General features: G+C 35.0%; 4 protein-coding genes, 1 long non-coding RNA gene and 2 pseudogenes across 14 annotated transcripts; 2 read left to right on the top strand and 5 right to left on the bottom strand.

The window, feature by feature from the left end:
• Positions 1-8,886: 8,886 nt before the first annotated feature.
• Positions 8,887-13,141, bottom strand: LOC144563359 (translocase of chloroplast 101, chloroplastic pseudogene; annotated as a pseudogene). Its single transcript, XR_013514332.1, has one exon. The product of XR_013514332.1 is annotated as a translocase of chloroplast 101, chloroplastic pseudogene (transcript).
• Positions 13,142-15,763: 2,622 nt separating this feature from the next.
• LOC144563310 (thiamine pyrophosphokinase 2-like) lies at positions 15,764-21,244 on the bottom strand. Of its 7 annotated transcripts, none has more exons than XM_078312766.1 (7): positions 21,091-21,244; positions 20,264-20,483; positions 19,396-19,492; positions 18,942-19,014; positions 17,833-17,931; positions 16,516-16,765; positions 15,764-16,166 (listed from the first exon to the last, which is right to left on the bottom strand). In XM_078312766.1, the coding sequence occupies exons 2-7, from the start codon at positions 20,421-20,423 to the stop codon at positions 16,024-16,026; spliced, it is 822 nt and encodes a 273-aa protein (XP_078168892.1). In that variant the 5' UTR covers positions 20,424-20,483; positions 21,091-21,244; the 3' UTR covers positions 15,764-16,023. The 7 variants fall into 7 exon arrangements, with proteins under 7 accessions (XP_078168892.1, XP_078168893.1, XP_078168894.1 ...); XM_078312767.1 differs by having other exon boundaries at positions 21,036-21,214; XM_078312768.1 differs by having other exon boundaries at positions 19,396-19,497; positions 21,036-21,195.
• An 8,688-nt stretch (positions 21,245-29,932) lies between these two features.
• Positions 29,933-35,820, top strand: LOC144563358 (E3 ubiquitin-protein ligase IPI1-like). The gene is made up of 6 exons (XM_078312823.1): positions 29,933-30,386; positions 31,802-31,983; positions 32,993-33,051; positions 33,742-33,770; positions 34,449-34,839; positions 35,149-35,820. Exons 1-6 carry the CDS (start codon positions 30,218-30,220, stop codon positions 35,606-35,608), a joined length of 1,290 nt encoding a protein of 429 aa, XP_078168949.1. The 5' UTR covers positions 29,933-30,217; the 3' UTR covers positions 35,609-35,820.
• Positions 35,821-41,491: 5,671 nt separating this feature from the next.
• LOC144563356 (gamma-tubulin complex component 4 homolog) lies at positions 41,492-49,316 on the top strand (annotated as a pseudogene). The gene is made up of 15 exons (XR_013514331.1): positions 41,492-41,723; positions 42,075-42,222; positions 42,876-42,976; positions 43,297-43,408; positions 43,507-43,767; positions 44,055-44,134; positions 44,441-44,524; positions 45,043-45,129; positions 45,406-45,461; positions 45,688-45,879; positions 46,353-46,577; positions 46,815-46,903; positions 47,522-47,675; positions 48,563-48,683; positions 49,022-49,316. The product of XR_013514331.1 is annotated as a gamma-tubulin complex component 4 homolog (transcript).
• A 479-nt stretch (positions 49,317-49,795) lies between these two features.
• On the bottom strand, positions 49,796-51,334 carry PDE334 (ATPase, F0 complex, subunit B/B', bacterial/chloroplast). The gene is made up of 2 exons (XM_078312822.1): positions 50,812-51,334; positions 49,796-50,245 (listed from the first exon to the last, which is right to left on the bottom strand). Exons 1-2 carry the CDS (start codon positions 51,181-51,183, stop codon positions 49,964-49,966), a joined length of 654 nt encoding a protein of 217 aa, XP_078168948.1. The 5' UTR covers positions 51,184-51,334; the 3' UTR covers positions 49,796-49,963.
• Positions 51,335-54,167: 2,833 nt separating this feature from the next.
• PARP2 (poly(ADP-ribose) polymerase) lies at positions 54,168-62,868 on the bottom strand. 2 transcript variants are annotated; one of them, XM_078312820.1, is made up of 19 exons: positions 62,716-62,868; positions 62,243-62,431; positions 61,497-61,670; positions 61,084-61,208; positions 60,692-60,773; positions 60,172-60,404; positions 59,702-59,828; positions 58,848-58,903; positions 58,644-58,717; positions 58,320-58,366; positions 58,179-58,228; positions 58,023-58,085; positions 56,645-56,725; positions 56,266-56,376; positions 55,771-55,846; positions 55,290-55,432; positions 55,068-55,141; positions 54,874-54,979; positions 54,168-54,473 (listed from the first exon to the last, which is right to left on the bottom strand). In XM_078312820.1, exons 1-19 carry the CDS (start codon positions 62,792-62,794, stop codon positions 54,375-54,377), a joined length of 1,989 nt encoding a protein of 662 aa, XP_078168946.1. In that variant the 5' UTR covers positions 62,795-62,868; the 3' UTR covers positions 54,168-54,374. The 2 variants fall into 2 exon arrangements, with proteins under 2 accessions (XP_078168946.1, XP_078168947.1); XM_078312821.1 differs by lacking the exon at positions 58,848-58,903 and having other exon boundaries at positions 59,736-59,828.
• Positions 62,869-67,780: 4,912 nt separating this feature from the next.
• LOC144563354 (uncharacterized) lies at positions 67,781-69,916 on the bottom strand. The gene is made up of 4 exons (XR_013514330.1): positions 69,778-69,916; positions 69,526-69,601; positions 68,931-69,012; positions 67,781-68,002 (listed from the first exon to the last, which is right to left on the bottom strand). It is a non-coding gene; the product is annotated as an uncharacterized LOC144563354 (long non-coding RNA).
• Positions 69,917-71,733: the final 1,817 nt, after the last annotated feature.

Raw genomic sequence — 71,733 nt, 5'->3', positions numbered from 1 at the left:
AACCGTCCCTTGGATTGATACTTGATAATACTACGCGACAAGATTGTATACTTGCAATCTGAGTCGAAAGTGTAATGAAGGTTAAAAAATATAGTTTACTATACTTAAACTTTGTGCATACGTTTTTGTGTGAACACCCTCAAAAACTTAAATTACGTATTTTTCCTTCTAAATTTTTTGTATTTTCTCCTCTAAACTTTGAAATCACCCATTCCCCCCTTTAAACTTTTAAAACTCACAAATTTACCCATTTTAGATTTATAAACTACATATTTTATCATTTATTAAAAGCATAAAAAAAATTGTAGTTTGTTTAAAAAAAAGTCAATATTATAAGATACACTCTCTTTATGAAATACCCATTTTGCCCTCGAAATTGATCAAATATAATACCGATATTTTTCTAAAACAAGCTACAATTTTTTTATATTTTTAATGAAGGGTAAAATGAGTATTTTATAAATTTAAACCAAAGAAGATGGGTAGTCTAGGTGTAACGGATCCAGGCATGTTTAATCAAGCATTGTTAATGAAATGGTTATCGCAATGGATTGAGCCAAAACATAGATTATGGAAGACAATATTCAAGATTACGAATGGCTTGCAAAGGCCTTACCCGAACTCATACTTCTTCAACAAGACCCTGAAAGATGTATACCCCATGTTTATGAATTCAATGATAAGATTGCCAGGCAAAGAGACCCCCTTTCGCCCATGTTATTCATCTTGATAGCAGATTCCTGTTCAATGCACAGTCGTCAATGGGCTCACATGTCTTTCTCAGGACACATGCCATTCAGTTTGTAGATGACATGGTAATTATCTTAGAGGCACACCCGACTACGCTAAAGGTGATCAGCCGGATCCTATCAGTCTATCCATAGCTATATGAGCTCAAGATTAATAGGTCCAAAAGTACATTCATACCAATAGCACTACTGCAGCACATGATGTAGGCGATCACGATTATTATGGCATCTCAACCGACGTGGTTACAAGTCAAATACCTGGGTTTACTATTGACCATCAGGAAACCAAGGAAGATTCACTTTCAACCGATGTTGCTAATTGTCAGGAATAGGATAGAGGGGTGGAAAGCTAATATGCTATCATATGGAGGGAGAATAACTCTAGTCCAGTCAATTCTTTCTGCTATACCACTCCACTTCATGCAGGTATTGAGGATGCCAAAGGGGGTAGTCTGACATATTGATAGAATGCGAAGAAGCTTTCTATGGAGGGGAACTCAGCAATGCAAAGGTATCAATTGTTTAGCTAATTGGGAGGTGACATGTGCACTAAAATGTAATGGGGGTCTGGGCATTCTAGATCTCGATCGCCAGAATGAGGCATTGTTACTAAAATGGATTTGGTTGGTTCAGCACCACCCGGAAGGCCAGTGGGCTCAAACTCTGAACCATCTCTATGGAATAACAGATGAGGTTGGCATGACACAACGGGCATCAGAATCATTCTTCCTAAAAGACCTGGCAGCAATAGCACCTTTCTACACTAGTTCTGTCAGATTGCAAGCAGGCCAACATCCAAGAGTCTGGTGTTGGAGTGCTAATGTAATGTCTTGTGGAAGCTCAAGGTGCCAATGAAGGATTTATCTGGCTAATGCTCCTCAATAAGATCCTCACATAGGAAAACCTACTAATCAGAGGATGTCAGGTAAACACTGGGTGCAAACTTTGCAACAGTCTTAGTGTTGAAATGACAAGCCACATCATGTGCACATGTCCGTTCGTAAAGAATTTTTGGAGAGGTCTATGTGCCCAGGTCAATATATCAAGACACGTGGAGAACAGCATAGAGAATTCTTGGTTAGGAGGATGAATGACAAGGAAGGGCAAGAAAAAGATGGGACATGGCCTAGGCAAGGGGTGCTGGACAATGTGGAAGGAAAGGAACGGGAGGATCTTCTCGACTTTGAGTATATTAATGAATGAGATCACAACAAATTTATATAATTGGGAGCATTTTGTATAAATTTAGGCAGTGTAATAAAATGTGGCCTATGCGGCCGCATATGCGTATGTGGTTGCGAACCACAAAGAAAAATAATATGCGGTCTAATATGCGGTTCCACATATACGGTCGCATAATTTTGACCGCATATTATCTAACCGACCGCATAAAATCTGTATACCACATAAAATCAGTATAATGGGCCGCATATTAAATCCACATCCAAAAAAATATGGGTCGGGTATCCGGCTTTAACCAAAACCCACTCATCCGGACAACTCTGTCCAGTCAAAGTGTTATCCATTCGCAGTCCCCAGCCTCTTTTATAAGCTACGGAGCGACTTAATTTCTTTTGTTTGCAGCAGTGGGACAAAAGTGTCTGGATTTCTCTCCAAACCAATCCGGCCGACTCGTGGGACAAAGGGTTGTGTTGTTGCTAGCTAGCTGGACGCCTCTGTGTTGTTGCTATCATGGGCTGGGCCAAAGTTTGCCTTGAGATACAAACTCCATATTTGCATTAATTAAAAGTAAAAGCCTTATTGTAAAATCCTTTGGTGATCAAAATAAAGCCTTACATGAGTCTGGTGATTAAAGTAAAACCCTGTTTTCTTTGTTTTCAATAAGGATATTTTTCTTTGTTTTCAATAAGGGTTTTAAAAGTAAAATTCGTTACTAAAGAATGACTCTTTCCAATAAGGATTTAGGTTCTTATGTATTATATCTTATTTTATTTGATTGTTTCTTTTAAAATCAACATATATAAATCCGCATAAAAATCCGTGTATGCGGTGGTCTTCCGCATACCGCATAAAAACCGCATTTTATAACACTGAATTTAGGTGTAACAGGGGTATGTTAGATCATGCAGGGGCGTACTGTGTACTCCTTGCAGCGATATTTACTAAATATGTCGCTTTTGAGCTAAATAGGAATTTTGTAAATAAACTTTCTTTTAAATATATTCGTTGCTGACAATTGTCAACAACCTTAAAAAAAAAATTGCTTCATACATAATCTTTCAGAGGAAGCGACAAGTGAAATGATAAATTTAGACGTTGCAATCACTACATCAGTGGTACAATTATCCACTGTCCGCGTGAAAGCGCAACGCAAGTTTCGGTACGCTTGGGAGCGTACCTTTTAAAACCGCGGTTACACCTTCCGATTAGGGTTGCAAGTGCACAACCCTATCGAGGAGTATAATCGGGTATCGATCCACAGGGACGGTTCCTTTATCTAGGTATTTACTTATCTCGACTAAAGACTAGAAGTGAGAAAAAGGGAGTTTTGGTACTTAATTTTCCTAAAGAATCAACTCAAGCAATCAAACAATGCAATATAATAGTAAATGTGCAAGGAAAGTATAAACTGTGTTTTGATTTGGGATAAAAGATGTTTCAAGGGTTTCAGACTTCATCTCTGATTTGCCTCTAGTGGTACGGGTCTTACCAAGTTGGTACGGCTAGGCCGCACCAACCTGGTCCGACCAAGCCGAGTGGAGCTTGGTACGGGTAGGCCGCACCACTCTTGTAAGACCCGTACCGATGTACCAGTACAGAGCTTACAAGTTCGAGTTGATGCATTTCTTGCTGGTACCTCGTATTAAACTCTTCAGAAAGGTTCAATTGACCATACCTAAGGTTCCTAAACCTCAACTCTCGTTTGTTGGCTCAAGATCTAGGTTTTGGAGTCAATTCTTCACCTTCTAGGATTTCTAGACCTCAACTCTCGTGTTTTGGTCCAGATCCTCTAGTTGATTGATTGGAGATCTAAGGTATCCTCTAATCTGTCAATTAGGGGAGAATTCAACCTTTCGGCTTCAATTCGAACAAGTCTACCTAAAGGGATTGGTTTGGTTGAGAGAAAGCAATGGTCACATGACCTTGTTAGGGTTGATCTACCACTATAGGCACACCATATGCAATCACAGAGAGACAAAGCAATCAAGACAAGCAAATACACAATCAATTCAATCAAAAGAGTTCATACAAGATCCAAATCAAGAAAAGCAACACAAATCAAGAAAATCCATCTACAAACCCTAGAAACAGTAATCTACTACTCACAAGTCATGGATCTGTCCAGAAATACAAATAAAGAGATAAAGAGAGGCATGATAGAACTAGATCGAAGATCGGGAGTTGAGAAAAGGTTGATCCGTCGATTCTCGCCTCTTCCTCTTCCTTCTTCTTCTCTCCTTGCTCCTTTGCTCTCTTTCTCTCTTTCTCTGAGCTCTCAATCTGGAATGGAATGGAATCCCCGAAAATGGAGAGATCCCTCGCTTTAAATAGCCTCTGCCTAGATTTGAATTCTGTCAGGCGGCATCTATGTACGGCCCGTACCAAGGTGGTACGGCCAGGCCGTACAAGATGGGAGATGGGCTGAATCGGCTAAGTCTGGTAAGGGCTGTACCAGAAAGTCCAAAAACACCATTTCTTTGTTTATTTTGCTCCAATCCTGCAGAAAACAAACAAACTCTCAGCAGTACCAAATTCTAAAGATATATCAATGAAATGCACATGATTTTGACAATTTAGAACGTGAATTTGGTACGAAATCAAGTCAAATATAGGCTAAATATGCGAGGTATCATCCACAACAGAAGATGAAATAAAATGGAGATGGACAGTAGCAGAAATTTTCTGTATTGTAAGCTCATGATAAATTATGACTATTGCCTTTTTTCAAAAAAATAAAAAAATTAGCCTGGGCTGGTTTAAATGACAAATCAAATTCAACATGGATGGTTTAACAGGTGTTTGAGAAGTTGGGGCCCAGTTTGTCGATTTTCTTCGAGAAAATATATAGTTACCTATTGCTATTGATGTTGATGTTGCTTCGAGAAAATAAGCCATGCATCCTATTGTTATTTGCTATTGCTATTGCTATTGCTATTGCTATTGCTATTGCTATTGCTATTGATGTTGCTTCATTATGTTTTGACTTGTGATTTAATTAATTCTTGCCGTAACGTTGCCTCTGGGCTTGGCTGGGGCAACCTATGGCCATGTGATATTTGGAGTGTGGGGTGCATCATAGTTGAACTTTGCTCCATCGGTATTGTCCTAATGGAAATTAAGTCTTATTTATTTGATCTGTTTCACAAGTGACTTGATAACAACAACTGAATATAGCTAGTGATGTTGTTTTTCAGGGGTACGTACGTGTTAATTATTAATTTCAAACACATGCATGAAGATTTACAAGTTAGAACACTTGGCTATGATGGAGAAAGTCGAGAAACCTGAGGTCAAATCTATTGAGATTTCCGTTTAATTTGACTTAGAAATGAAAACTAAAAATAGTGCTGAACAAATAATAGTGTGGCATTGACTTCTCTTTGCTACTTGTGTTTGTGCTCTTGTTAGAAAATTATCTGGTATTGTCTGGTCTTGTGTCTCTGTTGTTGTTTGGGTTGATCTATTGGTTTGCAGTATTTCTATTGTCATGCGTTGCAGAACGTCTGATGTTAATGCAATTCTGGTTTCTACTTGTTAAATCATGAATTGTTCTTTAGTAATTGAATGTAAATGTTTTTTTACTATCACCTGGGTACTGGTTATTCTGATTATTGAATAATGAACAGAAATCCGTTAACAGCTGCAGGGGCGGATTCATAAATTTTGTCGGGAAGGAGCAAGAAAATAACGAATCGGATTTGAATAGTTAATCGAATTCAAACTCATTAGCTAATTGAGTATTAAATAAAAAAAAACAATGCTCTAATTTTTAATTTTCAATGCTTTGACTTCTAATTTGCAACACTCTGACTTTGAATCATAATTACCAATTAGAATTCAAAAAATTTATCATAATTTTAACCTAAATTTAACATTAAATTACATACCAAAAGTCCAGAGAAGAACAAAGTCGAACCGAACCTATAAATTTGTATAAAACTTCAAAATCCAAGGAGGGACTGTTGCTCCCCTCTGAAATACACTGGGTCTGACTCAAACAGTGGGTCAGTTGTATAATTTGACAACTGCTACACAAACACATACAATTTGGATGAGAAAAGGGTCTTTCTTTTGGTTACAACTGTTGAAACTCAGACCCAATTTTGATTGGAGTGTTACATGGAATATTGCTAATGGATCTTTGATATCTTATTGGTTTGATTCATGGACATACCCTCCGAAGGCCTCTCAAATGACACCAGATCGATCCACTAGAAAATTTTCTTTGCAAAGGGCAATAAACAGTGGCATTTGTCAGAATAGTCTAACACAAGGCCTTTTAGAAGATCAAATTCTGTGGTTATGGACCAAAGACAAGGAATATTCAGCTAATTCCTTTTATAAAATAGTTATATCAGCCGGTAAAACAAAGTGGCCTTACCGGTTCATTTGGCAGCTTAAGATCCCGCCAACTGTCAGAGTTTTTGCCTTCTTGTTTCTCCAAGGAAGATTACTAACTCATGATGTCATGCTTCATAGAGGAATTCATTGCGAATCAAGGTGTGAGGTTTGTCAGAATTGTTTCATGGAAACATCTTTACACCCTTTTTTTTAGGTGCAGATTTTCCAGGAGAGTCTGGACAAGGTTGAATTGTTTGCTTGGCATCAGTATTATCCACTTTGGAGATTCAGTTCAAGCAACAGTAGATAACTCATGGAGCCGATGTAAGAACAGATACTCAAGGAATAAATGGGGTTCGTACTTCTTCTCAATTTGCTGGTACCTGTGGAGGGGTAGAAATCAGAAATTTTTTGAAAATTGCGTAGTTGACCTGAATTGGATGGCACACCGGGCTAGAAGAAAAGCAGAACTTTGGATGAAATATTGTTGATATTATTTTCTTGTAATTTTGGAGTTCTTGGGGGTGTTTTTGTAATTGTTGCAGTTCTAATTTTGCTGCTGTATAGGTACTGGTAAAGGCGGACTGGTATGGTACCGGTACCAGTTGTCAGTTGTATATACCTGATAGCTTTTGTCGGGTTTTCAAAAAAAAACTCTTAAACACAAGGAACTGAGAGTGTGTATACTCTGAGATATCTCAACTTTTGCGTGACCAACGTGTATTTATTTGTGCTTTATTCGCGGATAGCGTTGGGGGCCAGCATTATTTGTGCTTTATTCGTGTAGAACGTACTTGAAATGTTGAGATTTTCCAAAAAAATACTCAAAAGTTTGAGATATATCAGAGGATGCGAATTTCAGAAGTGAATTAATAAGATGTTTTGCGTAAGTAGAGTGAGCATATTGACACCACACTCATTTATATTAACACAACATTTTAAAGAAAAATTAATGCATAGATAACTCTCTTTAAATATCTTTCTAACTACTATATTTATTTCATAATATAATTAATATAGTAATTATTTATTAATTATTTGATTTTGTATAAATGATAGATATTCTTTCCTCTTTTTTTTTCTAATTTTTGCATTAATGTATTTCTTATGCATTCTTTTTTCTCATAGAAATAAAGCTACAAAATTCACACAAGAAAATACATCAATTCAATTCAAGTTTTAAATCGTCAAGTCAAGATATGTAGTTAACTTCTTCTTTTTGTAATTTTTCTTAAATATTATGATACACAATTTTTTTTTTTTAAAATTGTTTGAAAATCCAACCACTAATTCGAAAAAAATGCTTAACTTTGCATTTAAATATCAAGGAGATTTCATGACTTTATCATTCTTAGGTAAATACATTTTTTTTGTCCAACTTATCAAGTAATGCCTCTTCGTAGTCGTTTCATTTCTGAAAAAATGATTATTCGATTCTTTTCATATTTTTAATCAACCAAAACATGATATAAAATACTTGTCAGAAACGTAGTACCAATTTGACCTAGTTCTTTTTTTTTTTCCAACTCAATTATATTGTTTGTTTTTTATAATTTTTATCTTAAATTTGATACTAGTAATTTATACGTCTATTTTAATACCATTGATCTGAATATATTTTTAGACATCACAAATGATTAAGGTCAGTGTATTCCGACAATATTTTGATTGAAACAATTGCTTATCGATAAGTACAGTAGTTCAGAATTAGAAGCTGCTCAATTTTCTCATTTTTGGGCTGGCCTCCTTGGTTATCTTTATATTTTTGAATTAGGTATTAATATACTTGTTAATAATGGACATGATAGTAGCTTTTGGTTAGACAGATGGCATGGAGAATGTGCCCTTTACTTCCTCTATCCCAATCTGTTCAAAATATCAACTAATCCTACCATTTCTGTTTCTGATGCTTTTACTAATTCTTCCCTATCTCTAACTTTCACTAGGCAATTGACCGGCATTCTTTTTACTGAATGGAAAGATATGTTATCAAATATTTCTTTTGCTAGCAATTCTGATACGTCTGGTCTGAATATGATGTGAGTGCCTAAACTTGAAAGAGGAAACTACTAGAATTGAACTAGAAAGAGTAAATAGGCAACTACAAAGAGAACGTCAAATGAAGTCATTCCATAAAACTGTACAAACAAGTGCATGAAATTAAAAGAAATCATTTCTCATTTTCGTGCGTAAAAGTAAAACATTGTTTGTCAAGAGATAGAAACACATATTATACCAGTCAAGAAATCATTCCTCGCACTTTTTTATCATTTGATTTTATACTAAATTAATTTGAAAATTTATAAGTTTTGTATGTAAAAATAAAGATTTATAAATTTTGACGTTAAAAAGTTCACTGGTTCTACTTGTTTTTATATCAGGAGGCCTAAGAAATGCATACTGCGGAGGCTGTCTATACTGGTGTGCCCCGCAAGCATTCAAACTATACCAAACATTTACAATATTCAAATGGAAAATCAGAACTAAATGTTAGATTTCAAGATTAAAAATTAAAAACTAAACTGAATTTATAGGAATGACAAAATTCTGACCTGCAAATCTAACATAATTCATGGCCGAAAGCATTTATAAATTGAAATGAACCCCAAATCAATAAAGCAGACAGCTAGTAATAACATGGCACTTCAAATTTAGTTCAGATTCAATTCAAAACAAAAATAACATCAAAATTAAACTCTTACTACCCCAAAATTATTATTCCTTGCTCTCTCCATCCAAAAATAAAATGAACCCCAGAAACCAGACCAAAAGAAAACCACTGCTGCCACCATTTCAGAATGAAACTCTCCTGCAACCAGCGCAAGAGAAATCTCTAATAAGCAAAAGACTCGCCACCACCACCACGGAGATTTCGGATAACTGAAGAAACCACTGGTACCAGAGCCAAGAGTGCTATCTGGAAGTGATCAGAAGTACTGGTACGCACTGTGACCTGACCGCTGAGCTTGTTGTTCAACCCAACCCGCAGAGCCACCTTCGACCCAGAGCCAATAGGAATTTGCGACTGTAAATTCGCCCCGAGTGCCAGATCACCACGCCACTTCATCAGAGAGAGACCCAGAGTCGTCAAAGCCTGCCCGATCGGGTAATCCTTGTCCCTCAATCTTGCCTCAAGATTTGCACCATAGGCGGTGTCCCCCTGTGCACGGACCGCGCCAGTAGAAGCCACCAGGGTCAACCTTTTACCAATCGAAAGTTGATCTTCCAATTTTGCCCCAGTTGCAACTATGTCACCTAAAAATGTGACAGTGACCCCACCTGTAGTTTTGTTTCTCTTTAAATTCTTAAATTTGGTTTCACCCCGTACAATATAACCAAGCTGACGGCCAATGGTTTGGATGTCAAACCCAGCAAGGCTCGACCCGTTATCACCATGCTTGGCAGATACTGCCGACTCTAGATGAATGCTGAATTCTTTTTTGTCCTTAGTGATCTGTGCTGACACATTTGCCGGGAACATACCAGCCAGAGCTAGGGTTTCTTCTAAACTGACACCATCATACCCACAATCATGGTCCCACCCATGTGTGTCCAAGACTGGTCGAGCCAAGAACCCGCTGGTCGGTTCTAGAAATCGGTAACGGTAAGTAGGTGCATCACAATCAAAGGAAGGCGGCAGTACCATGTCAGGTAGGGGCACCTGAACCGAGGCTGGAGCATTATCCTGGTCGTCATCCTCCCCAGGCTCAAACCCAGCAGCAGCAGCAGTACCAGTCTCCTTCTCCTTCCTCCTTTTCATTTCCTTCATTCTCCGGACTTCCTCTCTCCATTGCCTCTTTTGCAACAGCTTGACTCGATACTCGTACTCCTCAAAATATGCTTTTCTTTGTTCTTTCGACAACTTTGCAATCTGCGACTTTCGAAGGGGTTTAAAAGGTGGCAACTGGTCATACTCATCCTCCTCATCCTCTTCATGGTCAGAGAAATCGTCCAACTCTACATCCGAGTCCCCATTAATATCTCCAGCTTGCTCATTTGCAAGTTTTGGGTGGGCCCTAGTTTGCAAAAGTGACGAAAGCAAGAAGGGCAACGGAGGTGACCTGAACCTGAACCCAAATAATTTACTAGCAGCTGAATTGGAGCCGTCCTGTAACTTCAGCAGCTCGTTCGCCTCTGACAAAATCTTGGAGGAGTAACAGAGCAATAACAACTGTTGGCGCCAGGATTGTCCGTTCGGGAGAATTTTGTGGCCATCCCTGTTGCGTCTACATGATTGGTGGTTTTCAACCAGGGCCACCGGATTCATAAGCCTCATGTCACCAGCTCCTTGCCGTACTGCTAGCTGCACCACATGTGACCGTTGTGCCACAAAAGACTCATAGGTCAGCGGAGAGCCGTTAGGGCCATCTGGCGGGGCAAGGCCCGCATGTGTCAGAGCGACTATGGCATTAAACCAGATTGAAGAGCCCAAGACACTTGTAATGGTACGCAGGAGAGGCAAGTCGTTCATATCTCGAGTCTGCGTATCAATTCTGTCTACGTACAAAACAATATCTGGGGGACACTTTTTGGTGATGCTCTTCACCCTTGCTAAAACTTTGCGGTTTGCATTCTGGTCAAAGACGGAGGTTTTCAGGCCCGGTGCGTCAATCACGCTAAATTTTATACCATCAACCATGTCAGTAAATACCTGTACCGACCTGGTTGAAGGTCCAAATGGGTTGGTACCAGTGACTTCAGAGTTGAAGATTGAATTTATTGTGGCAGACTTGCCAACCCCAGCTTTACCTAAGACCAAAATATTAACTGAGAAGTTCAGGTCGTCATTACCAGCACCAGTAATGGTCTCAAGTTGTAGAGCCTTCTTCCATGCAGCTTCAATAGAGGTACCGGTACCGATACCAGAACCAGTCATGCGCCCACGCCTGAAACCCTCAGCCAAGCTGAGCCGATGCAGTACCTGCCTGGCAACTGTATCTTCTGGTGAGTGCCCCGACCTATACACAAGGCGAAGAAATTTAACTCGAATACTTTCAATTTTTTCATGAAGTGCTCTCTCCTCTTCTGACATCTCCTCCACTGCCCCGGTCTCAGTTGGAATGGCTGCCAGCTGAGAGCTCGGTCTTGCTGGTGTTGTACCAGTAGGGCGGGGCCGCAAAGCCGGTGCTGACGGTCCCAGCCCAGCTGGGCGGTCGATTTTGAATATCCGTGAACCAGTACCCAAACCCATGCTGTCATCTTGCGAGCTAAGCATAAAATTACCATCGCCACCAGTGGCAGCTTTGAGAAGTGCAGCAAGTGCCGAGTCAATGCCTTCTCTGTCTTCTTCATCTTCTCCCTCCTCATCATCATCCTCAAATTCTATGCCTTCTTCCATCTCTTCATCAGAATCCGATACGAGTTGGCCATCGATACCTGCACTGGCTTCTTCAATTTCTTTCATTATCTCCTGAGCTTCTGTATTCTCCAGAATAGCCACACGAGCTGGTTGTGAGCCCAGGCCCTCTGCTTCATCCTCGTCCAGCTCATCTCCCGTAAACACCTCACCATACTCATCTGCAACTTCTCTCTCCTTTGGTTCCTCCGACTCATCTCCTCTGATTGGTATATTTTCATTTTCAGCCTCAACTTCAGTAGAATTCACAAATGCATCACCTTCTCTGGTCAGATTCTCAGAGTCACCCTTAGAAATGCCGCCTTTCACATCTGGTACATCACTATCTTTCACCCCGTTAGCAATGACAGTACTTGACCCAGCTGTACCAGTAACTGGTACATGTACAGTTTCAACAGGAGGACTTGCAAGGACTTTGGGTTTCACCTCTTCAGTGAAAACAATAGGTTGGTCAGCATTAGGATTCTCAGCTCCTGCAGTTTGACCATCCTCTTTCATCTCAGAAACAGTAACTTCTTCTCTGAACCTCTCTGGTTCTATTTCAGGCTTGAATCTGCCACCTTCTCTGTCATCATCAAGAGGGTCTGATTTCTCGGTTTCTTCCCATTTTTGTCCCTCTGATTCAACTGGGACCGCAATTTTTGCATCTTCCTCCTTATTTCCTTCAGATTTCTCATTTTCACCCCCTTTATTATCTGAAACAACATCATTCACTAACTGCTCATCATTTTTTTCGGCAATAACCTCCACTTCAACATTCTTCTCGTTTCCGTCCACCGTATTACCAGTAACTGCATCTTCCTCCCCCTGAGGCTCAAATTTGTCAGCTACCTCATCTGCTTGTACTTTGGTTGTTTCATTTTCCCCCGCTTGATCACCAGAAATTACTTTAATATCATTTTCACCCGTTTCATTAACTGAAATAGCATCATTTACTGACTGCTCATCATTTTTTTCAGCAACAACCTCCTCTTCTACATTCTTTTCATTTCCGTCCACTCTATTACTAAAAACTGGATCTTCCTCCCTTTGAGCCTCAAATTTGTCAGCTGTCTCATCTGCTTGTACTTGAGTTGTTTCAATTTTACCGACTTGATGACCAGAAATTACATCTGTCTCCAATCGTTCATGAGTTTTTTCACTATTTTGTAATTTCGCATCAGAATTCTCTTCTTTCTCCAAGCGAGTATGAGAGGTTTGGACCTTATCTAATTGGTCATCAGAGGTCCCGCGTCTTCCCTCTTCTTCAACTACTAGCACTTTATCGGGATTAACGACTCCACTATTAGCCTGAATTGAATTTAGGCTTTCCTCGGTTGGAATTGGGTGTGAGTGAACCGCGCTAGTCTCCTTCACCTCCTCTTGGTTTTGGGAAACTAGGGTTTGGTTAGAGCTCATGGTGAGAGAGAGAGAGAGAGAGAGAGAGGGAGGTTTTGAGAAGTAATGTGAAGAAAGTCTTATCCGAGGGTTTAGAAGGTTTGTATAGGAACAGAGGAGAAAGAGGATAACCACAGATTCGATTGATTGGGTTCGGAGTAGGCAGGGCAGGGCAGGGATAAGGTCTTGTTTTGTCTAATTTTCACTTCTTTGATTACAAAATAGTAAAATGTAAATTTTTGGAATAACGAAATATCTGCTAGGGTTTGGGGTTTTGGTTTTTCACAGTCGGCTCGGCTGCAAGTTAAAAACATTAAATATATAAATAATTTGTTAATTTGGAAGCATTATATGGCTTTCTTGACCATTCGTTGCTTTCAAACCTAAAATTTATTAAACAATATGCTTCTCATAATCGAAATTGTATCGTCAGTCTTTCCTCAAACCTCCCTTTATTTCTCCTTAATTCAATTATTACTTGTGGAGGTGATAGTTTTTGTGGGGCGTGTATTTTCAACACAAACACCAAATATATTTTTTAAATAGAGTACAATTCAAATACTTCATTATTTTTTTTTATCTAATTGTAAATCTATCTTTAAAAATAAAGTCTAAATAGTCGATTTCAATTACTCAGCACGATCTCCATGTTAATTGTGTCTAGAGATAAAAAAAAAAAAAAAATTAAATAAATTAAAAGGAGAGTTGAGAAAATGAACTAACAATGCCTTGACGTCCACAATTTATTTGTATCGATGTTTTTTTACAAGCTTTTGGTGTTGATCAGAACAAATCCAAAATATCATAATTTTTTATATGTATAGATCAAATCTAACGGTTTTATTTTGATATTTGAGTTTTAAATTTTAAGTTATTAACATTTAAAAATGAAAATATAATAAAAGCACATAAAATGAAAACATTTGAACCCTCCTCAACAAGAGGAAATAAACATTATAGAAAATTTAGGCCTTTGTTTACCCGGTGTGGTCAAAGAAGTGCCTTTATTGTAGTCTGAAAATTGATCCTTTTGTAAGAAAATAATACACGGACGACCGCAACATTTTAATAATATGAAGATATTAAAATGATAAAAAAAAATTATGGATATTTTTTAATTTAATTATTTGATAGATGGTATATCAAAGTTGATCCAATTTTAAATTATTTGATTGTTGATCAAGAAATTATATAATTAAGCTAATATATTATTAAACCGTTTAACAAATGACTAATTGAATCTAATTTACACCACATATAGAGAATTCAAATGTTTCCATTTTGATTATTGTTTATCAGTCCTTAATATTGTATAATAAATTTGTAGTTGGTATAAACTTTTTTTATTCTTAAAAGCATTTGTAAATATCATGAAGACCTTGACAACCTTAAATCTTACTTACCATGACTGAAGGCCCAAGCAAACTTAAAAAAGTCGCTAATGCAAAAGCATTTTAGTATCATTCTCGTATACTTCTTCATAAAAAAAATAAAAAGATATTTCTTAGGACTAGCGCTCCTGTCACCAGATTTTTTTTTTTTTTTTTTTTTTTTTAGAACTTTAGGAGAGGCTGCTAAGGCTCCTGTCATCAGATCATTAGTTGAAAAAAGAATTGTGGTAGTCTGAAGTTTCAAGCAACTCATGAGGTGAGTGGTCCCCACCTGTCAGACGCTCCTCTCATTTTTGCTCACCGAAGCACCTCTGTACAATACAAGTGCACCTATATTGCATTCTGTAGTGTACCGATATAAATTAATTTAATTACACTAGAGTCTAGACTAGCTTAATATTAATATTATGGTACAGGATACATCACATGCTTTTGGTAAGAAATGGAGACTCAATTTCACTAATATGATCATATTGATAAGCAGACGTGCTCTTGGTTAAGAACAAATTTCTTATTTATTTTTACTATTAAGTTTTTTATTGTATTATATATCATGTTTGTATATTTTGCTCGCCTTTTGACGCATATTTTTTTGTTCCGTCATGTTTTTTATTTTTTTTTTATGTGGTTGTTACCGAGTAACAAAGCATAGCATTAGCATAGCATTAGCATAGCATGACTGTATTCAAAATGTTGCAACTTGCGCAGAGAGTACATGTTTACTTTCTGCAGTTAGCTGATGCAATTTTATATTAAAAACTAAATAAATTGTTAAATTAAGCTTGACAACTATGGGCACGTGGCGCGTGTCTATTGGTGGGCACTACATTACGCAATCCCTTTGCCGAAATAGATGCTATATATATCCGATTTACAAAAGAGATGTCTTTCATGTTTTGCTCAATCTAAAAATAGGCTTCTATTATCACTATAAATATATTTTAAATTTTTAGGCAAATCTTGTCAGCAAGGGTGTATGGTTTACAAGTTAGAAGTTTGCCTGGGTCCATAGCTAGCACTGTGATCTTGAGAACAATGAATATTTTGAATCATGAACATTGGAATATGCATAATAGATAAATGATTTTTTTTCAGAAAAAAAGGAAAAACAATGGAAGTTTACAAGAAAATGCAGTTGTATTTGTGTACTAGTAGAAAGTATCTACCTTATTCAAATACTGTTGTTTCTTTTAAATGTCACAAATTTTGGAGGTTTTAGTTAGTTATCTACTATTCTATTATCTACTGTTTTATTATTAAGTCTGCATGTTGAATCTTCTCATTTTAGAAATTACATGTTTCTGCCATAATTATAATCCCTGAGATTTTGTTGACAGATCAATAGTAAGTAAAGAGGCGACCAAGAGTTTACCATGTGATACAAAACTTATTCAATGACTGGTACAGTTGTTACCAGGACCTTTGTTTAATTTACAGCGCAAGTCATCAAAAAGCAACGCTGCATGAGTTTCACGGTTGAATGAAATGAAACTGTTTATTTCACAACCCTATATAATTAATACAGAACTCATCATATCATACCAAGCCAAGTACGTGAACAGTTTGGTAAGGTTTCAAACTTTAGAGAAAGTGATAGAATAGAATATACAGTTGTCAGTTGGGATGATCAGTGACATAATCGACCCATGTGAATGGGACTTTTGAGAGAGATGGTCCAGAGCAGATCGGCATCAGAGCATACAGTTACCGTTTCTTCACATACTTTGTTTGATGTGCTTATCATGCTCCCAAACCTCATCTCTGAATTGCCTAGTTTGAGAAAAGGTATACTTCCATTTAATAATTTTTATGACAGCAGAATACATTATGCTCAAACAAAAGCAGAATACTGTTGTTCATATGTAATTCAAAGATTAAAGGGGTATACAATGTATTTTTCTGGACACAAAACAGAACCAGTAAATCTGGCTTGGCTGGCTGTAGGTCACATTTGGATCCTGTTACCTTGGATTGCTTGCTTAATACTCAATTTGGTTGGATTGATGCACAAGATAACAATAGCAGATCAAGGATTGCAACTTAAGCTTGATAGATATGGTACGTCCCTGTGCACAAGAATTACTGTGCAATAAACTAACAAAAGACATGTACTGCGTACATAGGTCCCAAGTAAGGCCAGTGGTGGTAGTACTAACTGACGGTCCACCAATGGGAAAAAGGCCACAGTGGGGCCCCTCAACTGATGACTGGATGTGAATTTCATGGTGGTATGATTTTGGGAGCAGCCGGATCTGACAATCATCAGACAAGAGAACAATTCGCATGTCAGAGAACACATAGAGTGCGTTTAAGTTAGCTGCCTCATGGTCAAATCGGCCTCCTAATGCCCCGGTCACCAGTATGCACAACTACAGGAAAGCAAAAAGAAATTTCAATTAGCAGTTTCCGGCGCAGGAATAATTTTCATGCTTGGCTAATGAAACATCAATATAGCATTTATGACCAGAAAAAATTATATCCTATGCCATTCTAAAACTTTGTAAAACTCACATATTCCCCCTTTACAAATTTCTTCAAAAGGCCATCTACCCAGCTCCTACCTTCAATATGCAAGAATAAACAGGTTGGACAGTTGTTTGGTTATCCTTTTAAAAGTAGGTTAATATTTTGGTGTTTTGCAGGAGTATTCAAATTTTTCTTGTGGTATACAACATGTCTCTCTTTTGAAGGTAACATGTAAAAATGTAATATTTCAGCATTTGAAGAGTATATGGTTAATTGTTCTTTTTATGATGCATCATAAAAGAAATTGTTGACTTTACTCGATTGCAAGCAATTGCCCCTCCTTCCTCTTTTGTTCTCTTTATATGGAGAGGGGCAGTACTGAACAGCTGGTTATTCCTTTGATTATATTGGTATATGAGATACTTTATGCATGTTGTAAAATAAAACATCCATCTCCCTAAGATGGACACTGACAGGCAGTTGCACCTTTTTATTTCTATTTATATGAAAGATGGAGTGGAACAGCTTGGATGTCTTTTCACAAACAGTAAGCATTTGAGGAATAGTGAAGCTGAACTGGTGAGACTGACTTTGTTTTAATATTAGTAGATGACATAATTCTAAGGTCATATGAGATACTGTTGAGTTCTCTTCTGAGGTGAGGAAAGAAATTCTTCTTTTAAATTTTCCAACTTTGGTCCCTGAATGCTGTTACTTCTACCTTACAACACAAAATAATGGGCTTTTTACACCAAACTACATTAGATATATTACAAAGCATTACCTATTTAATTCAGGGTTTCTGTAAAACAATAATCAAGGAATCCTTCAAGAATTAACTGATAAGAGTTGCAATGTTTAAGGACAACTGAAAATTTGACAAGTTTAGCACCAGATGAGAATTGCTTGATGATTCAGGAACTATTTTGTATTTAATAATTAATAAATGAAAATAATATGCAAAACTTACATTAGAATCAAAAGCAGGGGTTTGCTCCCGGATGAAAGAAATGCATTTGTGGAGATCAGTGGTGTCTTGGTTCTCCGCTCTATCTACAATTTCAGATCCCTGCAATTCCCAACATGCACATAGTCAAATATTGTAAATTACATGAGATCAGCTATTTTGACACAAAATTTAATTTGATAATCACAACTCCTACCCAAAAATATAGTAAGACTACAGATATGTTTGCCTCACTCAGAAAGGTCTAAAATTAGGCACAATAAGAAATTTTTTACAAGGTTGATAAATTATTATATAAAAAAGAGGGAATTTCATGTATACCCCTCAAAAACTTCAAATTTACGTATCCCCCCCCCTCTAAACTTTGAAATTATGTATTTCCCCCTCTAAACTTTAAAAACTCACAAATTTACCCATTTTATTGTCTTTTATATTACAACTCATTTTAAATTTATTAAATATCCATTTTACCCTTTATTAAAACCATAAAAATTTGTAGTATGTTTAAGGAAAATGTCGGTCTTATATTTGATCAGTTTTCGAGGGCAAATGGTTCATTTTTTTTTAATTTCAGACGTATACACGGTGACATTTAGGTATACCCTTGTGTATGCATCAGAAGTAGAGAAATGAACCGTTTGCCCTCTAAACTTCAAAAGTGAGCTTCTGAAGTTCAGAGGGGGGGGATACGTAATTTCAATGTTTAGAGGGGGGGGGGGGGGGAATATGTAATTTTTAAGTTTTTGAGGGGTATACATGAAATTCCCTCAATAAAGAAGTTGATAAATTTAACAATTTCATTTATTGAATTTCGATTGGCAACCAACACTTTCAAATTGCCCCAGATTTGATGCACAATCTAATTGATAAGGTCATGGCTGTCAAAATAAGTTGGTAGTCAATATTTTTTTTTCTGAAAATATCGGCAGCAGCTGCCAATATGGTATATATAAAGAAGGTGTGCCTAGAAACAGGTAACCGACCAAATATTCCCCTTTTTTATTCTTTTGAATGTGTTTTATTCAGTTTTTGCAAAATTGGAACCAAATAAGGAGCATTTGAAGCACTTGTTTATGGTATAGGTAGATAATAGGTTAGAATTAGAATTTTACCTTGCAAGAGTAGAATTTGCCCACCTCCGGCCTTAACGAATCCATGTCTCCTTTGATCACATTTGGCACATACCTGTATGATATAATATTTCGTAGAAGTTATGAGGACAACTTTTTTCATGCCAAACTGCTTAAAGTGCAAAAGTGGACATATGTTGTATACCATAAAATGAGAAACATCACATGGAGGATCTACTGCCAACAGAAAAAAGTAAAGACTTAGAAAACCTGTTCCCTTCTTTTCTTATAGAAAATTACAGGATCCCAAAATAATTACCATTACTCTCTTATTCTCTCTGTCAACGAGGGAGGGTACTTTAGGTATTTGCCTAAATATAAGCAGGGAGATAATGTGTTTGCAGGACAGTTTTCTATCTTCTCCAGTGGACTAATGACATGTGAAAGAATTTGTGGTTTTAAAAGGTTGTTCCGAAAATGAAAACAGAGAGCAGACCTATGTCGAATATTTAATGGATTCTGATCAGGGAATAATTTAGGCATGTCATCAAAGATGCGGTTGGCCCCACCATCAGCACATATTCTTAGTTTTGCTGCTCTAAACCAAAAGAATTGATACTATAAGTCAATTTCATATAAATCAATTAAATTAAATCAGTTAGAATTTCACATCTTTATTTGGAAATAAACGTTGGTACAAGCCTCTGACAAGCACTTAAAGATCAAAAGTGAAGAAATTTTGCATCACTAACTAATTGGAAGCAATTGTGTAACATTCATCTCAAATTAGGTCGTTATTATCTTCAACTCTGGAATCAAGCATCATTTCAACACAAATTCAATCACAAAACTCTTAGTAGTGAAACAATGCCACACTAATAAGTCAATTTGGAGCTACTTTGAACCAGTAAAAAACTTATTGTGCAATGGTAAAACTTAGCCTTAACTTTACCCTCAATAGTGTATTCAAAACTGCCATTTAAGGTGGGGTGTTGTTAGGATTTTGTTTAGGTATGAATATTTCAGTACAAGAGATATTTTCTGATGGATTAGTGTAGTGTGTGTTGTTATGTGTATTGTGTTCGTAATGACACTAAAGGTAGTTTGCTTCTTAATAAAAAAAAAAATGGAAACTTAATTTTCCATCGATTAACTGTGATTTATACAACTATGCCACAGCTAAGCCTCGATTAATCCCACATGACACTCTATTTACCCTCAAAACAAAGACAAGAGGAAAAAAACAATCTGGTAAAAGATAGTACAGACTACTAGTCATGCTGGGTACCTATACAATTGCATGTCCAAGTACGTGAAAATAAATGAGGGATAAGGTTTTCAGAGTTTTTCAGTTTTTAGCGTACCATGTGACCAAAGGAGTGGTGTGAATTTTGGTATCTGTTGGTTAAGCACCACTAGGGAATAAGTCTGGGCCAACCTATCTGTTGCTGATACAGCTGAAGGAGGCAATAGAAAGGTAGCTGCATGCTTCATCACCTTCATGCTCTGCACAAATCGGCTCATCGTCCTCTTTTTGGGCCTTTATTATCACCTTTTAATAAATATATATGCTCCCTTCAACACCTAAAGAAATATTTGTAATTTAAAGTCATAAATACAGATATAAAGAATACCAATTTCATCCTACACTGCACATCTATCTACAGGACCATCAGTTGTTCGGTATCAGTACCTGCATATGTTGGTACTGTTTCACTGGTAGTATTAGTATTTACCTAACTAGTTGGCTGGGATGATATATCTGAACTCTGAAAGTCCGGCAATTTTATTGTTCACTGCATCATAATTCTCTTTGTTTACACTAGCAGTGCCTTTTTTTCTTTTTTTTTCTTTTTTCAATTTCAGCTAACGTCACCGGAACTGGTAACTAGAAGTACATTGATGATCATAGAAGTCCTAGCAATACATATTGAATCCAATTGGATAAACTCGTGAATCAACAATGATTTATACAGTGTTTTCCTTGCTTCTATCTGTAAGCCCTCTTAACCACAAAAGCCTAATATCATAACAATTGCAAGTTCGTTGACCTTTTTTTTACACTTAACAAGGCTTCAAAAGATAAAACGTAGAGAACATTAAAAGGAAAAGTACTGAGATTGTGAAAGTGCATACCTACGAGCTACGCAAAATTAGAGAGATATTGCTGAAAAGAGAGAGAGAGGGAGACCTTAATGATGCTCTGCCGATGCAATTGTTGTCGGTTCGAGTTTGATTCGGGAAACTGAAGATACAAGAAACCGCTCAAGTGTTTCGTAGAATCTGTCAGAGAGGATGAACCATTCCTTGTGCCTTTTTCTTTTCTTTTTTTTCTTTTTTGAAATTATTGCTTGTGTGTCCATCATAATTTTTAAATTGTATTTTTTTTCTATTGATACTTTAGAATGGGTCGTCTCCTGGAATTTTTTTAGAAACCATAAATAAAAAAATAAATTTTACTAAGCCAACTTGATTGTTTTTTTTTTTTATCAACTATCCCCCAGTCAATTTTCCCCATTCATTTCCCTGTCAATAACTACTTGTGGGGACTATTAATTAACTGAACTTGATTAATTACTTGGGAACCACCTAGTATTTAATAGATTTTATAACTGACGCGTGCAAATATGGATACCTATGCGCACAAGTGTTAATATATCTCCATTTTTATATTATGCACGTAGTTGTCCTGATCCTCCAATGACTGAGATTGAAAGATGAATTTTCAAATTGAATATCAACCCTCCAATCACATAATCTGTCTTCTTTTGATTATATACATCTATCTTATGTGTAGAAGTTTAAACTTAGTTAAAAACATGCTCGCCACACAGACTGCTACATGATTTATCACATTAAAATTGAATAAATCCTTAGCCATCTTCTATTCTTCCAATTAAATTATTTTCTTATTTTTCTATTTCCTCCATTTCATTTCCCTACCATCTATAAAAAATAATTAATTTGTGTATGCCGCGTTTTGTTAACTCTCAATGAAGGTTTTTACAATAATCAATTGTCATTAATATGTGTAGACTAACTTATATAGAAAAGTTTTTTAAATGCCAAAAAATTAACTCACGTAATGAACAAAGATAGAAAAATACAATCCAATGTCTTTTATAAAATAATTAATAATACCACAATTTATCTAGAGAATAATCATTATAATGAATATAAATTAATATAAAAAAATTAATAATAAGAATATCACAAGGTATTCTTTATGTGAACTTATGCAAATGAGAGTTTCAATATAACCAATTTAATGTGCAAAATGGGTTAAAAAATTTCAAATATAAACAAAAAAATAAATTTTGTTACAAAATGTCGTAGTATTATAAAGATTTTTTTTATTTTTAGAAATTATTATTAAATAATATAAGAATATAGATTTAGTACGTGAATTTTTTTTATGGCTTATCAGGCACTGAGTGGGTAACTCAGATTTAAATTTTGGAATCGAGTTAGTAGTTTGAGTCCAAAGTTTACGTCAAAACCACTAATTCGGCTTCAAAGTTTGAATCTGAACCACTAACCTGGTTCAAAAGTTTTAATTCAAACCACTAACTCATCTCCATTCTTATATTATGCACGTAGTTGTTCTGATCCTCCAACGACTGAGATTGAAAGATGAAATTTCAAATTGAATATCAACCCTTCAATCACATAATCTGTCTTCTTTTGATTATATACATCTATCTTATGTGTAGAAGTTTAAATTTAGTTAAAAGCATGCTCACCACACAGACTGCTACATGGTTTATCACATTAAAATTGAATAAATTATTAGCTATCTTCTATTCTTCCAATTAAATTATTTCCTTATTTTTCATTTGTTGTATCAGGACAACTATGTGCATAGTATAATAATGGATATTTATTATTTGGATTTCCGTTTTTTTTAATTTGTCTTTTATTTTAATTTATTTTATTTTGTGTGAATGTCAAATAAAAAAGTCTCTTCATATTCTATTCAATCTTATAATATGTCTCCGTTGCAACGCACGGGCACGATACTAGTAATATATCAAGTATTCATACCTAAGATACCAAGTATTTCAAAAAAAAAAACTGGACACATCACACACACATCTTTTACACGTTTTTAGAGTTGGGTTTTTTTTTTCTCCGTTCAATTTCATCAATATTTATGACGATCTGTGAGAAAATTTGTAAATCTAAAACCATGGACGTCTTCTACGTAATTTTCTATTTCAAATGAGATCCATGATGACATACTTTCGGGTTGTCCATCGTGCAAGTATTCATACCTCATCGTGCAAATATGTTGTTGTGTAAGTATTCATATCTTGTTGAGCAAGTATTCATACCTCGTAATGCATTACCTGTGGGGACCGCTAATTAAGTGGGGGATCACTAACTACTTAGGTAACCACCTAATATTTGATGGATTTTACAACTGTCACGTGTAAATATGGATGCATATGCTGTTACGTTACGAAATTTTTACAATTAAATTCAAATGAATTAAAAGCAAGAATCAAGTTAATTGTGCTAACAAAATGGAAGTTAAAACCTTAATTTACGTTCCTCTAATTAAGTAAGTTAAGTGTGAATCGAAACCGCGTCGAAATTTCGAGAATTTGAGACTTTACAGGCTCACTGCGTCCGCACTGGTAGGTGACTGCGGGTAACTGGCCCGCACTGACTTCTGTTTTCCTTAAATTGCCTTTGAAATTTCTGTGAGTGCGGGTGAGGCCACCCGCACTGCGGGTGGGTGCGGCCGCACTCATGATTTTCTGTGTTGAACTGAAATTGGCTAAGTACTGAGTGCGGGTGAGGCCACCCGCACTGCGGGTCAGTGCGTCCGCATTACGCTCGGACTTTTTCTGAAATTCTGCCAAAAATCTACTAAGTTCTGAGTGCGGGTGAAGTGACCCGCACTGCGGGTGAAGCCACCCGCACTGCGGGTGATTTCTGTGTTAAAATTCATTCCAAAAATCTATTAAGTCCTGACTGCAGGTGAAGCCACCCGCACTGCGGGTGATTTCTGTGTTAAAATTCATTCCAAAAATCTACTAAGTTCTGACTGCGGGTGAAGCCACCCGCACTGCGGGTGATTTCTGTGTTAAAATTCATGCTGAAAACTGACTAAGTGCTGAGTGCGGGTGAAGTGACCCGCACTGCGGGTGGAGGACCCGCACCGACACCGATTTTTGCACTGGAAAGTGCTGGAAGGACCTACAAAATGCCGAGTGCGTCCGCACTCAGATCCAGTGCGGGTGAGTGATCCGCACTGGGTGATTCCAAGGGCTTATTTGCATAATTCCTGCTCTCTCTCTCTCTCCCACTTCATTCCTTTACCATTTTAAGTGAAATTTCTGCCAAGAGAGAAGAAAAAGAGCGAGAGAGTTTTCCGTTCCTCTTAAACCCCCGATTGTTGCGAGAAATCGAAACCGGAACCGAGTAAACGCCCGTGGATCTCTTCTAACTCTCCTATTCGGTATTCTTTTCTCTTTTTGTTTCTCTCTAAAATCTACGATTTCTCGATTTCTCTGGTTTTCGTTTTAAACTCGAGATTTGTGTTCGAATTGCTCAAGGACTAGTTCCTCTACACTCATTGCTTGTTTATTTGTCAATCTTTTTCCCGATTTCTTCCGATTTGTGAAATCTGATTTCTAGGGTTTCGTGCCAAAATTGAAAGTTGGCATAATCGTGATTTGATTTGCTTAACCCAACCACTTAGACTTGTAATCGGTAGGGTTGCCTCCTGATCGTGAATTTTTAGAACATTTAACGGCTGATTTGAGGTTTTGACCAAATTAGGGTTAACCAAACGGTAAATTGAAATGAACCGAGAACCAAAGTAGTGAAACTGTGACTGAATGGTTACCTAATTATAATTGTGTAGGGTTTGAAGGAACCCGAGGTAAATGGTGTGATTTGAAAGGTTGTAAGTAAGAAATCAGGAATTGAACGGATTGGCACCAAAGGATAGGAAATTGATTAAGGTGTAAGCCTGATGTAACTCGAGTAAATGTTTCCAATAGTGAACCAATGTTAAACGAAGTATACGTATAATATAGGTATAGGCTCGGTCGAGCAAGAACTTGCGAGACAATACGAGACGTCCGATCCTTAAATTAAGCGGTACGCTCGTCATACTCAGGTGCGGGATTCTTGGACTTGTTTGATACTTTATTTTCAGGAATTAAACTGTGTATTCGTTTGTCATATTGAATATCATTGATTGCATCATTGAATTGTGTATAGCATTTGCATAGCCCAATCAAATTAAACTCGAATTGATGTGACTTGAGTGATTTGCATGCTGGTATGGTTGTAGGTTGTGTCGATCGATTATGATCTGATTTGATTGAAAGTCACCACGATTTGATTTGATTTGATGTGATTTGATTTGATATGTATGTGAATGGATTTACGAAGTTAAGCACTTGGATCCAATGAATTTGCCAAGTCGGGTTGTATGCTGACTTGGATTCCCAGGATCCTAATGGCCTTAGGTGAACGGCCCTCGATATTCCCAGTACCGGTTGGGACGAGGGAGGGTGATTATGTTATGAGATGTGATTGGAAATCGTGGGTGACATGTGTAACGTCTATGGCTCGGTGGCATTCTCCTACGTGTTAATGCATTTGAAAGGTCAATTGAATATTACGACTATTGGAATGATTCCAGAGAGGATTTTCTTTATATGATTCAAACCAGACCTTAATAAACTGTTAAGCTAAGCGATTGCAGATGGGTGTCAGATAAAGGGTCCAGCGGTTGGCCATCTGTAGGTGTCAGTAACCCTACAGATGTGGGTTTGATAATGGTTCAGCTCGAAAGAACATCTGTAATTGCTACAAGCCCTATTGAATTGAGCTATTGAATTGAGTTAAGCCAAAATATATGTTGTGTTTGAAATTCATCTTGGAAATTCCGTAAACTGTGTTTCAGGTTGATTAAACTGTTGTCGAGCATTGGCATTCTGTTATTTATGATTATATATATCTGTTTGAACTGTTATTGTTTGGGTTTCATTTTTTAATATAGAGTTTGATTGCAAGTCCAATAGTCTAAACTGTGGCAAAATTCGCACTGAGAATTTATTCTCACCCCCACCCTCCCGGTTATTTTACAGGTACTGGTGCGACTGATTCCGGAGAGGCACGAGAGTAGTAGGCCTTAGTAGCTTACCACTTGATAACCCTAGATATGTTTTGTTGTATAGATTTAGGGTAGGCCTTATGGTTGGTATCCGGATGAGATACTTATGTTGTATTATATTCTGACCAGACTGTGTACTCTGATTTGTGTATCTATAAACTTAGTTTATATTATTATCTGTTGAATTGTTGAGTAAGATTTGAATAGCCTTGTAAGTATACACAGCGTTGTATGCTTACGGCGGGAGACTGTTACGACCCGTGGCCGCGGGGTGTGACATATGCGCGTAGGTGTTAATATATAATATATCAAGTATGAATACTTGTGCGGCGGACAACTCAAAAGTACTTCATCATGGATCTCATTTGAAAGAGAAAATTACGTAGAAAACGTCTATGACTTTAGATTCGCCAAAAAATTCACAAATTGTCAGAAATATGAGCGACATTGAAGTAAGAAAAAAAAACCATAAAATGTGTAAAAAATGAGTATATGATAAGAAAGATTGTTTAAAGAAATACTTGATATCTTACATATGAATACTTACTATATTAGATATTAATACTTGCGTGTATAAGTATAAATATTTATGTGCATCAATTGTAAGGTTTTTTAAATATAAGTGGTCCCCCAATTAATTAGCGGTCCCCCATATTATTAATGACTGATACACGTTTTTTTTGTCTTTTGTGCTGGAAGTTGTAGTCCCCTCATATAATTAATGATTGGGGGATGGATAGGGGAAATAAACTGGGGGAAAGAAATCTTTATTCTTTTTTTTTACAAAAATTATAAGAACTGATATGCTATTTCGATCCCCTTTTTTCGGAACTGAATTGTCATTTCGGTCTCAAAAAAAAAAGTTCGAAACTGAAATGACATTTCAGTCCTTATAATTTTTGTAAAAAAAAATATTATGTTGGTTTCATAATTTTTCTTTAATTACGGTTTATAAAAAAAATTCCGACCAAAATTCAAACGCTTCTCATATTTTTCTTTTGGAAGAATTTACCGTATCCCCCTAAAAACTTCATAATTATGTATTTCCCCTCTCTAAATTTCAGATTTACGTACTTTTCCCTCTAAACTTTCAAAACTCACAAATTTACTCATTTTTTGTCATTTATATTAAAATTCATTTTAAATTTATAAAATGTCCATTTTCCACTTTTTTGTCCATTCTTGCTTAAGAATAAATTTCCGGTGACTTAATTCCCAGACCTAGAATAAAGTGTCTAGTTATTTAGTAACCGGAAAGTTGTAGATTTTGCTTCTTCTTCTTTTTTACAAAACAGAAATTTTTAATTTTTTTTATTTTTTGTATTGAAATATTAGAAATATTGAATATATTTCTTTGAAAATAGATGGAATACAATATAACTTGATTTATTAGAAATACTGCAACAAATAATCCAGATCAATTTTTTTTTCAGGTCAGCTTTTTTACGGCTGTAAGAAAACTTAATATATTTCTTTATGTGTTATTGGAAAATAAATAAATATGCTTTGAATGTGAGTTATTGATCGCGGTTCAAAAGTCACTTCTAGATAATACATAAAATATTGTGATCTTCTAGTACATTTAATTTCTAAAAAGTTATATCTATTTTGAGAATTATTTTTGAATATCAATCATTAAATAACTTTAAAAAAATTCAAAAATAGATACAACATTTTAGAAATTAAATATACTAGAAGGATGACAATATTTTATGTATTTATCTAGAAGTGACTTTTGAATTAGAATCAATAACTCAGAATCTAGACATTTTTATTTTTTTCAATAACACATAAAGAAATATATTAATTTTTCTTACAGCCGCGATAAATCTGCCCTGAAAAATGTTGATCCGAATTATTTGTTGCCGTATTTCTAATAAATCAAATTATATTGTATTTCATCTATTTTCAAAGAAATATATTCAATATTTCTAATACTGTAATACCAAAAATAAAAAAATTTAAAAAATTTCTGTTTTGTAAAAAAAAAAGCAAAACCGGTTACTAAGTAATTTCGGACAAATAGACACTTTCCGGTTACTAAGTAATCAGACAGTTATTCTAGGTCCAGAAATTAAGTCACCGGAAATTTGTTCTTAATCTGGTTATTTACTAATCGGATTGGGCATTTATCGAAATCCATTCAAAAATTGGATAGATTGCATAATTTCATTTTTTTTCAGGTATTTATAAAAAATTTGGGATTTTATAAGATATCTGTTATACTCTTTACCTTTTAAAAAATACTCATTTTGTTCTTGAAAACCGATCAAATAATAAAGCTGTCATTTTTTATGTTTTTAATGAAGAATAAAAAGAAAATTTTATAAATATAAATGAGTTTCAATTTAAAAGCCAATAAAATGGATAAATTTGTAAATTTTGAAAGTTTAGAGAGGGGATTACGTAATTTTAAGTTTAGAGAGGAATAATAAGTGATTTTGAAGCTTTTGAGGGGTATACATGAAATCCCCCCCCCCCCCCGTTTTTCTTTTTGTTATTGTATCAGAATAGCTTTATCTAGAAGATTCGTCATTGTTTTTTATGGAAAACCAAAATTATTATTTTACCTTCATTCCCAAACTTGTAAGCAGTGTTGTAGAAAACGGTAGTTTAGGCTGATGATTAATTGACATTGACTAAACTGTTATGGATTTTGTTTTGACAAATCGGACGATTATTTTCGAATGTGAACGATTATCCTCAATTATTTTCAATTAATCACTTAGCAATACCTTGTCCATCCGATAACTGCATACCGTTATTCACAACACTGGTTGTAAGAAAGGTTTCTAATATCTCCTTTGTATTATTTTTCCTTTCGCCGTGATATTGAAACTTGTATGTTTTCTTAATTAGAGAATGGAGTATAATTTTGGCTGGAGAAGTGATGGAAAAACTGTAATATCAATCTTTAATAGAAAAGTAGTGATGAATTAAGTGAATTTGAATTGAGAATAATTCTAATTAATAATGAAGTCAAAATAATACAAGTGAACTGACGATTGGGTAAATTTTAGTCGTATGTATTAGATAGGCCTGGCCTGGCCTGGCCTGGCCTGCTTTGGCTGATAATTTTGCATCTCATATTAAAAATTATTTTTGGGTTCTAGGTGCCATTTAGAAAAAAAACATCAAACTATTTTTTTTTTTCCTGAGATATCGGGTCAAGTCCATTCTTACATGTATATATTATTAAAGAGAGAAAAATGGATTAGAACAGCTCACGATTGACGAAATTGAAATTTATTCCCTAATTTCTTTAGAAAGCGACATGACATCTAGCATCTCCAGCCTCCAAAAGTGTACGGCGAGGTTCGCTTGAGCTGCGAATATTTTTACATCTTTCTTGAGCTGAGCGCTCTCTCTCTTCTACTCAGTCAAATTATAAATTGGACTAATATTAACGAGCAAGAGATGTTGAAGGGAGGAAGCAAGAGACAGACTAAGACAAGACCAGAAAATTGAGATTGGATCATTGGAAAGGTTAAATAAGTTATTTTAGTGTAATTTTGTTATATAATAAAAGCTAATATAAATTATAAATATGTGTTAGGGGTTGCTTAGTAACCTGAGGGGATGCGAATTCTCAAAAGTTTTTGGGTAATTTCGCATTGGTCAAACAATTTGGACGGCTGACGAGACGAGACGAGACGAGATAACAGCTGCCTTTTAGATATCATATCATACAGTAATTATATATATATATATAAGAAAATACCTTACGTTACGTATCTCTTTGTATTTTGTAAGGCTACGCCTACGCCTACGCCTACGCCTGAAAGTAAACGTCAAAATAAATACACCACACAATAGAGAAGAAAGAGTTGTCTGATTCTGATGTGATGTGATGTGAGTTCTAACTTCTAACTTCTAACCGCTGCCAGTTCAGTTGTAATACCGAACTTTATAAGGGTGCATCAGCAAAATAAGCCAATTCCAACCCCCGGATTAAAGACCGTAGTTTTTCTAGGAATCTGCGATACAGGAGAGAGAGAGAGAGAGAGAGAGAGAGAGAGAGAGAGAGAAGAGGAGAGAGAGAAGGGGAAAGGGCGTTTCACTGGCATAATTCGCTGAGATCTACCTCCAATTAGATCTTTCTCTGGAAATCCCTACTCCAGTTTCCTTGCGTTTATCTCAACTTTTTATCAAATTATCCGCTCAGACTCGCTTTTCAGGCATGGGAGAGAAAATCATGCGAATCGGGAAGAAATCGGAAGAAAAAGAAGAAAACAAGGATGACGAATCCATGGGGAAGGAGATTTGGTGCTCAATTTGTCTCGAAATAGTTACCACAGGAGGAGATCGATCCATTGCTCGCTTAAAATGTGGTCATGAATTTCATCTCGGTAAGTTATGTTCTCTGTTTTCTTTTTAAGAAATTATTGCACTGAATGCTAAAATTTTATTCTCTTTTTAAGAAATTTCATCGGTTAATGGGTACTGGGATTTTTTTTTAATATTGCGTGTCTTTGGATAACAACAATACTGAAGTTATCTCTTAGCAGCAGTACTTAGCTCCAAATCAGAGCTACACATGATGTTGTCTAACCTTCCATGTGTGTTGTCAGTTGTGGGATAGAAAATAAAGAACAAATCCATTTTGGAGTCTTTGTATTTCACCAAAGTTCTATATATATGACAAATTAACCAGGGACGGACCCAGGAATTTCATTGGGGGGGAACTAATTAGGTACTCGATAAAAAACAACGCTTTAACTTATAATTTCCAATACTCTTGACTTGTAATTTATGATTCTCTAACCTATAATTCTAATTACCAATCATAATTAAAAAAAATACATTCATTTTAACCCTAAATTTAATCCAAATTACAAATTAAACATCTAGAGGGGGGCAAAAAAAATTCAGAGGAGGGCAAAGTCGATCGGAACGTCCCAATCACTACTAAAACTCAAACTCAAAATCCCAGGGAACTACATGAGTCCGCCCCTGAAATTAACATGCCTTATCAATGTAAGCATAAGGCATGATTCGTCATGAGACACATTAGGGAATATTAATTCCTCTTTCAGTATTTTTTTATCATCCACTAAGTTATCTCATACTATACTATTTTGTAAATTATATTGTTCAGAATAAGGTCTTCAGGGGTTAATTAAACACATGGAGGTTCTCAAGTAATTTTTATTTGAATATTTGCATATGTCTTTTGATTAGTTCATTTATCGAAAGCTTTTTTCATCTAGGAAAATATTAGTTCTTCTGCAATTTGCAAGAAGTTTTTATTTTGTTTTGACTGTGGTGGTCTTCAGAGGCTAAACAAACACAGGGAGGTTTTCAAGTTATTTTTATTATAATCTTCACATGTCTTTTGATTAGTTCTTTTACTAAAAGTGTTTTACATATAGGAAAAGGTTACTTGTATTGGGTATACCAATGCATTTATTGGGATTTCAATTTTTTTTCATAATTTAAGATATATGTTTTGGTTAATTTCACTCATTTTGTTGCTAAAACAATATGAGGTTGCCAGCTTGGGAATACTTGGAGTTCTGTATGAAAAAATAGAACCTCCAAATTAATAAAATCTTGAAAATTAAACTTGGTATAAATTACTAGACTGGACACAGTAAACCGACACTGATACAATTAATCTGACTGGACTAAACTGATACTGTTAGGTTGCAGCACTTCTTTACCGGGTGCTTCTACCATTATATGACCGAACAACTGGTGTACCACATTTTGAAATTTCCAAGACATACAGTGATATAGTTCACAATTTTTTTGTTATTTTCAGATTGCATTGGGTCAGCATTTAATGTGAAGGGAGTTATGCAATGTCCCAATTGTCGCAAGGTAGAGAAAGGGAGTTGGCTGTATGCAAACCGTCCTTCTCGTAATGTACCGGTACCTGACCTGAATGTGATGGACGAGTGGACTCCTGATGAAGACCTTTATGACCTTACGTACCCAGAAATTGTACTAATCTCATCTCCCTAATTTTCTTTTTCTTTTCATTTTGTGGAAAAATTCGTGCATAGCCTGTAAAACGAAATAGTATCAGTCATCCCTACAAAATATGGGAAGCTGAATTGTATTTTTTTTCTGTAGATTTTCAGAAAGTAATTGAACTTTCATACTTTGGGTATTGCCATAATATGGAGATAGTCTGGCATTTTAGATCTGGGATCTCTACAGTATTTCCACTTTTTTAAAATCTAGGTGAAATCACCTGTATTCATTGTTGATTTGTCAATCTCAATCTAGAAGAATAAGAACTTCAATTTTAACCAATATTTGCAATATGGATTAGTTATTATAGTTGAATTTGTCTAGTTTTGGTCGAGGCACCATCTGTTATCACCCTAAACCAAGTATAGCATCTTTTCTTGGGTTTAAGCACAATAATAATGAATAACCTTACATGTTGTAAGTCGGTCTTGGTTGGAGCCCTGAATCTTCTGGGTTTAAGACTTAGTTGGGTGGTTCTACTGGACCAATGGTTTAATACGGTTTCTTAATTAAAACCTACCTCTCTGCAAACACTATTGATCTTAGTTTTTCGGTTTTGGGCCTAGCTAGCATGTCAGTTTCGACAATATTTTGTAGTATGCTTTGTGTTTAATATTTAGGCCTAGCTATAGTAGATTGCATTTCGCTTTTACAATGATTTTTGCTTTCTTTTCAATGGATCTTAGGATATGGTTTCGTATTTCACTTTTACAATGATTTTGCTTTCTTTTCATTGGAATCTTGGGATATGATGTTTATCGTAGTGCAATTAAAAGCATTGATAAAAAAATTACTTCTAATTCCTTCTTTTATTACTTTTTCATTCATTTTTTTCTATATCTATCTATTTTTTATTTATTTATTATTATTATTATTTTTTTTTTTTGGGGGGGGGAGGGGTTGAATGCTACTTTCATGTGCAAATAGTAGGTTATGCTTGAGTTTTTATAAATATGTGGTGTTTTTGCAAATGTAGCCTTTTGGTGTGCACTGGTGCCCCTTTGGTAGGATGGCTCAGCTCCCTACTTTCTTTGAGTAAGTTTTGGTTTGGATTCCGTAATATAATATATTACTCTTATTTTTGTTTCCTTCTAATAAATTTATTGCGTGTTCGGTAAGTTGGAAGTGGAATTGAGTGGAAAAGGATGGAATAGTTGACAAATACGATTGCCATTGGGTGGAACATAGTGTAATGATGTTGAAATAGAAAAAAAGGTGAAATGGAGGCAAAATTTTGCAATTATACCCTCTCTATTCTATCTGGATGGAGTAATATATTTTATTGCGTGGGATGGGATCAGTTTGCATTACATGTTCCTCCATTGTCATGTATTTTGGTGTTACATTCATAATATGCTTGACTCAACTATATGAAAAGTATCAATAATTAGTTTTTATTATGAAATATGAATACAATTAGAAGTAATAAGAATGTTGGAAGTGCTTGAAGCCAATTATGATTAGAGAAAAGAAACACCCTAGCCATGGGCAAAGCCAGACGTTCAGGCTATGGGGGTCAAACACTGGGGTTCAATCATATAAAATTTGCATGCTGAGTATGGGGGTCAATTTTACATGTATAAGCACAAAGATTTTGAAGATGAATGGGGACCCCCATTCACTCCATGAAGACCTTCCCCTGACCCTAGCTATGCAACATACGTTCTATTTTACAGGTTTCTGGCCTTGCTAATATCATCATTTTTTTCCTCTTCATTCTAACAGGGATGGAGAACCGTCTCCGCCACTTGCATGTAAGTCAAATACTGTATATAATGCTACTGGATAGAACCTTTATGCTACAATGCAATATTAAATGAAATTTTAGTATGTTTATGACCAAAACATTATACTTGAAGACTCAAGTGAAATCTCCATTGATCACAAGAAAGGAAAAAAATTGTCAATTATTAAATTATCTAGGAATGACATTGGCAATTAAAGAAACTGTTTTTGCGATTTAATAAATCCCGAAAGTTATTTCCTGTCACTTAATTTAATAATACCAAATTAGAGTTTTTGGTTGATACCGGGAATGGACATTTTGCTAACAAAATTTGAAGTGTTTCATTCTAGATAATGCACACTTCTATATTACATCAAAGGTTGTCCATTGTTGTGGTTTTCCCCTTTTAGGTGCCTTGCAAGCCTTGAGATCTTAGGTTAAACCCCACCTGAGAGGTGTCTCTTCTTTTTATTATTAGTATTATTGATTGATTTATTGTCGTTGTTGTTTTGATTTGTTAATTAAATTGACCAAAATTTAGATGGGGTGAGTTGTTCCTTCAGGCTTCTTCCAACTCTGTACTCTTAGACACTAGAAAGACAGCACGAATCACAGAATTTGGACTTAAAAATAAATAGTCTCTGGTACTTGTTCATCTCTGTTTAAGTTTTTTTTTTTTTTTTTTTTTTTTTTTTTAATGGTGCAGTTTCTGAGCTGTTTAGTCCCCAAGCCCTGTTTGCTAATCATGTGGCGATACAAACTGCAACTGGCCATCCGTGCCCATATGTAACATACATCAACCCAATCCATGCAAACCAGCCACCATCATCATCCCCATTATCCTCCACATCATCATCCAATGGACATCACCACCATCCTTCTGGTAGGACAGTTGTAGGCCAACCACTTCCAGTGTTACCCCAACATCCTCATCAACTTCCCATAGATTTTCGTTACAATGTATGGGACTCCCACTTCCCACGTACTGTATATGGAGGCAGTGTCATGCAGCTGCCAACTTCTACCTCAGTGCCAGAACAAGATGGTCAGTCCTCTAGAGGTGTTACTCACACGTTTGATTTTCTGGGAACTACTAGGTATGTTTCAAATCTTTGTTGGTTGATATGGTATATATCACATTCTGTAGAATTTAGATTTAAGGATGAAGTCCAATGGTAGCTCATTAATGACTGCATGCGGTCACTTCTCCTGGTTGTTGCATCCACTTCTCCTGGTTGTTTCACCTTATGTGGTCATAAGCCTATATAAGGTTTTGTAAATCATTTTGGACCAGGGATACTTGGAACATTTTTGTTATAGGCAGGGACAGATGTGCAAGATATTCTTTCTGTTATAATGTACTTCACAGTTCTAATATATATTTTTGCTGCTCTATAATTTTATAGCTCAAGAGCTGGGAATCCCACCTCTCTAGTTCCTCCTTTGGTACCTCAAATTGTACGATCTGATCCAACCATTCCAGAGCACCATGCACCTCCATCCTCTTCTGCTACCCCAGGTATGTTCACACGTATTGCCAACACCATGGGAGGTGTTACAGCCATACCGCAACCGTCTCCTGTACCACCTTCTGATAGCACAAATAGTTTTTGCATCTTTCCATCGTCTTCATCCAACTCAACTGAAGATGTTGGAGGAAATCAATTTTATGCATGGGAAAGAGATCAATTTGCGCCATTTCCTCTTGCCCCTGTTGAAAACCGTGAGAATGGTTGGTGGCCACAAGGTCAGGCACCTAGACCTGATTCGGAGCAAAGAAGAGGGTTTTGGCAACCTTTAAGGGGAAGGTCAGAGTCTTCCTCTCATAGGCCACACCATGTGCCTCGCATGCAATCTTTTATGTGATTTTCTCAGGTTAATATTTTTGTCTTTCATGGAAACATTCATGATTATTATAAGAAAACTTGTTGCGTGATTTAAGGGTGTGTCGTTTCTTTTGTGGCATGGAAAAATTTGCGCAACATTTGGAGTTTTCCAAAAGGAGTAATTTTAAACTATTGTTGTAAGCATATTGTATGTGAATTTGTGAATAAGTAGGCAGCATTGATTATACTATTTTATTTTATTTTATTTTTATTTTATTTTTTGTTGAAAATTTGAGACGTCCGTAATGCTGACCAATTTTCTTCATTGATCACATTTCGCTATGGCCTATGGAGGCTATGGGATAGCATGAAACACGTTTCTACAGCTGAGAACTGTAACAAAATTATTGATCTTGATCCATTTCTAGTTGGACCGGACCAATATTAGGGGTGTAATGTTCAACTGGTAAATTTGATTTTCACCCAATCAAAATTATATTTTCGATAAAACAGTTCAATTATCAGGCTCCTAAAACTTTAACTTATGATAGTTCAACTTTCGACCTGCGGATTTAATTAATTTCAATTGAAATCAAACAAACGGAACAATCAAAAGGAGTTTAACTATTTGGCTTTAATCGTGGAAAATTATGTGTTTTCTTTGTCAAAGAGCTTCTACAAAAAAGACTGTTTATTTCCTTGCCAATGGAAATAACAGATGCTGGATAAGTAATATATCGTCAATTCATAAAGGTTTCCTCTTAAATATCGTAAATTCAGAGAGACAAATTTCCGTTTTTTTTTTTTTTAGTACCATCCCAATAAATCGGAATTAAATAAATACCACCGGATTTCATAAATTTAAGATTCCACCACGTTCACAAAATGAATTTGCGCACCGACCCGTTCCCGACCGACCCGTCTTCAGACCCGTTCACAAAACCATTTTGCGAACCCACCCGTTTCCGACTGACCCGTTCGGACTGATCCGTTCACAAAACTATTTTGCGGACCGACCCGTTCACAAAACCATTTTGCGGACCGACCCGCGAACCCGTTTCCGACATGACCCGCTACCGTCCGACCCGCTCCCGATGACCCGTTCGCAAAATGGTTTGGCGAACGTGGTGCATCCGGATAAAAGGAATGACAGTGGCATTTTTTACCAAGCCGAATTCTCCTCTGTCTGCGCACCTGACGGGAAAAAAGGTAAATTTTATTTTTTATTTTAAGTAGTTTAATTTATTTAAGTAGTTTAATTTAATTAAGTAGTTTAGTTTAAGTAGAATTAATTAGTTTAGTTTAATTTAATTAAGTAGTTTAGTTTAAGTAGAATTAATTAGTTTAGTTTAATTTAATTAACTAGTTTAGTTTAGTTTAAGTAGTATAATTTAGGTAGGTACCAAAATAGTATTATATTGTAAATTAGACCATTTTTTTAAAATTTTTGTAGATACTTGTGTAAATTATACCAAAATCGTATGTTGTAGTTGTTGTTCGTACAATAATCTTTTACGTCTATTTGACTAATTTGCAAAAACATACAATTATTGAATTTTACGATTTCTTATATTTTGAGAACATATAGGTCCAAGAAGAGTAAGAACTGCGATATAATAAGCTTGGACTGAAGAAATCACGAAGACTTTTATCAAGAATACAAATTGTAAAATCAAAAGCTTGGTAAAGTATGTATGAGGTTGATTAAATTGAGATAAAACGTTATGGACGTTTTCAAAACGTTGGTAACGTTTTATAATGATCAGAAGCTCCAAAAGAATCAAGTTATAACGTTATAACGTTATACAACCGTTGTAACGTTTTACAAACGTTATAACGGTTTACAAACGTTGTAACGTTTAACAGATACAGAACAACTGAAGAATTGCTGTTCAGTACAAACTATAAACGTTGTAACGTTTATAAATCGTTATAACGTTCTTGAAACGTTGTAACGGTTATATAACGTTATGTAACGTTTTTACTAAGCTGTCAGAGAATTAAAACCCTAAATCGCATTTGAATAAAACGTTGTAACGTTTAATAAAACGTTGGTAACGTTTTATATCAAACAGCTCATTTTTGAGCTGTCACTATAAATAGACTGAAGTGATCACTTTTAAAAACACCTCAGCCGACCCTAATTAATTCAAAAGTGATTTTCTGAGAGCTTAGCCTACTCCATTGTTGTGAGAGCTTAAAACTTCAAAATCCCTCAAGCAACCTCAAACCTACTTCACTAATATTGTTATAGATTAGGTTAGAGTGATCTATTGAGTGTTTCTCTTGTGTTCCTAGACAATCGAGACCTTGTTCTCATCTCTTTGAGTTGGCCGTTTGACCTCCCGCTTGGTGTGTAAGGGCTCAACGGTTCACAAGTTGTAATCCTTTCGTATTGGGTAATAGGAAGGCGCACCTCACAAGGTTGCGAAGCCCCGGAGACGTAGGCCTTTGTTTTGCCGAACTCCGTTATCACCCCGCGTGTCAAATTTCTCTAAACTCATCTCTTTACTTTCAATTGCAATTTAATTTCAGTTTTTGAGCAATTAGAGGTGCCCCTAAGTGCAACAGTAGTATATTTGTAAATAATTGTGTACATATTTTATTAAATAGTAGTATATTGTAAATTAAACCAAAATAGTAGTTTAGTTTAGTTAAGTTGGATACCAAAATATTTGTGTATTTAGACCAATTTAGAATTGTGAATTGTATTTAGAATTTATAAATTATATTTAGAATTTAGAATTTAGAATTTAGAAATGTACCAATTTAGAAATCGACAAATTTAGAAATGTCCAAAAATTGTAATATGTTAGTATTATTATTACAGTGTTGTATTTAGACCAAAAGTAGAGTGGAAATGGACCAATTTGGAATTTTTTTTTTCTGAATTAGCGTAGATTGTATGATTTTTTACCGATTCATCCAAGAATGGTGATATATTATTGAATTACCATAGATATTTGTACTGTTTGAAATTAAATAAAGAGGCCAAAATTGACAAAATTGATAAATTTGATATTAGTATGGCGTCAACCAGCGGTACCAATGAAAACCGTACGCGATTGGAAAAAAGCTGACCTGCTGCTTGCAATTGCATAGCCGCCTCTCTTCTTTGCTCAAACCAGCTGACACACTTGTAGAATGTCTCCTCAATGATTGCGGCAACTGGTAACCTACGAGAATTAAAAATTACAATTAAATGAAGAAAACGATAATAAAAAATAGGAGGATTACAAAATACAAACCTGCGAGAAGTTTTGAAGACATGGTTGAGCGATTCGGAACCGTTGCTAGTCATTATTTCCCAACGAGATCCATCATCCATAGATTGATACACCTTCCATGGCTTAGGCTGTTCTTCCTCGTCATTTTCATTATATTTGCCGCATGTATCCAAATAAGACAACCAAGCAGGATTTCGCCTCCCGATTGCATCAAGTCCTTCTTGCAATCTTCTTCTCTTCTTCTTTTTAACCATAACCTTGAAAAAAGTGGAAGCTACCTTATCCTTGGTGTGCTTTCCAAAATTCTCAAACACATGTTGAGAGCAGTAGCGGTGAGCACACTCCCCTTTCTCCTCACACCAGCCCAAATCATCTTGAATAAACACTTTTTTTATGCCCTTGTGTCGGTCAGATACCACACACATGTATATATTTCGCCCAATTACAAACTCCCGCACCCACTTCATGAACCATCCCCAATTCTCAAAATCCTCATTCTCTACTAGTCCAAATGCTAAAGGGATTAACTGGTTCTCTGCATCATATCCGGTTACAATTAACAGCTTACCCTTGTATCTGCCAGACAAGAAACAAGCATCGATACTGATGATGGGTCTGAGGTGACCGACTGCGGCAATACATGGTCCCCATGCCCATGCTGCTCTCATGAAAAAACGATACCCTGGCTTAGTGGTTGGCTTTGAAACAATTTTATATTGGGTTCCCGGATTTGACCTTTTTATTGCCTCCAACAAAGGGACAATCAGCCCGTAAGACCCCTCCCAACTACCGAAGGCCCGAGCAATTGCTAACTCTCTACCACGCCATAATTTGTTGTACTTTGGAACGATGCCCTCGTACCTTTCAGCACATAAGTCAGCGACTGCCCGGATAGTAATATCAGCATTTTTTTCCAATGACAATTTTATACAGTTGGCGACCATAGCGGACGTCAACTGTGCATGATCTAACCTGGATGCCGATGCGTGACATGTGTGCTTAGCCGCATTCTTCGTGATGGCCCAAGTATTACCAAAGCCTGTAGCCCTCGCAACCAACGCCCACCTACACCGGGCGCTAACACACTTGTACCTCAACCTGGTGGTATCGCTATGTGTATTTTTTATCTCCCTATTTTGTTGAATGTGCCAGTGGTTAATTGTATCTTTCATCTTATCCTTGTTGTCATATGTCATCCCCTCAGACAATTGATGTCTTTCTCCCTTTTAATTTACAAAAGAAACAACAAAAATTAAACAACATCAATTTAATAATTAAATTAAAATTAAATATAAATTAACAAACATACCTCACAAGTCACAAAAAAAGAGCTATCGGCCTCTTCAAACCCTGATGTGTCATGAAATTGCTCAAACGGATGTCTTTCCCCACGATCCACTATAGGCCACTTCCGTCTACCAAGCACAGGAATACCAGTATCCTCATCACTGTGATCTGATACTCCACCGTTCCCATTATCATCCCAATTAGCCTCTGCCTCCCTTTCTTTAGGATCCTCGTCCGTATTATCACCATAATAAAGTCGTTCTGGAGTTTCAGATCGGTCCCTCTCAGGTTGGACTCGGCTAGAGGACGAGGATGGAATCGGGGATCGACCCCTGTCAGATTGGACCCTACTAGGGCCAGCTACAAATGGGGTCTGACTAGGACCCGCTACAGATTGCTCGAGCCCCAAACCCTGAGTCAACTGCAACAATTGTCTGTTGTTCTGTCTGGAGTTCTGTCTAGGGTTATGTCTGGGGTTGGCTACCACATATAACTCTAAGAACTTGAAAGGGGTGGTCATATTCATTATCATATTGACATATAACCCCCAGCTGCTATCGTCTTGTACCGGAAGCTGTTGAAACCATGTTTGGTTGCCTTGGCCAATATTGATTCTTGCGGAAATTACCAGTTCATAATTACAGTGGTCAATACCGAGTTGTTGGTACACTTCCCTATTTATACCCCTAAAATCCAAACCTAAGTCGATATTGAACATTCTCGGTATTTGGTGGCTATAATAAGCGCCATTTGGTCCTTGTAATACTTCACCACCAAAATAACAAGCAATTCCAATCATAATCGGTTGAATGAACCTAATATTACAAAATAATGCACTAAATTAAATAATACTAAAAAAAAAAATTTTAAAAAGGATGGAAAAAAACGCACCTTTGCTGTTGCCTTTGGTGAAGAATGAACGGAGAATGGAAACAGAATCGATCTTATGTATGCTAAAGTTATGAGTCCGCAGAACCATTTTGTGAACGGATCCGTCCGCAAAATGGTTCTGCGAACGGGTCATGGAACGGGTCAGGCGGGAGCGGGTCAGGCGGACGGGTTATGTCGGAAACGGGTTCGCGGGTTGGTCCGCAAAATGGTTTTGTGAACGGATCGGTCCGCAAAATGGTTTTGTGAACGGGTCGGTCCGAACGGGTCAGTCGAAAACGGGTGGGTTCGCAGAATGGTTTTGTGAACGGGTCCGAAAACGGATCGGTCGGGAACGGATCGGTGCGCAAATTCATTTTGTGAACGTGACGGAATCTTAAATTTATGAAATCCGGTGGTATTTATTTAATTCCGATTTATTGGGATGGTACTAAAAAAAAAAACGGGACAAATTTAAGTTTAAAATATTTAAATTTTCCTCAATATAAAAAATATCCGTCGCAAATTGTAGCATAGGCGAGATAGAGAGAGAAAAAGAGAGGTGCGCACGGCACGGACGTTTCCGGATCTGGTGTAAGGAAGGCATAGAAATGCTCCATGAGCTTTTGCTTGCGCTGCTGTGCTTCACTGGCGATTTCGTCATAGACGAGAGGGAAAAACTAGAGGAAGAGGACGAAGATGGTGACTGTCCTGTCCTGTGGGCCCCACTTTCAGGCTCGCTCCACATCTCTCCTTCGTCGATCCTTCCCAGAGGTAGGTACTTCAGTTGCTTGAAACCCTTGCAAGTTTTATGAAGTTTTACTAATTTGTTCCAAGTTTTAATGTACACTTTTATTGCAATTTGCCCACAATTGTAGAGCTAATAAGAAATAACCTGTGAAAAATGAATATAAATTTTATTAATAAGTGTGATGACGTATCTTACCTGGTCAAAATGGTCCTGCACTGGAGATTTAATAGTTAGTTTTTAATGTACACTTTTATTGCGATTTGCCTGCAATTGTACAACTCAATAAGAAAAACCTGTGAAAAACGTGGAGATTTTCTGTTTCTTATGGGTGGGACGGCACTGAATGGTTGTTTATCCTTGATTAACACGAGCAGCTTTCATACAGTTTGAGGTGCTTTTACCACCTCTGTACGGACTAATTGCAGAGATAGAAAAGAAAGATACAAGGGGAGGCCAGCTCCTCAATCTTTTGCACAAAAGGTGCCATTGTGGTGTTCCTGAGTTGCAGAGTTGCATCCAGAGGTAATATTTGCCATGTGTGGAAATGTTTCTCACCTACAGTTCGGCCTTTCGTCAGGGTCATGAGGCCCCAAAAACCTAAATTGCATGAATTTTATGACTATTGTACCGGGAATTTTATATTTCGTGTGCTAGAAGTTTATTCTTGTAGTCGAGATATTTTAAATTCAAGAAAGTGTCTGATGTTGAGTCTAATGCATGTAAGTCTTGTCCAACATAAAATGGTTTTTTGTTTTCAAAAACATCATACCATACTTTATGTCAAATAAAGCAAAAAAAAATTCGCTGGAAATTTTATTTTCAAAATAAGCTTTTCTTGAGACATAAAAATGCATGTCTGTGTATTAGTAAGTACATTGGCAGTTACTGTTTGTCAGGTCTTATTATTATGGCAAAGAGTTTTGATTGCTTTTTAAGATATTACACTTCATTTTATCTTTATAAATGTGCTTTCACATTTTGGATATTAGATTATGCTTAAGCATACATTATGCTTATGAATATCTGATACTTCCTTTGTAAGGTTCAGATTTCTGAAAATGTTGATGAATAATCTATGAATCAAAGAGGAGCATTTGTATATGATTCAAATAAGGGGCATTTGTGTAGGTTCATTTTTTTTATGTGAATCATCTTATTTTTTCATTTGAAAATAGGTTTCTGTGGCATGGGCATCAGGTGATGTATATAACCAGCTGGCATCTTGGATGGTATATGGAGTAATTCAAGATCCTTACAGTGAATTTTTTATTCAAAGGTAAATTTGGAACTTCAAATTTCAAGTACCAAGCTTGAAATCGGGATTTATTAATTCTGTCCAAGAGAGTGTTGTACTGTACCCGCTAGCATGTATTGATTTTCTGGCACCGTATTCTGATATGGTATTCTACTGCTCTTAGGGGGTAATTTTTAGGAGGATATTTGGTCAATATTGTATAGGTGCTCTGCTGTACCAGAATCTTGATAAGTAAAGAACTAGATCATACATACATGTCTGAAACTATCCAAATACCATCATGTACATTTTCTATAATAATTTTCCACAACTTATTCTTTTTTTATCTGCAAACAAGACAGACAAGAAAGAGAAAGCGAGAAATCAAGTGCTGATGTCGAAAAAACAGTGCACAAATCAGCTGATGGTGCAGCTCTCAGTATTGATTGGCACTCTGGATATCATATTTCTTTGGTAAACCAATCCACATCTTATCATTCTACTCAGACAAACACACACATACATGCAAACTTAGATACCAAATCTCTGACATCTATCTTCTTGAAATACAGGATATGCTGCCTGAGTACATACAGATGCCGGTAGCTCAATCGATCCTTTTTGCAGGGAAAGCGGTACAAGTTCTGAGAAACCCTAGCTCTGGGTTTCAGCTAAAGGACGATTCATCAAACCAGAATTCAGGGCCAAAAGGGGCATTTTTCGGGTTTCATGGTTCTATGAAGGATCTATCAGATGAATTTGGTTTGGTTGTGCAAGAATTGCTGCCCCAATCAGAGGTGAAGAAAATTGATACTATGCTTCTGGAATTAAAGGTATAGAACCTAATAGCATTTGGTACAAAACTAATGTGAAGAAATCGATTCCATGCTACTATGCAGACTAGTATACTGGTATGTATGAATAAATGCTCATGGCAGTTCTAGTACTGACTAGTTAAGTATTACAAAGATACCAGAATGTATGCTCCAGGTGATAACTAGCTGAGAGTTGAGTGCAGGTATGGCGGGATATATTTTCTGAACCAGTTTTGTCCTAGACTCCTAGTTAGTCAGAATATAACCAGTTTGTACTCAATTTGTGCTTTTTTTTTTTAATTTAGGTTTCAACAGAGATCCACAAGAGGTATTTGAGTCTGCTGTTAGTTCAATACGTACAATTGCAGCAACTCACTTGTGGCAGGTGTGTACCACCTTTTGTTTGAATATTGGTTGCTGAACCAGATTCTGATATACAGTTTAGTACCAGTTTGATAATATTTTCCTTTTTCCCCCCCTTCATCTTGCACCTTTTGATCAAGATTTTATTTGCCCTTTTTATTTCCTCTAAAAAGTTGCATGGTATTGTATTGTTCAGTGCTGTTAGTAATAATCTATAAACTTGCATTGTTCTGGCCAAATTTGCAAATTGTGAAAATATGATGATACTTTTCTTTTAATATTTTAACGAATATTTAAATTACTTTGTATTCTTGTTTCATTATGGAAGCTTGTAGTTGTACGGGCAAATCTAAATGGCCACTTGAAGGCTCTCAAAGATTATTTTCTCTTAGCAAAAGGCGATTTTTACCAGGTATTAAATTGATATATTTGACAGCTTTTAGGTTAAAAATGAGCAAAAAGCCATTATGTTCGCATAAGCAGCCTTTTCAGTAGGTCTGTTGTTTTCTATTGTTATCAGTGTTAAAATGAAAGAAAGATGGACCCAGATTGCTTCTGGCAAACTTTTTATGCAATTTTTAAAATCGATCTTCTCTTTCGCTCTTGCCATTTCTATCTTTATGTATCCTTAACTAAAAAGATAACTTAAAAATACTCCTTTAATTGTAATACCAATTATTCCACTGCAAATTAATGTTACAAGTACCTCATGGAAACACTGAGAAATATTAGCACGTATATTCCTGCACAACATAAAAGACATCCTTGATTATTTTTTGACTAATTGAAGGAGCATTATTTGTACTCATAGGCGACATCACCTTTCAGAGGGTAATTTGAGGTTCACTTAGATACATATGATGTCTTCTTTTATGGTGTATTATTAATTCTCCAGTAAGATTTTTTTTTCTTCCTTTTCTTATATGATAGTGTTTTCTGGAGGAGAGCAGACAGCTGATGCGCCTCCCCCCTCGGCAGTCTACTGCTGAAGCAGATCTCATGGTTCCTTTTCAACTGGTAAGCATATCTTACTGTACCAGCCTGCACGGCAGAATTACACAAAAATTATCATAATGCACTTACCTACTATCCATTAATGATTATAGCTATCAGTGATCTTGCAATCTCGTAATTCTTTCATAAATTAAGATTTTGTATAAACTATCAAGGCACCACAAGTAGGGTTCCACGCCAGTATGTGGTTACATATTTTCGATACTATGGTAGTCAGTCATTCTGGTAGGGCATCTCGTATGGATTAAGTGATATCAGAATCTGCTTTTTTTGGTATAGGCGGCACTCAAGACTATTGGTGAAGAGGATAAGTACTTTTCACGAGTCTCATTAAGGTATGTATAAACTGGTATGCATAGTGTACTAGTATTGGCTTAATTGATGAATTTTTATGATAAGATCGAAGTTCATGTTGAGGTAAACCGGTAAACTATTGAATTTCAGTGTCAATTGAGCTTACTTTAGATAGATATTTCGTCTATTTTTGAAGGTCAGCACAAACCACTGTTAACTGAATGATTCTGTGGTCAACAAACTCTCACATGTACATTTATTCTCTAGAATGTCATCCTTTGGAGGTACTAATACAACCGTAGCTCAGAAGGAGATTGCAGCGAAGTCCTTGGTTGTTTCTTCATTACAAAGGAACACTGATTCTGCTGAGCTGGCACTATATGGATGGGATGGTATCTCTCTAGAATATTCTGTTGAGTAGCCGCTACAGCTCTTCTTCACCCAAGAGGTCATCTCCAAGTAAGTTCCTATTCGAGATTTTAATTGTTGCTTGGTTTGAGTTTTTGGCTCCCTTTTTGATCCACTTGGGTGCTTTGGAGTAGTCTTGAGGCAATCAAGCTTGATTCGTTATTAGGTTTGGGGATGGATTCCATTCAAGCCATGTTTGGTTTTCTATTGCCCAGACAAAAGTTAATTTCAGGTTTTGTCAGGTTCTAGTTTGAGTATTTTCACCCTTCTTTTGGTTATTTTGGTTGTTGCTCTGGTGTTTTGATATGTAATGAACAGTTCAGAGGATTCGGTTCTTGATGTTGCAGTTCAGGTTTACTTGAAAATTCGGGGAGCTTGTACCAGTCTGTCCTGGTGCCGAATATGTATTGGGATTTATGTCAAGCCAAATTTTAAAATAAACACGAATTAATAAAAATAAAGAATATCTTTTACTGGTGAATTGTGCTTGTATACAAATGCTGAGCCATATTTTTTTTTGTCAGGTACCGAAAAGTTTTCCAGTACCTGATCAGGCTGAAGAGAACCCAGATGGAACTGGAGAGGTCCTGGGGGGCGGTCATACAACAAGACCATGCAGATTTTTCTACCACAGGAGGAACCGAGACAGCACCCCGGTCTCTGTGCTGCGAAGGCGGCGCCACCAGCCGATGTGGCGGGTCAGAGAGCACATGATTTTCCTTATCAGAAACCTTCAGTTCTACATTCAGGTAGATGAAATTTTGCTTTAAAAACATAAACTCTATGATAAGATGAGAGTATTTTTAGCAATGCAGTAAGCCTCAATTCGGTTTGACAAAAATTAACCCCAGTGGTGCAATTGAGATTCCCATTCTCCCATTATATACAAATTTAGTTTTGATTTGCCCTTGGTTGATATATTACACATGAACCAAACTGAACTGGTCACTTTTCCTCTCTCATTTTCTATGCTCTCCTGCTCTTAGGTTGATGTGATAGAGTCTCAGTGGAATGTGTTACAAACTCATGTACAAGAATCACATGATTTCACGGAATTGGTTGGCTTCCATCAAGAGTAAGCCCCTGATAAGTGTTGCTGGTCATTTGTGGCATTTCATTAATGTTGCTGGTCATTTGTTTATTTCCAAACCTCAATTGACATATCAACAGCCTATATTGGTCTGAAGTCTGAACTGAGCAAAAAAAAAAAAAAAAAAAATCCCAAGTTGGGATGAACAGTTGTTGATCGGTATAGCATTACTGGCTGGTACTGGAATCAATCAATGTGGCATCATTCCAGTCTCATGACTGTTAGTACAAGAATCTGCATCTTTTTATCATGCTCATCTGTTGCTGTATATTCATTTCTGTAGTCATTTGCTTTTTCTAAGACCTAATAACTTTAATTCAAGAAAATAAAAAAGAAGTAAAAAAAATACTTCCAAACATCAGCCCATACAAGAAGAAAAGTTTGGTATGAAAACTTTATAGTTCAGATGTTTTGACTGATAATAATTGTGAACACATGGAAGATAATTTATCACACCGAAACAAGCATTCTAGTCAAGTCGCATAACTTGTTTGACAATACGTCTGGTTATTCTACTGGTTTAGAAAAACTTATTATCCTAATGCAAAATAACAGGCAGTCAAATTGGCAATGAACTTCTAACTAGTTATCTTGTTTAATCAGGTACTTGATGGTGTTGATTTCACAATCGTTCCTAGACATTGGTTCACTCTCTAGAATTCTTGATTCTATAATGAAACTCTGCCTTCATTTCTGCTGGAGCCTCGAACAACAAGAGAGCACCTCTTCTTTATCTGAGCTTGAACGCATAACTGAGGTACTATTACAGGAATGATCTATCTGACGTAGTGCATATTGGTCTGTACTATGGATTAATATCTCCATTTTTAAAGTCAAAACAATCAATCTGAAACGTTTAACATTATCTCCATATCAAAATATACTTATAGATCAAATTGCACATTTAAAAAAAAAATACTATTTTCTTTAGATAGGTAGAAAATTACTTAATCTAAATATTATAGACCATTCAAAAGTAGTGATTTGTTCCCTATCTAAAAAAATACTAAAAAAAACCCCAAAGGGTAAAATTTGCTCTTCAAGTACATTTTCATATGAAAATCATGTTGAACGGTTTGGATCAACTATTTGAACTATGAAAACAAAAATAATGATCCCTAGTACGGACCAATCCACGCTGTGTAGTACCATAGCCTCACTCATCACTATTATTATTTTTTGTCAATTTAGATTCAGCATTTAATTGAATTTGGAAAAAATATTAAAAGAGTCAAATCGTTTATAACCAGATAATTTTTGTGGTAATCTAAAGATCTCTCTTGTAATTTTAGTTCTTTGTACCTTAAAGAGAAAGAGGTGCTTTTCAAATACATGAAAAACTGAAAACTTTTGAACAAATGTACCTTTCTTTCAGAGTGATCTAACTGCTTGGTGTTACCTGCGTTTAATCTTGTATGGTTTGTTCCGGTACGCAAGCTTGACTTGTTTGTTGAGATTTGTTTTGTACCGATGAGTTTCAACCAATTAGAGAGCAGCACTTGGTCTATTTCAATTGCCATGGAATTAGAGACTGGCATCAGATTTGAGTTTAAACCATTTATCATGCATTGGGAAGTTTGATTGCCATTGAAATAACATGCCTTGGCCCCTTAATGAGATTGAAGTTTTCTTTTTTCACATCAGGAGTTCAATAAGAAATCAAACTCTGTATACAATTTTGCGGAGTAGCCAGATTGCAGGAAGTCAAAGGGCACCTTACCTGCGACAATTTCTCATGTGGCTCAATTTTAACAAATTCTTTGAGGTAATTGAATTGTACAACTTGAAAGTGAAAAATAAGGAGACCTTTTCTTTTTCCATGTTTTGTTGTTTGTGTCCAATCATGTTGAGGTTTGTTCTATCGGGAAAGATAATTAAAATTCAGGCATTCCAAAAAGTTTATCAATTTGAGTTCCAGTAGCAGTTTTCATTGGTGTTGTAGAATTATTCATTTTGGTAGTAGTAAGTCATGTGCATATCATCACTTTGAGTTCAAGTACAAGAGATGACTCGTAAATATTTAACTTAGGCAAGTATTTTGTACTAGATTGGTAAATATTGCTTTTTAAAGTGTTTTTTTTTTCTTCTTTTCTTATCTGATAGGATACTGCTAGAGGAGTGATTAGTGTGGAAAAGTAATGGACATAGCAGTCTTTTTCTTTAATTTTTTTTTAATTGTTTATGATTTAACGTAATTTAAGAAGATTGTTCATATAGGCTTTTTGGTATTAATTTACTTGGTGTTCTTTTATGTTTAGTTCCTTTTTGTTTTGTTTCTCTCTTTTTTTCTTTTTTTTCTTTTGGAAGTGTTATTGTATTTGTGCGAGTAAGATGCAAGTGCTATTGTAGAATTTTTGAGCTTTTTATGGCCCACTGCCTGCATGATTCCAAAGTTATTTAGAGTGCTGACTTTGCGCAAAGTTAGGGTGTGCTGTGCTTGCGAGGAGGCATAATTCCAAATGCTTTGCATTATGTGTTCTTGTACATTCTTAATACTCTGTGACTGCTGTATGTATTAGGTATTTTAACGCTCAATAGAATCGGTGGCAAGTCTCCAAAGTTTTGACTGCTGTATGTATTAGGTATCATATACCTTGTCATCTTCCTTTGCTTTGCGGATTGCGGTGCCATAGTTGCAACTGCTGCAGGAGTATGACATGTCACATGTGATCTGAACCAATCTAGCAAAATCTGCATATATATCTTAAAAGCCCATTAGAAAGCCCAGTGTCATAAGACGGGTACGATGTTATATTCACAAGTCACAACTGTGGCAACAGATGCAGGACTCATACCATACCATCAGGTTGTGGGTTCAGATGTGTTCTTTTCCCCAAATCCCACAACCTGAAAAATAAATAAATACACAGAAGAGCGTAGGTTGAACTTTTGTATACCATCATCAATGCCCCACAAATCAAGGATCCGAATTTTCCATCATGCAGGATCACATTACATTTTTAAAAATGAGGGGAAGAGCAAGAAAAAGGAAAAAAAAAAAAAACTATAAAACATGATAGAACTCCATCACCCAATTTCATTAGTTTAATTTGCAGTAAGAACCTTTCTCACGATCTCATCACTGAGTTTATCGATCTGCGCATCAAGCAATTGAATAGCCTCTTCTTTCTCCTTCTCGAGATTCTCAATTGCCTCTATGAGCTCTGCCTCAACGCGCTTCTGCTCCTCAGCCAGCATCGCCTCTATCTCTGCTGTCACCTCCTTCTTCATCTTGTTCAGTGCTGCTGCTACCTCAGCACGGGCTGCGCGCATTACTGCATTTGCTTGCTCCTCCAGCTGTTTAACCTCTGCTGATGTATCCTTCACCTGTGGTTTTATTTGGTATTTAATCAAATTGGTTTGTCAGGTTTGTAAGTTGCCAATAGAGATTCCTACTGATATTTTAGGTATGTAAGTTGTCTATTCAGGTGCTGACCTGTTCATGTTGATTTAGTCCCAACTTAATTCAGTCGCATGTTATATCTCATCCAGAATTAAAATTCTCAGTCAATTATCGTTCTTACAAAATTCACTTTTCTGTGTAATTGAAGAAAAGACATTGTTCTGATGTTTTGATTGAAAGTGTGTACATTTTTGACAGGACTTAGGTTAATTAAGAACTTCCGATTATTCATTGATCAAAAGAGTCTAACATCTACCAACAGGCCTCCAGAAAAATAAACTAAGTGACAAATTGATGGACCAAAAGTCTGATTAATTTGATTTATGCCGATAGGTAGTATAATCAGATAAGTATAATATGTGGAATAGTGTACTTAATTACTAGCAAGAAGTGTGGCCTCTTATGACACAGACAGGATGTTTATGGTATAATCACAGTTACATTAGATTATGCTCCTATCCTATTTTTATAGCTAGACAAGCAATGACACCTCACTGAGCTGAGCACGAATCTTGGCGTCTCTGTCATCCATGAATGTGCCTAGCGGCGAGAAGTAGAGCTTATCTAGCGCCACCATCAGAACTAGGAACTCAATCACGATTATGGGGAGGGTAAGGTTGAAATCGAAGAGAGCCGCCTTCTCTATTTGCGCGGCCAAAGCAGGGAGCGGAGAGGCCGCAGCGAGCATAGCGATGGAAGGAACGGAGAAGAGGAGCTTGGAGGAGAGGTGCTTTGGTTTGGGAATTGAACTGGAAGAAGGTTTGGCTTGGGCTTGGGCGCGAATGGAGAGTTTGCGTGGGGGCAGAGATGGGGAGGTTTTGGTGGGGGCGATAGGCATGGTGGCCATGACTGTGCTTGCCATCGCTTGGATGCGAAGAACAAGTGCGAGTGAACACGGTGAAGAGAGAGAGAGAGAGAGAGAGAGAGAGAGAGGGATTGGGGAAGGAATGGAGGAGGGAGAAGAGAAGAGAAGCCTCTATCCGACCGATCCTAATTTCGGCCGCACATATAAAGCAAGATTTTATGCCACAATATTATAAATATAACTAACATTTTTTTTTTAAAAAAAATTCCAAAGAAAGTCTTTATTTTTGTGTATTGTATTTTTTGAATTTGAGAAAATCTTTGGATAGTTTTCTCCTCTTCTTTTTTTCCACTTGACGGCTATCTTTTCTTTATTGAGATGAAAGGTTGCTCACACTTGTTTTATTTTATTTTTTGGGTAATCTTACAATTTTGTTGTAAGTTGGGGGTCAAAAAAAGGGAGAATTCGACAGCGAGCTGTTGCTCACATTTTTCTTCATGAGTAGGGTTAAAATGCATCATTGGTTTTTGTTCCAACCATACCTCATATCTATATCTCCGTTTACAAAGTTCAAATAGTCGATCCGAACCGTTCATCTTGTTGTACATATTAAAATGTGCTTAGAGACCAAATTTTATATTTTTTGGAATTTTTTTACTATTTTTTTAGATAGGTACAAAATCACTACATCTGGACCATCCAAAAACGGTGATTTTGTACCTATCTAAAAAAATAGTAAAAAAATTCCAAAAAATATATAATTTGGTCTCTAAGCACATTTTAATATGTACAACAAGATGAACGGTTCGGATCGACTATTTGAACTTTGTAAACGGAGATATAGATATGGGGTATGATTGGGGCAAAAACCAATGGTGCATTTTAACCCTACTCTTTCTTCATTTAAATAAGATTAAAATTTATTTGTATAATTGTCAATAAAAATAATTATGAAGTGATTCTTCCCTTTTTTTATACACAGGGTACAGAAGAATTTGGAGCCAAAAGGATGTTAAGCACCTCCTATTAATTAAAATTTATTAATTTTGCTATTAAAAAAGTTATATTATTAACCTCTTTCATAAAATGAAATTGCATAAGTACATCTCCATTCTTATATTATGCACGTAGATGTTGTGATCCGCCAACGGCTATAATTGAAAGATGAAATTTCCGATTTAATATCAGTCCAATTAAATAATTTGTCTTATTTTGATTAAATGCATCTTTTTTTGTATAGAAGTCTAAATTTAGTTAAACACATACTCACCACACATACTGCCACACGATATGTTACAATTAAAATTGAATAGAGAACAAAATTGGAGAGAAAATCAATTTATTCATTTTCTTATTTCTCATCTCCAGCTATCTCGCATTCCTTATTCTCTTATTTAAGAATCATGATGATGATCAATTTATTTTTAAAAATATCAAATGTTGACATCTTTTAAAAATATTATATCAACATTTGATATCTTATATTTGATATCTCCAAATTTAATACATACTCAATTTAAGCTATAGTGAATCTTTTTACAATTTTACTTCTTCAATTTTGATAAGATAAAATATTATTTTTTTATTAGTATGTTCAGGTTGGTTCTTTCAGTTGTTAATTATATGGAGAATATATATTGAGAAGAGATTTTAGTGACATTAACTATAATTAGTGTCACAAAATGGAGCAAACTAATTTATTAATATGAATTCACTTTTACTAAATATTTTTTGTCATTTTGGCTTTTTCCTATGGGATGTATATATTTCTACAAGCTATTTTTTTTTTATCAAATCTCTTTACTTGCATCAAAGTTTGAAATTCAATTTGTAAATCAAATTCTTGATCTTCTTCATTTTATAATATGTTTCCATTGCAACGCACGGGTATGATACTAGTAACACTTATTTATTTAGCTCTCTATCTCAATTTTTTAGTTCTGCCTCTGCTTATATAAACATGAAAAAAAAATCATTACATCCAAACTTCTTTTATAATTGTGACAATCAATGTCATAATTCACCAAAAATAAGTCATAAAATTATATACATGTTATTCGACATTTAGATATATGATATATCAAATTTGATATTATTTGAGTATAGTTTGGCGGCCATCATTAAAAGCATCGCATAGCATTGGAACAAGTAGCGACCAATACTTGGAAAAAGTTAAAATAATCTTATTTAAACTTAATGAAAATTTAATATAAAGCGAGGAAACAAATAGAGTAATGCTCTTGTACACCATATTTTATGAGAAAAAAATTTAGCACCATCCAATCAGATAAGAATAAATAAGAAATATTTGCTTTGCTTTTTTATGTTTAGTTCTTAAATTTAGGAAGAAAATATTCACTAAGATAAATAAATCAAAATGAATTACTTGCATATTCTTATCATTTAAATTAAAAAAAAAATCAGAGTAGAACTAGGGTGCTCTTAAGCTCACCAAAGTTTTGGTGAGCTTAACTCTAAAACTCATCAAATCGATTTCAAATGACGAATCCGAACCGTTGAAACCCGCCTACCTTACGTGTGATGCATCTACATGTGAAATTTTTAAATATTCGAATTAATTTAGTATAAAGTCAAGTGGTCAAAATTAGAAGGTTTATAAATTAATTTTAGTGCATTCATTTTCGAACGTTTTTTGACCGCTTGACTTAATACTAAATTAATTCGAATGTTTAAAAATTTCACATGTAGATGAGTTTTAGAGTTAAGCTCACCAAAACTTTGGCTTACGAGCACCCTAGTTCTACTCAAAAAATCATATATAACTATCCGATGAAATTAATATTATCCATCTAGAAAACTTAATGTGTAGAAAAAAATGGGCCTTGCTCGTTGACCAAAAAATTGGTAACTCTGGCAGTTCAACTGGACCACTTTTCCATTCCACTTCACCAATCCCAGTTGAACTGCCGAGTAAAAATTCGCAGATCTACATTGGTTTTGCTTACAAGAGAACGAGTAAATATTCTTATAGTTTCACGTTCTACCACGCAGTTACTATATATGAAACAACAAAAAGGGCATACCGTGCAAATAAATATCAATATATATGCACACTTGGCTCAGAAATTACTGCTAACAGATCTAACAAGCTTATACAGAAAATCCATTTCTTTTCTAAAAGATATTTGAGTATATTCAAAAAGCACAAAAAGAGGAAAAATACAAAAAAAGAAAGAAAGAAAGAAAGATTGCATTTGGGGATGATAATAGCTCAAAGGGGACATGCATCACCATCTGTAGTTGAAGTTGAAATCTACATGGAGGAGGTAGCGCATCTTTATCTGATCCACATTATATACAATATATTCATTGTATAGTAAGCTACCCTGTAACAAAAAAAACAAATAGTCATATAAATAAAAACTCCTGACAAGAGATTGCACAATTTTATATTTGATCTAATTAATGGCATACTAAAGAACTAGAGATGAATCATTGCAGTCAACTCTAATAGCCTGATTGCAGTTCTGATACCGCCTTAACCTTTTTATGTTGTTATTAAAAAAAAAAAAAGTCTATCATTCACGAAAATATGCAAAAAGTTTAAATATGGTCCTCAGAATTAATGAGTTTATCGGTCAATATAATGAGGCTATTTTCGGGAATGATAGGTCAATATACACAAAACACCTCACAAATGTTGGGTGGTCTTTTGGGGGGAGATCAAAATAATCTCTTGTAAAGTGTCCAAAAAGTTGAAGGGAAATATAGTAGGAGACCACTTACAGCACGGGAATGGTCTTCTTTTGGTTTTCCAAGTGGCACCACCACACCACCTTCAATCGTCTCATATTCAGATTCATCAGGAGCAGTATTTCCCATCCCTTTCGTGCTGTCACAAAAGTCTAGTTAGATAGCAGGAAATGACAACTGTTGTTCAGCCTGGTATAATAACATATTACTGGCTCAGACTGATATACCTGAGTTTCCCCTTAGGCAGGTTGTTAGCATTGTAATCTGAATATAACAGCTGGTTCATCTCACCTAATGCCACCTGAAAAATTAAAATCACAAAATGAAATACCACAATTTTGACACTAAATTTAAACTTGGCCCATACAGTATCAGTTTTATTTTCAATAGTGCAATCAACATATAAGCAACAATTTTCACATGTCTTTATCTCAATCAATAATACATACCTCGCATAACAGAAGCACGCCAGACTTAGACGAGTTAGAGGCACAGCAATAATTGGCACTCTTAGAAAACATATCGGCAAAATAAACCCCTTTTCCAAACATGTAACCAGTCACTGGTGCTTCAGGGGGTGCAATTCTCAGTCCTGTATTCAGATTAGCAAGATAAACGAGAAGTCTCTTTTAGTTTTGAAACTAAATGAGTTAAAACAAAAGGTTGGATAGAGACAACCTGCCATCTTTAATCTCTATCAATTTCATTTGGTGTTTGACAACATGCATTGTTAAAAGAAAGGAGAAGAACAGGAATTGACTAATTGAGGCATAGCAATATAGTGTTGGCTGGCATTCAAGCAAAGGCTGGTGGTAAAAAAAATAACTAAAATTGTTTCAATTTTTAAAGGGTTAACTTTCAAGACCAGCATAATGTGAGGCAGTTGCTTCAGTAATATTGACAAAAGAAGGGAGCAAATCAAAACTTTACCTTGAGAAAGAATTCCGGTCCAATTAGTAAGCCTAGAACCATGCCATAGAAGCATTCTATTTTGTGTACTAGAAAACTGAAATAAAAGAAAGGTTTAGGGCATGCAATAGAGTGAGAAGGATTACCAACGACCATTGTTATTTAACAACTACAACAGTAAAGAACATATCCGTAATTTACGTTTTCTATATGATACATTTGGTTGGTTCTCACAGTTGTTAAATAAGTTTATCGGTCAATATAACGAATCCCATAAAATAATATCTGCAAAGAGCAACCAGCGTTTGCGAGCTAGCATCAAAAGTTTGTGATATTTTGACCTTTCTTAAAATACATGGCATTTATTTTTAACAACTCAGTGCTATTTGCAAATAATTCCAAGATTTCTTTGCCCAAGTTGCAAGCACCAGAAATTTTGGGTGTTTTCAAGTAAAGTTTTTGGTGAAACTCACCAAATTCACATGAAAACCAAAGCAGGAGAAATAAAAGTCAAACCTCTTTGAAACGGTCGTCTACCCCATCCCTAGAAACTCTGAAAATTTGCACAATATCCACCGTGTAGTTTGAGTGTGTTTTTGCATGTGTGTTCTTTAAGTATCTTTTTATCTGCTCAAACAAAACACACATTCTCAAACAAGTTGACATTCATGCATATTTTAAACTTTTAGCTTGATGACAATGTCAACTTGAAGTTTTACATGACATAAATGAATCTCATGGATATGCAGTCTAACATAGCACGGTGCAAAATTGCATATCCGAAAAGAGTAAATTCATAGGTAGCATATGTTAAATTCAAAGTTGTAGGTTGTTTCATTAAGGAAACAATGGCATATATGTAAGATATCCCAATTAAATAAGTACAAAAAACTACCATGGAGAATTCTTTGGAATCAGCTTCAACTGGGGTAAGTTCGCACTTGAGTTGCTTATACCGAGCATATATTGGGTCATCCTGAGTGAAAAGCAATTAAAGATGGAACATTATGACTTTACAATAATAAAATATACATTATATTCCATTCTAGATTTCTAAATAAAAATTCAGAACAGATTACCTTGACAACATTAATTTAACATTGATTTTAAAATAATAAAAACAAACATTACATTCCATTCTAACCTTTTAAATCAAAATTTAGGACAGATTACTTTAATAACTTTACTGTTAGCTAATATCTATTATCTGAAAATAATAATATAACTAGAATTGAAGGGAAGAGTATATTGACACAACTATTTCTGACAACTGTGACCACCGACTCAAAGCTTAAGAAAATATATATAAAATACAAAAATGCAGAGATGTCCCTGCAATTTATATAAAGCTGATGAAACTTAATCAGTAACATTTCTATTCGCTCTTTGATATAGATATTTATATAAATGCAGAGATGTCCCTGCCTATCTATATCAAAGAGAACATATCTACAATATTTTCTTTATGTTAATAACCATTGCATCAGTTGTCATGGTTGTCATATAAATATTGCTGTCAATATAACCTATCGTGTAATTGAACAAGCAGCTACCATACTATTCATAATACTTATTGAGTCTTGAGACCACTAAAAAGGAGGTTCAAGTCAATAATGGTGTACTGGAGAGTTCACATTATACAAGTATTATTGACATATTTTTGGTATAATAATATAAAGACTTGGGTATATATTTCAAGATACATCTTCAGCTATATATATAAATAGAGGAGGTTCAAATGTCTCCATTTTTAAAAACTTTAATAACTCAAAATTTAAAACTTAAAAGTCAAAATAAAACCATTAGATATGATATGCATCATTTTATCTATGCACGTGTAAAAAATTATGACATTTCAACTTTGTTTTGTTAGTCATCAAGAGCTTTTAAAAATGTACTGATGTGAATAATTTCTAGACGTTGATTTTTCAACTTATTGATTCACATAAAAACAAAATCGAAATGTGATAATTTTTTTAATAGCACGTAGTGAAAATAATATAGATCACATCTAACAATTCTATTTTGACGTTTACATTTTAAATTTTGAGCTATTAATGTTTTAAAAATAGAGACATGATGGAGGCACAAAAAATGGAGGCATTTGAACTCTACTCATATAAATATTAGTTATTTTGTTAATCAAAAGAAACTATTTGTTGCGAATAAATGATAAATTGAGTAGTTGATATAAAGATCCTCATATTGATGCGAATTTCTCCACACAAAAAAGAAAAAAGAAAAAAAAATTGGGAGAAAAAATAAATTTTAACCTCAGCATCTTCCTCTTCCTCAAGAAGCTTGGTTGCAATTTCAATCTGACCAAGAGCTTCGACCTTCACAGTTTACAAAACAAAATGAATATAGTGAAACATTACTATAACAAGAGAAAAATGAATAATTTATTCAAGTCAGGAGGAGAAATTTACCAATTCAAGCTTTGCCTTTAATTTTTGGGGGGTATCAATGACAAATTCACCTGCCAATTTAAAAGTCACAGTTATACTACAAGAACTTGAGGTTTAAAAAAAATAAAAGTAAATTTAAACATTTAAAAATGTGAAACTTACTCATTTTTTTAAAACCAAAATCATGAGGTATCACTGTATAGAACTCTCTGCAATAAAAGAGGAAAAATTGTTATCACAATGAAAATAAAACAGTGAGATTTTTTTCCGGGGCAATAAGTCTAAACTAAGAGATTTAGCATCATGTAGTTTGGATTCAGAACCAGTAGTTACAGGATTACCAGACTATTGTCAAGGAGCCAAAAGCTAGATAGAGGCTTAATGTCAAGTTATGCGTCAATAAAAACAATAAAAAAATATTACACTAAGGACCAGCAAGCACTGTCAGATATTTTCCCAGTACAAGGAGAAAAAAAGAAGAAATACCCGCTCAATTGTTCCAGTGTTGGTCTTCTGGCTTGGCCAATCACATCTGAAATTCTCTTTAGTACTTCATATCCCTGTATAGATGCCACTGTAAGTATTTCAAACATATACTAAAGAATAAAAATCGTATTTTGGTAATGTACCAAATAACATAATCTCAAAATAAAGACTTGAGCTATATGTATACTAACTCCAAATCCTGACCTTTAGTATTGTAGATTTGCTAAGCTTTCCTAATGGTAGCTTCTCAGCATTATAGCCTGTGTAGATTTTGATCAAATATGAATTAAAATGAGCAAAAGAAGCAGGAAACCAGCATCAGTGGAACCATAAAGGTTGCAGTATCCAAATTTCAAATTCACACTCATCCTTCTCTTTCGTATTAGAGGTGCAAAACCTGACCCAGCCCAAAGAACCCGCTCAAACCAACTTGAACCCGGACAACCTGAAACTCAACCCAATCTGTAATCTGAGATGACCCAAAGACAGAAGTTCTGATATCCGATCAGACCCGAACTCCGAGACAACCCAAAGGGGATGACAGAAACCCATTTTGACCCAAACCTAAAATGACCTCAAACCTGATATATGACATGAATCAAGACAACCTGAACTCAAACAACCCAAAACCCATGTGGATTTGAAGTTTGATAACCGGAACCTTGACTGGATGACCCGAACCTGAACCTGACTCAAATTTGAACACCCAGAAGCCTGAAAGTGCTGACAATATGGAACCTGACCGGACCTGAATCTAGTCAACTCACAACACAAAAATGATGAAGCTGTACACCCTAAAACCTTTACCCAAAACAATCCGAGATGATCCAAGACACAAAAATGATCCAAAACTGGACAACCCGAAACCTGACCTGACCCACGATGACCCAAATCCGACAATCATTTGAAGTCAAACTGACCTAAACCTGATCCGAACCAGACCCATCCAATTGCCACCTCTAATATTTATTGTGCCAATGAAATTCAAAATAATCCCACAATGAGAGAGTTTTTGAACTGATGGAATCTCTGAATTTTTTATTTAAAAATTTGATTACCTATCTCCATCATTTGTTGCTTCATCATGCTAACATTGCAAATCACTGAAATAAAATCAGCAATTCGTCGCTCCAGTTTTGTCTCCTTGGGTTCGCCACTAGTTGACCCCTTTCCCTTTTTCTTTCCCTGAACAAACCCCAAAATAAACACTGAATAAATATAAACAAAAAATAAAAAAACAATAATGAAGTCATCCAAGCATCTAATATAACAAAATGCTCGATGCGTTGACAAAATAATAGGTTGAGGGCAATTTAATCATAGTTAAATATTGATGATTTTGAAGCAAAGACTGCCGCCTTGATACCTAAATGAGACTTAATAGCAGAATATTTTGTTGATTCAGAATGAGCTTAAGACTGCTTAATTGCTCCCTAAGACTTGAGACAAATTGGACCTCTGTGGAACTAGTTTGCACAACTGGGTGCTTAAACTTTCATAAATTGGAGCATTATTGTAACAAATGTACCTTTTTCTCTTTCTCATCTTCCCCATAATCCATTTCAAGCCATGTGTATTGCTTGGGGTAGAAGATGAACTCTTTTCTGTCTTCCCAATAGTTTTTGGTTTTGTCATAAAATTTCCCCTTAAACTCAGATATAGCACGGTCTTTTGTAAAAGGGCCATGCAACTTGTTCTGGCCTGGTACACCAACTCGACCCCATCTGTTGAAAACCATGTAGCTCAGACCATCATCAGATTCTGCATTAGAAAATATTCTCATGTAAAGTAATTGAATATCCAGCTTGGTCAAGTTTAATAGAGATCTCCAATTAAGCAATGGAGTCTGAAATAAGGCTCAAATGACCTAAATAGCGTCATGGGGAATTACTCTTAATTTGCAATTTGGCATACATTGGAACCTAAATTGTTCATTAGTAAACAAACCCAGGGCTTGAATGTATTGCATTTACATAAATAAACCTAAATTAATTTGCAATTTGGCACACACTAGTTTGTTAAAATAAATTGAATTTACATAAACAAACCTAGGACTTGGATGATATAGAACTTGTTGTTATTGTGACCAACATTTGTTTGGTTGAGTGTCACATCATATATTTCATCCCCCTGAAAAAGTATTTTGATTTTAAGTAGCATTAGAATGCATACAGCATAACACATTGCATTGACACAGAACCATGGAAAACATAGCCCCACACAGACTTTGTAGTACAGAAAACATTTTCATAAACTTGCAAAATTTAAACTTTCCGGTGCAACAAATTCTTATGTACTTTATGTATATGCAGTTGATATCCTGCACTTCAAAGTTGAGTTCCTTTCATATATAATAATGTTTATCTTTTGCAGGTTCTGCAGCTGAAATGGCGTCTGCTAAATGGTAGCCATGAAAGATATCCCAAAGAGAAAAACATACCACTTGCAATACATGGTAGCTAGATTTGATAGTTTGAGGAAGGTACTGGTCTAAGATGGCAGAGCCCTTCTTGGTGGCAGTTACTATTTTTTCTGTTTTCTCTTCCTTCTCATCCTCTTTGTCATCTTAGAATTGCAAAAGCAAACATTTAAATAAACTATCTGAACACTTCATTGTCTAAAAAGTTGCACAAAGCCCTAGCAATATGATTTTTCATAAAATGTCTACAATCCTCCTATTTTCTGATGATTTAACAAGAACAAAGAAAGGTTAAAAAGGACTTTTGCAGGGTTATATAGAACGTTTCCAAATATAACTAGTACTTAATATGCTCTGTAAGTATACATAATATTTATTATCGTTCATGGGTAATGATTGTTGTTTTCTTTTCTATAAGTTATCATTCATTTTACCTTTGGAATCGAAACTTCCCATTCCGCTATTAGTGGCATTTAAGAACCTCTCAGCTATATCTTTCTTTGATCCATTTGCAGGAAGTCCCTTAGATTTTGCTAATTCCCTTAATTCCTTGATTCCCATTGCAAGGTACTTCTCTATGTCAGTGGCTGTGTCATCATTCCCATCATCTGGAAATTAGTACTTATTACAAAATGATAGGAACTTGTTCCTAATTTCACCAAACTGGCATAACTGAATAGCAAGTACTATACAAGCCCCCCAAAACGCCAAATTAAAGGGTTTAGGAAGTACGGGTCAACATAGTCTTTGGCACTGTTTATGTTATTGTAAAGTAGAAGCCAGCTGTTTAGACCAACAAGTTACAATTTAAGCATTTTAGGGCCTTTTGAGGTGTAAACTGACTATTGAGAATTTCTTCTAGAAATGCGGGACTCTTAGAGCATAAAGTGAGGATAAATGGGACTAAATAGCCTAATTCCTGCGTTCCAGCCAAACTCTATATTAAAAAACCTTCTCTTTGCAGAATTTATCATTTTATTCTTCAGAAATTATAATAATTCTGAGGGACGTGTAGTATTAAAGGAGTGGATAACTTTTTTGCAATTTTTTCCTAGTTTCTGTTTTACAACTTGAGTAAATCCCTTTTTTTCTTTTCCATTGGACAAATAGAAATTAGTGGCACTTTACCACTCTTTTCCCCAAAAAAATGTAGAAAAGCAAATAGATCAGTCCAATTAACCTTTCTTATCCTTCTCTTGATCAGAATAATTTTTTGGATCCTTTTCATCGTCTTTATTGATGCAATTGGAGAGTCTCTCTATGAGTTGTTTCTTTGTCCCATTTGTAACAACCCCCTCGAGTTTTGCTAAATCGCGTAATTCACGGATTCCCATTGCCTGAAGCTTATCGACATCAATGGTCCCATTATCTAAATGAGGAAAACGAAATATAGATTTTGAATGATTTTAGTATTTACTGAGCTCGATTTAAACTGAAGAGGTAAACGATAACCCAAATGGGCGTACAAATTTAACATAAACGGGTATTAGAGACCTAACTAACTAGATGATGATATGGAGATGTGAGATGAGATGAGTGAAACATTTGAATCGAAAAGGGACTGAAGAACTTATGTTGGGAGTAAGTCGTTTAGAGGAAAGTAGGACAATTCATGATATTCAATTCAAGGGTTTATCTAAAAATCGTCAATACCTTGTCGGTCGTCATCTCGAGTTCTCTTCTTGGCTCCGCCATTGCTCGCCTTGACCTTTGTTTGATTAGTTGGTGCCATTTTAGAGAGAGAGAGAGAGAGAGAGAGAGGGGTAGGAGTATCTGAGGAGTAGTTAGGAGGACTCGGGAGTGTTTTATATGCTAAATAATAATAAATAAAAGGAGGGAAAATTTTAGTTGTTTGTTCCTTGTCGAAGAAAGAATTGGGCACAGTGGTTGTATTCTTCTCCATTTGTATCACCAAAAAGAGACAACTCTTTTTCAGTATGATTACGTTGGATATATACTTGGATGTTTAGTGCATATTAATTAATAGTTACTCTGGTCTCCGGCTCTCCGCCTCTGTAATGATAAATTTTAGTTATCAAAATTTAATTAATTCGACCAAAGTTTGTTTCTAAGTTATAGTAGGATGTGTTTAACTTTAGACTTTAACAATAAAGTATCCATTGCATTAGATAATGGAGAAGTGAGGACCTGCTTCTCTCGGAAGGAAACAGTACTCTACATCTTCTTTATACATCCTATTATTGCCCATATGTGTAGACATCTCATCTGTTCTATGCTTCTTTATAGTTTATACATCCTTTAATTTTGTAATTTAAAACAAAAAGAAATTAAAGTTTAAAATTCCTCATTCAAATATTATTAAACTATATTCAAAATTAATTTTATTATTTTAAGTATAAATAATAGAGTACTTATATAGTCTCTTATTTACGGTCTCTCAAATTCTTCAGCTCATTTTTTTTTTGAACTTTTGCAATTTTTTTAATCAAGTTGAATTTTCACTTTTTTTTTTTTTTGCACACACTTGATAATATATAGGTAAAAATACTTAATAATAAATACTTGATATTTCTCTAAGTATGATGAAAAGTTTAAAATCAATAAATTTGTTAAAAAAAATTCATTACATGGTCTTACGTTTGACACAACATTTATGGAAATTTTCAATTCAAATTAAATCCAACTAGCGCCAGCTATACAATATTTATAAGTTAATATGTCTAATCTTTAGAAGGACTTGGCATATTAGGTATATATATGATAAGCCGAAATTATATCTATTGAAACCTAGGGTTTGTTATGTAAATTAAGCCAAATTTTGTTGAAATTAGGTTTGATTAGGTTAGAAATGTCCAAAAGTTCAAGTTATTGCCCTAGTTATGTTTATTTTGCAGGTAATCAAGTGTTTGGAGCTTAAAGGAGCAAAACGGGTGATTTGTAGCAAGCCAACACGAAGTTTGGAGCAGCTTTCACTTTCATTGCGGCCCGAAATGATTTCATTGCAGCCCGCAACAAAACAGACAAAGCCCTCTTCATTTCCTACACTTTCATTGTGGCCCGCAACCAAATCCATTGCGGCCCGAAATGACTTTTATAGTTTCCTGCACTTTCATTGCGGCCCGAAATGAGTTTACAGTTTTCTGCCCGACAAATTCTTAATTGCCTCCACTCATTGTGGCCCGTAATAGATGTTATTGCGGCCCGCAATAAGGCGGTTCAGAGCCCGAATTTGCTATTTTTAGGGATTTATTTATAGGTTTCGCTAGGGGGTATAAAAGGGGACCTGTAGAATAGATTAAGGATGTTTTTTAGAGAGAGAATTTCTGGTTTTGAACAAGGAAAAGCAAGGAAAAGCAAGGAATAGAGAAGAAGGAAGGAGAGAACATCATTGATCAACCGGTTTTATTATTTTCTTTCCTTTGGAACTCTTTTATTCTTTTGATTTCATTTGTGTTTTAGTCATGACTGGCTAAAGGCTTTTCTAGGGTTGATTAGGGCTGTACTTGAAACTTTTGTTATGATCTATTCTTTATTTTAATTGATTGTGAAGACTTAATCGAAATCACATGAAATCTTAGGATTTGGTATTTGCAATTGAGAAATTGAATATTAGGTACAGACCATAAGGAATAGGGTATTTGATAGGCTAAGTACCGAGAGGTGATGCTTGTCTTATACGGGCTTTACTTAATATTTTAGAAAATTGTGCCAAGTACCGAGAGATGAAAGATAGTTTTCTAGATCAATTGGGACAGTAAGAACTTAATGACTTTATATTAGAGTAGCCAAGTATCGAGAGGTGACGTTTATTCTAATTTAAAGATGGTATTAATATAGAGATATCACTTTGTACCTACAACATCTAACTGTGCCTTCATAAATATAAGAACAAAATTTGCAAATCAATTAGTCGTAACACTAGTGGATAAGAACTCTAAGAAACCCTAATTTCTCATACTTGTTAAAAATCAGATTTTGCTTTAAAGACTTTAGTTTAATTCAGTTTAATCGCAATCAAACCAACCTTTGAACAAACAAAAACCTTTTTACTTTCTTTTACTAAATTAAATTGTTAGGTTAGACTTTGATATTCCAACTTGTCCCTGTGGAAACGATCCCTAAGTACTACTCGACAAGGTTGTACACTTGCAACCGAATTGAGCGTAAATTAGGATTTATTGCTTGTATTGCAAACAACACATCAATATACTTGATATGCTATATATTAACACTTACACAAATTGATATGCTGTAGATTCGCTGTCTCAGTCATAAGTAGTTAGAATTAGAAGATTTGTGAAGAGCTTTTCTTAGAGACTATTATCAGGTTCCATTTGCTATTCTTAAATTTTACTATTCTAGCTATTGTAACTTTTATCCAAACGTACTGTACATGCCACAGCACAGACCACCCAGAGTCCAGAGAATAGGGGAGCAATTTGTGGCCAGCACGTCCTCCTAGTCTTAGTCTTAGTCTTAGTCTTAGTCTAAGTCTAGTCTGCTGGGTCAGAGGGGGCCTGAGACGACGACAAAAGACGACATTCATCCCACTCGTCCATCTTAATCTCATCCATTTCATTCATTTCAACTCCTCTTTTAATATATGTTTCCAGAATTGCTTCGTTTAATTTAACCTACTAGATAAATTGCCTTGCTAGTCGGATAAAATCGGGGTAAAGATTTTAACAGAGCAGTTCTGGCTTCATGCAGTGTTCCAATTATAAAATCAAAATAGCATTGTACAGTGTTGTAAATAACGGTATGCAGTCATCGGACAGACGGGTACTGCTAAGCAATTAATCAAAATTATACGAACAATTTAACATTTTTATTAAATTTATGTATATATATATATCATAATTTATTAAAAATAATTTATTTAACTCATTAAACTTATCATATAAACTTAATTTAACTTGGTTCCATTATTATAACATGATACGTTTATTTTTTCTTAACGCATAAGCACTTTATATGTGCAAGTAACATATTTATTTAATGAAAAAATAAATTCAAGAATTCAGCTTTTTTTAATACTAATAATATATTATTTGAAAGAAATAAACATTCAAACAAAAAATCGCTAAATTAGTTTATGATAACAACTTAGTTTTATAAATGAATATGTCGTACTAATTGAAAAAATTACATCATTAATTAGTAAAAAAAATATATGGTGTATAAATAACAAAAAAAATTAATCAATTCCAAAGTAAGTAAAAAGAAAAAGACATATATAAAAAATATTGAGCATATGTCAAAGCACAAATAAAACTACAATAAATAATTTATAAAACTTATTATCACACATTATCACAAAAAAAATCAATGTGAAAAATAAATATTCACTAGAATAAATTGGAATAAATGGAAATAAACGGACGATTAAACAGTAAAACGACCGATTAATTGAAAAAACGGCCAATTAATTGTTTTCATCTGCAAACATGCATTCGTTAAATGTATTTGTAACAGTTTCGCCACCGTTAAAGATTAAACGACCGTTAAGACTGTTTTTTTACAACACTGGTATTGCCAATTTTTTTATTTATATCCAAAAAAAATATAAATTAAAAAAACTAACCAAACCTCTAGTTTATTTTGAAAACTACCCAAATCGGAAATTTTTTTTTCTGGTTTCAACACCAATTTCCGGTAAATGGATATTAAAACTGGAATAATTTTTTTCGGTCTTAGAATTTTTTTTTTTTAGGAAATTTTTTTTTTCGGATTTTTTTTTTCATTTTTCATTTTTTTATAATTTATTTATTTTTTGTATTGAAGTATTACAAATATTTAATATATATATTTTTAAAAATAGATGTAATACTATATAATTTGATTTATTCAAAAGACTACTACAAATAATCCGGATCAATATTTTTCATGCCGGATTTGAAAATACCGATCGTTGAATGCCTACCGTTGAACGAAAACTTAAACTGAATTTTTGAGGCACTAAACGACGTTTTTTTAATGATCTACATGCTGATGTAATCACTTTTGCAGTTTGATCCTTGTATCAGTCCAGATTTCCTGATTTACCAGCAGATGTCAAATTTGATATATATATATATACACATACGATACATATATTATATAGAGTAAGGCTTGGGTGCTATGGATAGCATAGAGGATTACGGTGCTACGGCTCAATATTCAAGTTTTCAAAATTCTAATAGTCGATATGAACCGTTCATCTTGTTCTCTATATTAATATGTATTTGGAGACTAAATTTTACATTTTTTTGGAAATTTTTTACTATGTTTTTAGCTAGGTAGAAAATCACTTGATCTAAATTTTTTTGCACCATTCAGATATTTGATTTTCTACCTATCTAAAAAAATAGTAAATAATTTCCAAAAAAATGTAAAATTTGGTCTCCAAACACATATTAATATGGAGAACAAGATGAATGGTTCATATCGACCGTTAGGGTTTTGAAAACTTGAATATTGAGCCGTAGCACCGTAATCCTCTATGTTATCCATAGCACCCAAGCTTTACTCTATTATATATACATATATATATACATATATTATATATATATATATATATATATATATATATATATATATATATATATATATATATATATATATATATATTATATATACGAGGAGGGTTCAAATGTGTCACACCCCGAGGCCCACGAGGCATGACAGATGCTCCTGCCGTAGGCATACGGTTGCCCGTATACCTACTAGGCAATTACAATATGATAGAAAGTAAAACATAACGCGCAAACAAAACCAATAAATAACATAAACAGATCACAAATCCCAGCTGGTCAGGTTACAGTATACAAAACCCGTATCTCGATGGATACGCATCACAAAATGACATAGAGAATATATATATATAACCAAAACATAACTATATACATAATCTCTAATGTCACAATACCAGACAAGCTAGGCAGCGGTGAAACCAGGGCCTACCGACCTCGTGCCTCTCCCGGATCAGCCGAACCAGCACCTGAAAAATTTACCCAAAAGAGGGGATGAGAAATAAATTCTCAGTGCGATAAATTGCCACAAATCGTTCCTGGACTTGCAATCACAGATTATATTCAAAAATAAAACACAAATAAAGCTCCTATCAGTTTATAACCATATATAAACAAGAATGCATAAATCCAACAACATACATCCAAATGAAATCACAATTCAGAATTGTCAAGATGAAATTCAATCACACAATATTTGGTTTAACTCGGTTTCAGAATATCTGGTAGTAACTACAAATGTTCCACCAATCTGGACCCCAATTCGTTCCCTCTCATCTGTAGGGTTACAGACACCTACAGACGGCTGCGCCAGGTAAAACCTTTTCTCATGACACTCATCTGTAGTTACAGGCCTAACCGTTTAATTAAAAGTCTGGTTTCAATTCACATCCAGAAAATCCATATAAAGCAAATTGACCATCCAAATGCATTACCCCCTGGGTAATGCCTCTGATGCACAAGTCACATATAACCACAATCATAATACAAAGTCACTTACCCCTCGTCCCAACCGGTACTGGGAACTGCCGAGGGCCAGACGATCTAAAACTTTAGAACACTGGGCATCAAAGTCTCTGCAGAGACTTTGACAAATCCGATTTCACCCCCTGGGTAACGTCATCACGGTGGATAACAATAATACCATATCCACCAACCAATGGTGATATGAAGCACGGTGACTTTAATTCCAAAATCAGATCATTCAGATCAACACAATTAATAACCATACCAGCATGCAAATCAATCAGATAAAACAATTCAAGTTTCACTTATTTGGGCAATGCAATGCATATGCAACACAATCCGATAATGCAATTCAATCAATAATCAACATGTCAATCGAAACACAGTTTAATTCTGAATATAAAATATCAAACAAGTCCAGAAACCCCGCACCTGGTTATGAAAAGCGTATCTCGCACTTATAGTTCGGACGTCTCGAAAGATCCCGCAAAATCTTGCTCAACCGAGCCTACACCTATATTAACATATATACTTAATTCAATATTTGTTCGACGATTGATATGCTTACTTGAGTGATATTATTTTCTATATACTTTCCTTAAGATAATCCATTTTGGAATAAGTGATCAAGCCTTTCTCAATAAATATTAAGCCTTTCGGAGACAATATTAGCACTTCATCACAATATTATGACTTTGTTTAATTATCACCATACACAATAAATATTAAGCCTTTCGGAGACAATATTAGCACTTCCTCAAAAATATTATGACTTTGTTTAATTATCACCATACTCAATAAATATTAAGCCTTTCGGAGACAATATTAGCACTTCCTCAAAAATATTATGACTTTGTTTAATTATCACCATACTCAATAAATATTAAGCCTTTCAGAGACAATATTAGCACTTCCTCAAAAATATTATGACTTTGTTTAACTATCACCATACACAAAAGAGGGAACAAAGAAAAGAGATCAACACCAAATTAATTTCAGATATTAAGAGAGTGAGAGAAGAACTTACCAATCAACACCTTTGTTTGTTGGATTAGACTAGACAAATCAAAATATTTCTCTAATTTTCGGATTTGAACCAAACCCTAGATAGAAAATCAAGATTAAGATAGAATTGAGAAGAAAATCACTAAATTAACAACCTAGAAGCATAATGGAGATAGATTACTCATCATTTATACAAACATTTCAGATTTGAGCAAAACCCTAGCAATAGAGATAAAATTCAGATTTTTGATGAGAGAGGAGAGAAAGGGAGTACCAATGGGGAAGCTAGATGGCCACTAGAATGAGAGATTCTCAACAATTTCCATTCTTTTCTTCAATTTCTCAAGGTTTCTTGGTGGATTTTTGAGAGAGAAGAGATGATCTCTCCTTCTCTTTCTTTTGGCAGCAAACACACAAGGGAGCAACGAAGGGAGAGAGAGGGTTGAATTGTTTACATGCATTTTGGACATTTTTCAAAATAGACCCTCCACTTGTTTGATATTACTAAAAGAAGAATATACATATATAGATATGTATATAAAAATCTCCATATTTCTTAATAAATCTTTAATTTATGTAAGGTATAAATTTCAAGATTTGATTAAGTCTGACTGTTTCGAAATTTCAGACTAATGTTATGTTATAATTGTTTTAATCTTCAACTCCTAGTTCAACAACAAAATATATATATATTTTTTTTATTATGTTTTAAACATTCTCATTATTATTATTATTTTTCTATTATAAAAATTTTCTTAACGTAACAAAATGCCTCCATTTTTGGTGCCTCCACCATGCCTCCATTTTTTAAAACTTTAATAACTCAAAATTTAAAACTTAAAAGTTAAAATAAAACCGTTGGATATAATCTACATCATTTTATTTATGCACATGTAAAAAATTATGACATTTCAATTTTATTTTGATTGTCATCAAGAGCTTGTAAAAAAGTGCTAATGTGGATGATTTATAGACGTTGATTTTTGAACTTATTGATTAACATTTAAACAAAATTGAAATGTGATAATTTTTTTATGAGCACATAGAGAAAATAACATAGATCACATCTAACGGTTTTATTTTGACTTTTAAGTTTTAATTTTTGAGTAATTAAAGTTTTAAAAAATGGAGGCACAAAAAATGGAGGCATCTGAACCCTCCTCTATATATACATATTTTATATTATATATACATATATATACATATATTATATGAGAAGGGATCAAGTTACAACACTTGAAAGTTACAACAAAGTTACAACATCATTTTTTTTCATTTTCAAAGTCGAAATCGTCGATCCAAACCGTTAGATATTCAATCTATATTAAAATGTGCTTGCAGACGAAATTTTACATTTTTTGAAATTTTTTTGCTATTTATTAAGATGGGTACAAAATCGCTGTTTTTATTAAAATTCTGCACCATTAAAAACAGCAATTTTGTACCCATCTTAATAAATAGCAAAAAAATTTCAAAAAATGTAAAATTTGGTCTGTAAGCACATTTTAATATAGATTGAATATCTAACGGTTTGGATTGACGATTTCGACTTTGAAAATGAAAAAAAATGATGTTGTAACTTTGTTGTAACTTTCAAGTGTTGTAACTTGATCCCTCCTCATATTATATTATATATACATAGAGGAGGGTTCCAATGCCTCATTTTTTTTCATACCTCATCATACCTCATATTTTATATTTTCATTTTCAAAGTCCAAATTGTCGATCCGAACCATTCAACAAAATATTTATACTAAAATCTGCATAGAGATGAAATTTTATATTTTTTGGAATTTTTTTGCTATTTTTTAAGATAGGTACAAAATCATTGTTTTTGAACTGTTCAAAAAACAATGATTTTCTACCCATCTTAAAAAATAGTAAAAAAATTTCAAAAATTATAAAATGAGGCATTGGAACCCTCGTTTAGTGTCTCAAAAATTCAGTTTAAATTTTCGTTCAACGGTAGGCATTCAACGATCGGTATTTTCAAAGTTTTCAAAGTCCAAACAGTCGATTCAAACCGTTCAACATGATGGATATAAAATTTGATATGCAAGAATATTTTAACATATATATTATATTATATTATATATGCATATATTATATTATATATACATATACATATATTATATTATATTATATATACAGAGATAGGCTAATGTGCTTTCGGTAGCATATGGGTCGAAATACACACGGTCAAAATTTGAAATTTCAAAATTCAAAAAGT

Source organism: Carex rostrata, chromosome 12 (assembly GCF_964058835.1).
Source record: "Carex rostrata chromosome 12, lpCarRost1.2, whole genome shotgun sequence".
In the NCBI taxonomy this organism is placed as follows: domain Eukaryota; kingdom Viridiplantae; phylum Streptophyta; class Magnoliopsida; order Poales; family Cyperaceae; genus Carex; species Carex rostrata.
The sequence above is the reverse complement of the archived record's forward strand: the minus strand, read 5'-3'. Positions and strand labels throughout refer to the sequence as shown.

Excerpts from the sequence above, each read along its gene's own strand:
- LOC144563310 (XM_078312766.1), bottom strand. The coding sequence starts at position 20,423 with ATGAGCCGATTTGTGCAGAGCATGAAGGTGATGAAGCATGCAGCTACC. Across the intron at positions 19,493-20,263 it reads ACCACTCCTTTGGTCACATG|CAAAACTAAGAATATGTGCT; the intron begins GTACGCTAAAAA and ends GGTTTAGAGCAG. Across the intron at positions 17,932-18,941 it reads GCAAATTCTACTCTTGCAAG|GGATCTGAAATTGTAGATAG; the intron begins GTAAAATTCTAA and ends TGGGAATTGCAG.
- LOC144563358 (XM_078312823.1), top strand. The coding sequence starts at position 30,218 with ATGGGAGAGAAAATCATGCGAATCGGGAAGAAATCGGAAGAAAAAGAA. Across the intron at positions 30,387-31,801 it reads TGGTCATGAATTTCATCTCG|ATTGCATTGGGTCAGCATTT; the intron begins GTAAGTTATGTT and ends TGTTATTTTCAG. Across the intron at positions 31,984-32,992 it reads ACCTTACGTACCCAGAAATT|CCTTTTGGTGTGCACTGGTG; the intron begins GTACTAATCTCA and ends TTGCAAATGTAG.
- PDE334 (XM_078312822.1), bottom strand. The coding sequence starts at position 51,183 with ATGGCAAGCACAGTCATGGCCACCATGCCTATCGCCCCCACCAAAACC. Across the intron at positions 50,246-50,811 it reads TTCGTGCTCAGCTCAGTGAG|GTGAAGGATACATCAGCAGA; the intron begins GTGTCATTGCTT and ends ATAAAACCACAG.
- PARP2 (XM_078312820.1), bottom strand. The coding sequence starts at position 62,794 with ATGGCACCAACTAATCAAACAAAGGTCAAGGCGAGCAATGGCGGAGCC. Across the intron at positions 58,229-58,319 it reads TTTTGGTTTTAAAAAAATGA|GTGAATTTGTCATTGATACC; the intron begins GTAAGTTTCACA and ends TTAAATTGGCAG. Across the intron at positions 55,847-56,265 it reads TAGACGACCGTTTCAAAGAG|TTTTCTAGTACACAAAATAG; the intron begins GTTTGACTTTTA and ends CTTTTATTTCAG.